The 72,089-nt window shown below is 42.1% G+C and overlaps 1 long non-coding RNA gene across 1 annotated transcript; it reads right to left on the reverse strand.

Moving 5' to 3' along the window:
- Positions 1-12,893: 12,893 nt before the first annotated feature.
- Positions 12,894-32,043, reverse strand: LOC142471244 (uncharacterized). Its single transcript, XR_012789380.1, has 3 exons — positions 31,977-32,043; positions 23,722-23,904; positions 12,894-13,212 (listed from the first exon to the last, which is right to left on the reverse strand). It is a non-coding gene; the product is annotated as an uncharacterized LOC142471244 (long non-coding RNA).
- Between the last annotated feature and the right edge of the window lie 40,046 nt (positions 32,044-72,089).

Here is a 72,089-nt window from a genome sequence, read left to right on the forward strand (position 1 = left end):
TCCTGTATACCTTTCCTTCCTAAAATGATTTCCAACCTTTTTTTGAAGATATCTATTTTATCTGCCATCTAAGTCTCCATGGGTAATACATTTCACATTTTAATTGCCCTTACCGTAAAGAACCCTTTTCTTTGTTGCTGGTCATATCTCTTTGCCCCCGACCTTAAGGGATGTGACCCCGTGTTGTTTGTACTGCTCCGGGAATTAATAGTTCTCTTGAAAGCTTCTTGTATTGTCCCTGAATATATATATATATATATATATATATATATATATATATATATATATATATATATATATATATATATATATATATATGTGTATATTTATCATATCCCCTCTTAGATGCCTCTTTTCTAATGACAATACATGTGAATTAGCTAGCCTCTCTTCATAATTCAGATTTTCTATCCCCATTATTAATTTTGTGGCTCTTGTCTGCCCTTTTTCTAGTTCCGTAATGTCTTTCTAAGGAGGGGTGAACAAAAATGTACTCCATATTTAAGGTGTGGTCTTACTAATGCTTTATAGTGGAGAATAATGATGCTTACTTCCCTTCCATCCATTCCTCATTTAATGCAATATAAGATCTTATTTGCCTTTGCAGCTACTGCATGACATTGGGCACTATTCATAAGCCTGCTGTCTAAAAGCACTCCTAAATTCTTCTCCATCAAGGATTCTCCTAATTTATCTGCATTTATTGAGTTGCCACGTGTCCCGTTTATCAGGATTGTCCCCTTTTTAGACCCTTCTGTCCCATTGTCCCAGGAACTCATGTCGGGACAGTTAAATGGTATTTAGAGTCGGTGGCACAAAATGTTGGGTGGCGACGGGGTATAGCACCTGCATGTGAGAGCAGAGGACAGTGGGATTGGAGGGAGGGTCGATGGAAAGCAGGAGCGAAGGACGATGCCTGCACGTAGTAACAGAGGACTGAAAAGAATGGCAGCAGAGGAGAGCAGGGTCAGAGCCTACCCTAGCGGTCTGACCCGGAAGACAATGATAACTTCTGGTGTCTGCCGCCAGGACTGGTCTCCGACAACACTATCAGGTAAATCAACTTGAGCTGCTGGGGGGTTGTGAAAGACATAGATGGGAGTGGAGGTGAGGGTGAGAGACATGGATGGGAGAGAAAGGGGCTGTTAAGAGACATGGATGTGAGGTGGTAAGGGGTAAGAGATGGATTGGGAGTGGGTGAAAGATATAATAGTATATACTCCTCCCCTATATGGAGTGAATTTCAATAGAGGACCAGTCTGGAATAGCAAAGTAAAACATACAGGCTGGGAGCCTTTCAAGATCTGCTCACTGTCTCTTCTGTTCTGAGCTGCTTCTGTGTAAAAGCTGGTATCCCTGCTTGTCCTTAGTTCTCTGTCTGCAACAGCTCTAACTCTATGGGCTGTGTTTGTCACACAGCTTCTTTCCTAACTCATTGTCCTCTTTGTCACAGCCACTCTACTGTTTGTGAAACAGGGAATATGCTTTCTGTTTCTCTCTCTGCTAACTATGCTCTTGCTGAACTGCTGAACTCTTGTCTGTGACTCTTTTCCCTCCTCTCAGCACATAAACTTATTTCACCTCCCTGTCACAGTTCCCAGGTAAAAATCTCTAGCACTGAGTCCTTCTCTCTGCAACAGCCCTATATATACTGGCAAGGGATTGGCTAGGCTGAGAGTGTCATAGGTAGGCCCCCGAAGCCAGAGACTAAAGTGACGTGCTTCCCCATAAATCCATACACTGAGTTCTAACACTTCCCAAATAACTTTATTCAAAAATCTTCAATAACACAAAATAACTGCTATTCAGGTTTTTTCAATATGCACAACGCACCTTAAACTCGCATTTGTTTTATCGCCACCTAAAGGGTGGCGAGATCTGATTCATAGTGTGCATATTTTATTTTTACTACTTGGGATAGAAGTCGGGGGTCTCCAGAGCTGAACCGCTGAATTTCAGGTCTATGAAAACACTGCTTCTCGAGGTACAGGCCTCCGTAAGGGGTGCAGTAGCTCCTGCAAGATTAAATATAGAAAATAAGGGTATGACCCCGATGATGCAAAAACTTGCTATAAGGCAAACAGTCCCATAGTATCCTGTGTAATAATAAACGGAGGTGACCACAACACTGCAGCAGTAAATGAAATGAATATTGGTATAACCAGGCACACGTGTATTGACTAAAGCGGGGTGGGGGCTACTGTATAAGGCAGAAACTGATAGAAGTACAGGGCCACACATAGAAACACATGCCGCCGAGTAAATCACCAAGAGGATAACAGAAACTGCTGCCCTTACCAGATCCCCGTGTCACATGAAGTGTTGCCCATATCAGCTGGCTGGTATCCGTGAGCTCTGCCGTAGAAGCTGATGTAGGGCTGCGTCTCATGCTGCGGTGAGGTCTGCGTGCTCAGGCCGATCAAATTGATAAAGTCACTTCACAGGATGAAGCGCATTAGAGGTTCTTCCATGTTCACTATTTTGATCCAATAAAGTTTTTTTGATACAATAATGCTTGGTTGAGTTTACAGAGGGCTAGCAGTGACCACTGGGATCTTCCTTTTGCAATCACCTTTCACCTGATCGGCTGGAGCACGACCTCACCGCAGCAGGAGACGCAGCCCTACATCAAATTGATAGCAGTGACTGCTGAGATCTTCCTTTTGCAAGATTAAATGCCCCGGTCCCGGGGCTGTGACGCGGAACATTTAAACTTGCAGGAGATACCAGCCCTCTATATGGAGGCCTGTACCTAGGGAAGCAGGGGCTCCCCAGACCCTGACATTAATACGGTTCAGGTCTGGAATCTACCTGCTTCAATAATATGTTATTCAAATGTAAAAAACAGCATGATCGCCTATAAGAGCTGTGCAGGGAGATGCAGTTTCTCTCTGCGTAGCTCTTCCAGAGTGAGGGTGGGAAATCGCACCAGCATATAGCTTGAAAAGCAAATACAAACTCGTGTGGTATGTTATTTTTGTACCAAATGGTATTTACCAAGCAATATATCTTACTGAATACCGTTTTTTCACAAATTTCATACCATTCGGTAGGAACATGAACACATGTTCGATGTTGCAGTGATAACATTGAAGCTACCTGAAAGCCCCAATGACTACATATTTAACAAATTATTTATTTTACTGAAAAAAAAACGTGCTACAATTAAATATTAATATTACAAGAGAACATGACTCACTGTTTGTTCAGACAAACAAATCCCAAATCAAAGCAATTGAAAAGTTACATTATATTAATAAAAGTTATATTACAAAACATATACTGAGTTCCCATTCTATATTATATTACCAACATATAAATGTATATTATATACTGTATTACATTATTAAAATATACATTTTAATGAAGTCATTAAAAAAACATTGCACTCTTTAGCATTTATATTGGTGACAAATACTTCATGGTTATCATGCTGCCTAAGTGATATGTAAATTACTATGCAATGCAGAAATAAGCCAGAAAAAGTTCAGCCAAGGGGTCAGCTCACAAGTGAATGTTCAGTTACGAAGACAAAAGCAAGATCTCCTTGCATTCAATACTGTTTTCAAAGGACTTTTAAAGCCTAGCGAATGACATATTGAGTACTTTGGGATTGTGGTGACAACATACAGTAGCTTCAGGTCTCCAAAGTGCTGGTTGCTAAACTTTTGCTTCAAATATTCTGAGACTGCAAATTAAACCTCTTGAAATGAGAAAAAAAAAACATATCTGCTAATGTTATGTATACTGTTATATATTAAACAAAACTAAATTCTGAATTTTGTATGAGAAAGAGATGGAAAGTGTTTTTTTCTTTCTCTGGACCCTTTCCAGATACTGTGCGTGCTTCTAGCTCCCTAACAATGCGAGCCAAGATAAATTCTCCTTGATATATTCTTCTGATATGTAATATTTCCCCCTGAGCCTAACAAATACATAAAACTATACTTTTCTCAAAATCCCAATTAATTTAACATTGCATTAACTATATTATATTTCATGCTCTTTTCATTTTTTGCAGCATTGATTAACTTGAAATGGTGGTACAGAAAAGATTCGATGTAAACATAAAAAATGTAGGGACATTCATAGCAGCTTATTGGCTGGAAATCAAAATGTGGTCACAAAGGTTTTTCGGTTTGGACCTACCAATGGATCCCTGGTTATTTCTTTTAAACAAACCATATTACCTCCTCACCAGACATGAAAATAAATTACTGTGCCACGTATCTTCAGCCGCAATACGCGAATTAGCGGCAGTATGGAAACAAACAATTATTCCCTCAATTCCCAAAGTTAAAAATAAAGTCTGGCAGATTTGCTACATGGAAAAACTGGTTAGTCTTAATAACGACATCTACACAGATTTTCAGAAGGTGTGGTTACCTTGGATTCTGAGTGAAAATCAACCAGAAACTAATACCCACTTAATTTTGTTGTAATAATAAAAATAAAAAAATAGATATTTATAAAAATGTAGGGATGTTTTAGAATGCTATAAAAATGCACGCTGAGAGAGATTGCAAGCTGCTTTTACCGATGGAAACCAGAAGTTAAAAATAAAGCTTAATCAAGGACTTCATTGGAATAACTGTTTCCATCTCCTCCACAGCGTCATGCTGCCCTCGCAAAATACTCATTATAATTCACTAGATATAAAGACATAATTCACTATACTTGGCAATAGATAGCTGCATTTATTTTTGAAGTTTATCCAGCTATGAACCACAGTAGCGATAGAAAAATCCCCTGTCCAGATGTGATAAGAATTATATTCTTATCTATGCCAATGTCCAGATTGTGTGAATCACAGGTCAGTATAAAGAGCACAACAAACAAATCCTGTTATAGCTAGCATGGCCAGATAGTGCACACGTCCCAAAGCAATATACAAAAGGGAAAACACAGAACTAAAATCTTGTTTGAAAGTTTAGATGTAAAATTTAGCCTTTTTAGCAACATCTATATCCTAATAATATAATATACACTTATGGTTTACCCCCGCTACAGCTTAGATATGTAACATAGGAAATGGTGCTGCAAAGGGCATATAACTTAGTACATGGTAGACAGACAGAGCCCCTATATATACAGTAGCACTCTGATCCAGTGTGAAATGGTGAGATTCTTAAAATAACTTTATTAAATGACAATGTCGTTAAGATACTGGGGTTTAAAACAATGATTAAATAATACCAAGTGATTCTTACTCTATGGATAAGTGTGTCCAATTGAGTGTGCAGTGGTATATATAAATGTCCAGTGTTAGGATAGATCACTGGCCCTAGCAATCCTCTATAGAGTGGGTTAGCTAGGGTTCTTGATGGAAGTAACGGCAGTTTGAGCCACAGATGTAGTGCCCCTGTAATTTAATACTAGTAGGTGCACTCGTGAGTTGGACCTGTACTATGCTGTATGTATACTGCAGCTGATAGTATATTATAGATTCGTTGTAACAGATCTAGGTCTAAGTGCACCTAATGTGTTGTTAATTGCACTCACTTATGTTATAGAATATGTAATTTTTGCTGTGTGGTGCTTAACACATGTATATATATTCCAGGTATATGATGGTCTAGCTGGAGTAAATACTAGTATTACTAGATATATTACAGGTGAATATAGTGGCACTGCTGTAACTACTGTATAAGCTTATACTGAGTTATCAGCTGAGTACTGCTCCTGGTAGGGTTTATATTCCGGTCAACTTGAAGAACCTTCCCCTAATAGGGTATGTACTTTACATGTGTGGTGGTGATCTGGCACTTGAGGTGTTAATACCTGTGTTGGGTGCCGTTTTGCTCTATGTATGACCCCCTTGAGCTGATTGCTGTAGTGGGGGGTTAGCATTCAGGCTTCCTATATTGAAATGGTATTGTATTGCCAGTATTACTATGTGCCGTTGCTGTGTGGTGACTTATAAGATCATTGGATCTTATTTTGGTCCATTACTGTGCACGGGCTGAGATACACTGACTTTCTAAGTCTGACTGAGTCAGTGTACATGAACTCCGCCTCCGCGCGTGCACGTGGTCACGTGTTCGCCGACGCGCGCGTTTCGCGAGTGCTTTGTCAAGGCTAGGTAATCTAGGTAGTATTACCTAGCCTTGACAAAGCACTCGCGAAACGCGCGCGTCGGCGAACACGTGACCACGTGCACGCGCGGAGGCGGAGTTCATGTACACTGACTCAGTCAGACTTAGAAAGTCAGTGTATCTCAGCCCGTGCACAGTAATGGACCAAAATAAGATCCAATGATCTTATAAGTCACCACACAGCAACGGCACATAGTAATACTGGCAATACAATACCATTTCAATATAGGAAGCCTGAATGCTAACCCCCCACTACAGCAATCAGCTCAAGGGGGTCATACATAGAGCAAAACGGCACCCAACACAGGTATTAACACCTCAAGTGCCAGATCACCACCACACATGTAAAGTACATACCCTATTAGGGGAAGGTTCTTCAAGTTGACCGGAATATAAACCCTACCAGGAGCAGTACTCAGCTGATAACTCAGTATAAGCTTATACAGTAGTTACAGCAGTGCCACTATATTCACCTGTAATATATCTAGTAATACTAGTATTTACTCCAGCTAGACCATCATATACCTGGAATATATATACATGTGTTAAGCACCACACAGCAAAAATTACATATTCTATAACATAAGTGAGTGCAATTAACAACACATTAGGTGCACTTAGACCTAGATCTGTTACAACGAATCTATAATATACTATCAGCTGCAGTATACATACAGCATAGTACAGGTCCAACTCACGAGTGCACCTACTAGTATTAAATTACAGGGGCACTACATCTGTGGCTCAAACTGCCGTTACTTCCATCAAGAACCCTAGCTAACCCACTCTATAGAGGATTGCTAGGGCCAGTGATCTATCCTAACACTGGACATTTATATATACCACTGCACACTCAATTGGACACACTTATCCATAGAGTAAGAATCACTTGGTATTATTTAATCATTGTTTTAAACCCCAGTATCTTAACGACATTGTCATTTAATAAAGTTATTTTAAGAATCTCATCATTTCACACTGGATCAGAGTGCTATATATAGGGGCTCTGTCTGTCTACCATGTCCTAATAATATAATTAAGAAGATTGTGCAATGTTATAGGAAAATACATGGTGTAGCAGGACTTCCACCCCCCATATATATTGTTTTTTCTCTCACAGACCCCCTCCTCAATCATACTCACACAGCCCCCCCCCTATACTCACACAGACACTGCTGTATACTCATACAGACTCCTCCCATCATACTCAACCAGACCAAGCATCCAGACCCCTCTTCTCATATTCACACAGACCCCCCTACAAACATACATACACCCCCTCATACTTACACAGATCCCCCCTAATACTCACACTTACCCCACCTACTACTCACACAGACACCCTTCAAACTCACACATACTCCCTTTCTCATACTCACACAGACCACAATCCCCCAAATAGTTAGGACCCTTGATCTTACACAGGGTCCATACAGAAAATGACTGTGGCGTTCCCTCTAGTATATGTAAAAATGAACAATATTAAAAAACATGCACAGAAAACCAAATGGTATTATACTGGCCCTGTTGTATAATTTTGCTCAACCCTTCTAAAAATCACTCTTGGATGTTCAGGAAAATTATCCTTTAAAATGGGGTCTTGTTGGTGAAGATGCCAGTGTCTTTTCATTATTGTTTTGATCTTGTTAGAATCTTGATTATATTTAGTAATAAATGGAACTTCATATTCACCCATCGTGCCCTTAGCCCTAGATTTTAGAAAATCTGGTCTATTAAGCAAGCTTGTTTTAGTTATTGCTGTTTCTAAAGCTTCACTGTCATAAATCCTCTCAATAAATCTTTCTTTCAATATTTCTGCGTGCTCTCTGAAAACCCCCTCGTCGGTACAATTCTTACGTATCCGTCTAAATTGGCCGGGAGGAATGTTATCTAACCACCTATGATGGTGGCAGATATTTTTGAGGAGATAATTGTTGCAGTCCACCTTCTTAAAAAAATTGTTAGTCTTCATTTGACTATTTGACGTAAACTGTGACATCCAGGAAATCAATTCACTGCCTGCTCCATGTGGACGTGAAAGCTAAATTTAGATTGTTGTCGTGGATGTATTCAAGGAAGTAATTCAAATTCTCCTCACTTCCCTGCCATATAAAGAACACATCATCCATGTACCGCCGCCAAAGGACCAGGTCTGTGCTGAATGCATGAGTAGACAAGAGCTTATCTGTCTCCCATAGATCCATAAAAAGATTTGCATAACTTGGTGCAAACCTGGCTCCATCGCCGTTCCACATCGCTGAAGATAGTATGTCCCGTCGAAAGTGGAACACAATGTGTTCCAGTACAAAATATATACTGTCTATCCTTACACAGGATCCCCCCATACTCACACAGACCCCCCTCAAACTCACACATAGACTCCCATTCATACTAACACAGAACTCTCTGTCTTACTCACAGAACCCCATCATACTCACACAGACCCCCCTCAAACTCAGACAGATCCCCACCTCCCCAAAAAATTAGGACCTTGACCTTACACATGTCCCCCCTCAAACTCACACAGACCACCCATCTCATACCCGTCACCTCACACATACCCCTCACCTCATACTCACACAGACCCCCTACTCACACACAAAGAATACTTTCCTCATACTCAGACAGACTCCCAACCAACAAATAATTAGGACCCCCAAACTTACACAGGATCCCCCTCATACTCACACAGACCAATTTCCCTATACTTAAATACCCCCTCTCAATCATAATCACACAGACCCCCACCCTCATACTAACAGAGACCACCCTCCTCATACACACACAGACCCCCCCTCATACTCACAGACATCCTCATACTCACACAGAACCCAAACCACAAAATAATTAAGACCCTTGACCTTACACAGGATCCCCACTCCTCAAACTCACAAAGATCCCCTCCTCAATCACTCAGACACATAGACCCCCATCTTAAACTCACACAGACCCACCTTATACTCCCCATTCATATTGCACAGATCCCGCCTCCACAAATAATTGGACCCTTGACCTTACACATGATCCCCCTCAAACTCACACAAACCACCCTCCTCATACTCATACATACCCCTGCCTCATACTCACACATACCACCTCACCTCATACCAACTCCCCTCCTCATGCTCACAAAGGCCCCCCTAAGATCCACACAGACTCCCCTCCTCATAATCACAAAGACTCCCAACCAACAAATAATTAGAACCCTTGACTTTACACAGGATCCCCCTCATACACACACTGACCACTATCCTCATACTGACAGACCCCCTCTCAATCACATTCACACAGACTCCTCATCTAACACAGGCCCCCTCCCCTGATATGCAGGAAGACCTCCACCCCTCAAACTCACACAGACCCCCCTTCTCATAAGCACAGACTCAACAGACACCCTCTCCTCACACAGATCCTCAACTACCTGAATAATTAGAACCCTTGACCTTACACAGGACCAACCCCCTCATACTCTCAAACACTCCTTCCTCATACTCACAGAGACCATCCTCCTCATACTCACACAAAGTAAATGCAAAGGGCAAATGCATATCTGCATGTTGACCACCACAAATAACAAAGGGTTAAATTACCTAACAAAAAGCGAACATTACGAACATGACCTACAACGTCTTTAGGGCACTGGAAGGGTTAACAAAGCATTAAAATATTGATAATTCTTTACTAATTAAATATTATGTCTTGTATTTCATTGGTCGTACCAGCATATTTAGATGTCAAGAGAATGTGGACACAATCACATTACTCACACAGTAATAAAATAGAAAGGCTTTACTGTAACAGACCCACAATATAACAGTTACTGTATAGGCAACAGACAATAACATTAGAAACTGTATCAATCTGTACCCCTAATAGTACAACAACCTTGTCGCCTCGCATGGCTGTAACCCCACTCCCTGTACCCAACACCGTGTCCACAGCACCCCAAAGTCCCACACCCAACCTTCCTGGTATGTGAGACAGCGCTGCCTACAATGTGTGTGTACAATGTGAAGGAGGCAATGATTACCCTAGCTGTCACAGCACAGTCCTGATTTGCTCCATCAGTCACTTCTGAAGTGATGTCTGCTGAACACATTACGAGATCTGGGTCTTGAGCGATGATCTTGGTGATCCTTTGAGTAAAAGTAAGCACTGAGCAGGGCTTCTTCACCGGATATCTCCATCACATCCTGCAGGGAGTAGAGGGTTGGTGCCTCACCGCTCCGCTGGCTGCTGACGAATATCAGTTCATCTGGAACGCTGTCAGGTACCATCTCTGCTTCACTGGGCACCACAATGGGGTCAATGCTTCTCTCCGGTAGGTAAGCAGGCAGTGGGTACAGATCCACACGTACCTTCGGACAGCAATCTTCTAGGGGTGACACCTCCGCCAGGACACAATGACGGGGCGAGCCATTCGCTCTGGTGGCCAGACTTGAGCTACCGTGTTCCGCAGTCACCTGGGAGCTCATACCCGACACCCCTTGGGCAGTCAAATCACCCTTTTTGGTCGGTAGGTACTGGTCCCAAGCCTAGGACTGATGGTACCATCGTAGTAGGCCGGACTGGCCGTTGTAGAGCACAAGGGCCCACAGCAGGGTACGCATCAGATGAGGTAGTTTGGTTAGCCACATCTTTCTCTCCGGGTTCTGCCGGCCGCAGTAGCATTGGATTAAGGACCTGTGCCCCGCAGCAGGCACACTTGGGTCCCAGCTCAATTCGCTATCTGGAAAATCACACTTGGGGCATAGGCATCTGATGTACCTTTTTCCTTCCACTTTCACTACCTGAACCCCTCTTGATCACTGATAGAGATCAAAGTCCATACCCCCAGAGAGATTAAGGTCTTTCTGTAAATACAGGAACAAAAGAAATGTTACATATAGTCCTTCTGCTGGCCAAACACCATACAACTGAGGATGTGGTACGCTTCATCCTGTACTTTCCTCAGTGGAGACAGCAGTTACTGATTGAGACTCACTGTGCTTGCTCCCTCTGGTGGACTCCAGAGGAGGATCACCCTCTTTCAAGGAGTGGTTCTGGCTCTGCACATAATTTAACTGAATTCGGGCACCCCAGGTCTGGATTTCAGCAGCGCCTCCAAATGTAGCCCTGTTTCCCCCAACCCTTAGTGAGATCACGGGGGGTGACTGTAATTAGCTATTGGTGCTGCTCTTTTACATGTTTGGCTCGCAGGAGCCTAAGCCTCTGCTGCTGGGAGCCTGGGGTGAATTACTCTTACCACTTCCTTCTATATGGTGCAGCGCCTCCACCTGTGAGGGATCCCAGCAGAGTGGAAGCAGCCCCTCACAGGACACAATCACATTACTCACACAGTAATAAAATAGAAAGGCTTTACTGTAACAAACCCACTATATAACAGTTACTGTATAGGCAACAGACAATAACATTAGCAACTGTATCACTCTGTACCCCTAATAGTACAACTACCCGGTCGCCTCACAGGGCTGTAACCCCACACCCTGTACCCCACACCATGTCCACAGCAACCCAAAGTCCCACACCCAACCTCCCTAGTATGTGAGACAGCACTGCCCACAATGTGTGTGTACTCTGTTGGTTCACTTAGTACGATACCTGCCCAGTGCGCCAGCACCTGGGCCTGCTGATCTCTTCGCAAAGGATCTGCCAATCCCATGATGAATCCGCCTCCTCGTGGGGTGGTGTCTTGCTGGACGATCCCACCATGAAGACAGTCTCTATCACTGAAGAGGTCTGGTCCCAGACCAAACTTGCCAGGCCATGTGCACACAGCTGTGTCCCTGACTATACTGGAATACACCTGACTGCTAAGGGGATCCGTTCCCAATCTAGGGCATGTCCCTGCAGCAGCCACAACCTTTCAATGACTCAGGGCCTAGCTGGGGCCTAGGGGATTACGGGCCTAGTGCACTGGGTCCTTGACCCCTGTACACACAACCTCCCCTGTCTCACGCCCAGCTGTATTGTATTGTATGTCTTTATTTATATAGCGCCATTAATGTACATAGCGCTTCACAGTAGTAATACACATGGTAATCAAATAAATAACAGATAATATAAATAACATATCATGGGAATAAGTGCTTTAGACATAAAAGTAACATTAAGGAAGAGGAGTCCCTGCCCCGAGGAGCTTACCGTCTAACAGCTTCAACTCTTCACTGACTCAGCGCACAACAATGTATCTATTCCCTGCTGCAAGGAATCCTAGAGCCCTATTGGCTGTAATGAGTCACCTGTGTTCCAGTCCCTGGGGCTGCTGGGAGTTGTAGTACCTTGGGAGCCTTTCTATCACTGGGGCCGCGTGCACTATGTCTACTGCGCATGTGCAAAGCTTTAATGGCTGCCGCTACTCTTAACTGCGCAGGCACAACCTTGGAAAGCCCAAGCGCTACGGAAAGCTCTGTTGAAATTTCCCAAACACTGTAATGGCCGCCGTGTCGCTTCTGCGCGTGCACGAACAAAACATAGTGGCGCCCTGCATAGGGAGCCTCCGGCGAGCCTGCAGCCACCCCCACAACATCCCCCTAGCACAGGAGGTAAGGGGTGTGGAACAGGAAACTGGGGGACCAGAGGGGACGTGGATACAGAATAACTTTTTCTGCGACATCCGAGTACAAACACTGATGCAATCCCAATAACAAAATTGCACAATCTGCATTTTAAGGATTTTTTTCTTGTTTTCTAACATATAATTCAATAGGAAAATAGTATTGAGATGTACAGAACAACTTAATTTCAGATATATCTTGGATACAATAGCTAAATCTGAAAAAAATCCAAACACTCCAGTAGAATACTAAAACATTTTTATTGTTGGACAAGCCTGCCAACATCTGACATGGCATCTGTCAGACCTTGAGCCCTCCCTCCTTTCCACAACATTAACGCATCACTGTGGCCTGCGCTGTGAAGGAGGTAGTGGATGAGTCATTGCATGCAGAGTTTTTACATGATGCAGGGTCAGCAAACACGTGATACACATGCAGACAACCCCCATGGTGAGCCTGGCATCATGTACTTCATGATGGATCTGAGAAGTGGTGCCGTGTCCATGTGTGCCGCATGCATGGTTCAAGGGGAAGCCTTCGGGAGAGGGCACGGACGAAGTCTATTAGGAGAAATCAAGAAAAGGTTAGACGGAGCACCTGCCCGATGAGGAAATAACAGACCGGGACCACTCAAATCACTACAAACTCTTTAATGGCATGGAAAACAACATTGACACACTCTTACGCGTTTCGCACGGCTAACCACGCTTTATCAAAGAGTACAAATAACACAGACAGTTCAGCTTCAAATACCCAGCCTGCCCTGTGGAGTAGCCAATAGGTGCTCAGTGAACACTTAATCTCATACACCTGGTGGAAGGTAAACTCCTTCAAGTGTCATGAACAAGCCTAAACAAATCCGCAGAATCAGGGGGAAAAGAGGGTGACTAATTTAAAGTAACATAAACCAAAAGGGGTAAGCTGTGAAGTCTAGACTAGTGATTGAAGAATTCAATAAATATAGTCTAGATGCATGTTTTAATACACAAATATAATCACAGAGTATCCAAAATTGCCAGCTATAAACGCCAATAGAGATATTTAAAAACAAAGTAAACATTCCTGCAAAAGATCAGACAAAGAAGACATAATAACATTAAAGCAACATATAATGCTGCTACTAAGATGGATATGAAGAAACAGTTAAATTGTATATTCATACCAATGCAAAACGGATGTTGATATATAATATTAAGCTAAAACCATATATCTAATTCCTAAATAAATTTAAAATGGTTCCCCTGTACTATTTGATACACTACTCCAAAATTAATAAATCTGTGGTAAATGTATTCAAAATTATCAGGAATTATATTGTACATAATTGTTCCAACAGACATCAATAAAAGATATCTTGTAACTTATCTCATTTTTATATTTTCATATAGTACATTCCTGAAAGGGGATAAATATAAATACACCTCCTTCTCCTTTTTGATGGAGATATCAACTATAGTCCGAACTAGGAACATTTGCCCATGTATAAGACATCTTCTTGTAATCCAATTTCCAATACGGGGAAAGAAGAGAAAACATGGCGGCGCCCTGCGGAGGAAGCCGCCGGCGAGCCCGTAGCCACCCCCACAACATCCCCCTAGCACAGGAGGTAAGGGGTGTGGAACGGGAAACCGGGGGACCAGAGGGGACGTGGATACAGAATAACTTTTTCTGCGACATCCGAGTACAAACACTGATGCAATCCCAATAAAAAAATTGCACAATCTGCATTTTAAGGATTTTTTTCTTGTTTTCTTAACATATAAATCAATAGGAAAATAGTATTGAGATGTACAGTACAACTTAATTTCAGATATATCTTAGATACAATAGCTAAATGTGAAAAAAATCCAAACACTCCAGTAGAATACTTAAACATTTTTACTGTTAGACAAGCCTGCCAACATCTGGCATGGCATCTGTCAGACCTTGAGCCCTCCCTCCTTTCCCCAACATTAACGCATCACTGTGGCCTGCGCTGTGAAGGAGATAGTGGATGAGTCATTGCATGCAGAGTCTTTACATGATGCAGGGTCAGCAAACAAGTGATACACATGCAGACAACCCCCATGATGAGCCTGGCATCATGTACTTAATGGTGGATCTGAGAAATGGTGCCGTGTCCATGTGTGCCGCATGCATGGTTCAAGGGAAGCCTTCGGGAGAGGGTGCGGACGAAGTGTATTAGGAGAAATCACAGAAGGGGCCCAGCAGCATGGAGGAGTCAAAGTCAAAGCAGGGGGCTCATTAATTACATGTTTGATCTGTAGAAATAATATCCGGGATGCCAATTCTTTTTGGACTGGTAGAATTAAAGTGCTTTCCAGATGGTGGCAAGAGAGGCAGGGAGATACCAAGAAAGAAAATTATATGAATTTAGAGAGGAGAGATATATCTATATCTATAGATAGACAGATAGAAAGAGAGATTATATATAGAGAGAGTGAGAGATTATAGAGAGAGGGAGAATAGAGTGAGATTATAGAGAGAGAATAGAGAGAGAAAGATGCAGCCTCCTGGGACCCAACAGGTGAGCACCACAGCACCATAACACCTATTTACCAGCAAATCTCCCTTAGGCGGGGGAGATAGGGGTGATATATATATATATATATATATAGGGGTGTTACATATATATACACTGCCGACACACTTAATTGCAGTGCGGCCAGATCCGCAAGCCGGGAGATTTCCCGGCTTGCTAGTGGCCGCCCCTCGGCGTATGACGCGCGGTCACGCGTCTTCGGGAGCCTGCGCCCCCTGCACGCGCGTCCAGGGCTCCCCGAGGGAGCCCTGGTGTCCCACGATGTGGGGGACGGCGGCAGGGGGTTCCGGGGGACCCGGCGGACCCGGCATCGGTAGGGAGAGCGCCCCGATCGGAGGGCGCTCTTCCGCTGCTTCGGCGCGCGCCCGTCACCCTCGGGCGCGCGCCAGGCTACTGCTGCGGCCAAGAACGGGCAAATGCTCGAATAAACTTGGCCGCAGCAGTAGGGGTGTTACACACACACACACATATATATATATATATATATATATATATATATATATATATATATATATATATATATATATATATATATGTGTGTGTGTGTGTGTGTGTGTGTAACACTCCTATATATATATATATATGTAACACACACACATATATATATATATATATATCAAAAAAATAAAAAAATAAATAGATGATACCGTTCTGTGGCTAACGAAATGCTTTTATTTGTGCGAGCTTTCGAGATACACTGATCTCTTCTTCCGGCGATGTTACAATGAATGAAGCAAAAGGTAAACTTAAAAACAGTGTCTCTTGGAATGTTATCTGTGCTGTACCTTCCCCCGGTGTGGATGTGTTTTATGGCTGGAGGTGTTAAATGGTTACTGAAAGCAAGTGAAGAAAGAGTGTGTATGTGTATCAGTGTGAATAAAAATGAGTGGAGAGCCCACAGTATATACAGTGCTTTACACAAGGTGTGTGTGGAGTGGGACTGGATATAAATGGTGTGGGTGGGTGTGGAAATGTGAGAGTTAGTAGCACAACTAGTAGTTGTGCTACTAACTCTCACATTTCCACACCCACCCACACCATTTATATCCAGTCCCACTCCACACACACCTTGTGTAAAGCACTGTATATACTGTGGGCTCTCCACTCATTTTTATTCACACTGATACACATACACACTCTTTCTTCACTTGCTTTCAGTAACCATTTAACACCTCCAGCCATAAAACACATAAACACCGGGGGAAGGTACAGCACAGATAACATTCCAAGAGACACTGTTTTTAAGTTTACCTTTTGCTTCATTCATTGTAACATCGCCGGAAGAAGAGATCAGTGTATCTCGAAAGCTCGCACAAATAAAAGCATTTCGTTAGCCACAGAACGGTATCATCTATTTTTTTTTTTTTTTTTTTTGATTATTGAAGCTCGGCTAACACGGTACTGATACCTCTACATATACATATACATATACATATACATATACATATACATATACATATACATATACATATACATATACATATACATATATATATATATATATTGTGACAGAAACCAGGGGTTGGTAATAAACTCCATATACAGGGCTCCCAGGATACTGAACAGTTTCTGTCCTGTCTAAGCTGAACAGGGCAGCCTCGTGGTACAGGCACTCCATTCCACAGTTTGTCTGCTGCCTGTTTTCTGTCACCTGTCATGCTGATTAGAGTTCAGGTATATAAGACCTGTTTCCTGTTTCCTCTGGGCCCCGCCCAAGAGCCTGGAAGGCTGCTGAACTGCAGAGGGGTGAGAAAGCCTCTTTCCCAAATCGCTTCATTCATTCTGTTAGTTTGTCTAAAGACTGCAAAGGTACTTATTTTGTTGGTGGAAGTGGACAAGCCACTTCCAACTCTGAGTCAGGGACATCTAAGTTTAAGTTATCGCTCAGACGAGCAGCTTTTTGTTTGGCTTTGTTTTCTGTTTAAACTGTGGCAGTCTCAGTGCCTGGGACTGAATAAACCAGGCATAGCCTGTTTAAAGGAACAGTACGTGACGTCTCATCATTTAACCTACCCTAAAAGACCGTGTTCTAACAGTCCCGGACAGACGGCGGAGCCCCGGAGTAAGCCGTTTGTCACATATGGTGGAGAATGCGGGCAGAACACTAAAAGGTCTGGGGGTTAAAGAACTTTAAAGAAAAAAAAAAAAAAAGGTTTTTTTTCTCTCTCTCCAAACAAGATGGAAGACGTGGTGAGTGCGCTGGTACGCAATGTCGCTGTCCAGAGAGACGCGAATGAAGCCCTGCAACAGGCGAATGCAAACCAGCAAGAGACAAACCGCTTGCTGAAAGAGGAGCAACAGCGGTTCGCTCAGGGCTTACAGCAGGAACTCGAGATCATGAGGGAGACTATCAGTAACCTTCCACTGGCAGCGGCAGCCCCAGTTCCGAAAATGACCAGGGCAAGCCACTACCTTCAGAAGATGGGACCCTCGGATGATGTGGAAGCCTATCTTCTCACGTTTGAACGCACGGCACAGAGAGAGGGATGGCCAGAAGCTGAGTGGGCTGGTCTAATCGCACCCTTCCTAAGCGGCGAACCCCAGAAGGCTTACTTTGATCTAGAGCCAGCCGAAGCTAACGTCTATGCAAAATTGAAGTTCGAGATCCTCGCCCGCCTCGGCGTAACCACGGCTGTTCGCGCCCAAAGGTTTCACGCATGGTCCTTCACGATGGATAAAGCCACCCGAAGCCAGATGTATGACCTCATCCACCTCGCCCGGAAGTGGCTACAACCCGAGATCAACTCAGCAAGCCACATCGTGGAACGGTTGGTCATGGACCAGTTCTTGAGGAAACTTCCCTCTGCCTTACGCCATTGGGTCAGTCGGAGTGACCCCCACAATGCGGATGAGCTTGTGGCCCTCGTAGAAAGGTACAATGCAGCAGGAGAGCACCCGCAACCCACAGTCGTGGAGCAACCCCACTACACGAGGTTCCAGGACTCTTCCAGAGACGGTAAAAGGGTACCGGGGTTAAGGGGAGCTGAAGAGCGGCGACCACCTTCACGCAGCACCAGCAACAGTGGTTCGCACACTAAGGGCAATAGCCAACATGGGGAGCCGGGAAAAGGCTCTAAGTGGGACACAGACTATGTACCTAAATGTGTAAATTGTCATGAGAGGGGCCACACAGCAAAAATCTGCCCACTAAATGATGAGCCCATGCAATGCAACAGCGTGGAACCTTATTCGCTGTTGTCCCAATGTATGGGCCCTAGCCCAGAGGACCCCTTGAATAACCATCTGTGGGCATTTGTAAAGGTTAATGGTAAGAGGGTTCGGGCACTTCTTGACTCTGGGAGTATGGTCACACTAGTGTCCGAATACCTATTGCCCATTAAGAAGAAACAGGTAAACAGTTCACAAAGAGTGGCAATTTGTTGTATACATGGGGATAATCATGAATATTCCACTGTTGATGTTTTTTTTTAAACAGAATTTGGTTCTTTAGATTTCAAGGTGGGTGTTGTACCCAAACTGGCACATGATGTGTTAATAGGGACCGACTTTCCCCATTTTCTAAAAATGTGGTCCCCAGCTCAGAATAGCGCCCAGAGTTCAATAGCAGACCATAACGAAGTGTTAGAAGAAACAAATCCTTTCCCTTTTTCAGAAATGGAGGTTGACGAGGGCCCAAATAAGAAAGGGGAAAAGGAGGAGTGCTGTGAAATTCCCTTCCCCATCACTACTTTGGTAGGGAATACCCCAAATCAAGATGTTGATCAGGCACTTACCACCCCAGTACAGGATAAGACCCTCGCTGACCTAGAGGTCAGTCCTGGGAGTTTTAAGAAGGCCCAGTGGGAGGACCCCACATTAGCGGTAGCAAGGGGAAATATACGGGACCAGAATAGTACTCATGGCCAACCAGATAGGTCACTTGCTTACCCCTACTTCGAGGTAGAGAACGACCTAGTATATCGGGTTGATAAAAGAAAATCAGTTACAACTAAACAATTGTTGGTACCACGGACATTCCGTAACGTAGTATTACACCTCGCACATAGTCATCCATTGGGGGGACACCTAGGGGTGGAAAAGATAAAAGAAAAGGTTCTCCGAAGCTTTTATTGGCCTGGGGTTCTGGCAGAAATTACAAACTATTGTTCCTCATGCCCAGAATGTCAGATCACCGCCCCGTTCAAAGCATACCGCAGCCCATTGGTACCCCTTCCCATAATAGAGGTACCATTTGACCGGATTGCTATGGATCTAGTAGGACCCCTAATAAAGTCTGCTAGGGGACATCAGCATATATTGCTAATATTAGATTATGCTACCCGATATCCGGAGGCAGTTCCCCTACGTAGCACCTCTGCTAAAAACATAGCAAAAGAGTTAGTACTTCTGTTTTCCCGGGTCGGAATTCCTAAAGAGATCTTATCTGACCAGGGAACACCATTTATGTCCCAAGTAACAAAAGAGCTATGTAAACTCCTAAAAATCAAGCATCTCAGAACCTCAGTCTATCATCCACAAACAGATGGTTTAGTGGAAAGGTTCAATAAAACCTTAAAGAGCATGTTACGCCGGGCGGTCGATAAGGATGGGAAAAACTGGGACTGTTTGTTACCATACCTGTTATTTGCCATTAGGGAAGTTCCCCAGTCATCCACAGGCTTCTCCCCGTTTGAACTATTGTATGGCCGACATCCAAGGGGCTTACTGGATATAGCTAAAGAAACTTGGGAACACGAGGTTACCCCTTACAGAAGTGTAATAGAGCATGTTGCCCAAATGCAGGACCGCATTGCTGCAGTCCTACCCATAGTGAGGGAACACATGGAGAAAGCTCAAGAAGCACAAAGGAATACGTATAATAAGGGTGCTAGGGTCAGAATTTTTTTTCCAGGTGATAGGGTACTAGTTCTGGTTCCCACCGTGGAGAGTAAATTCCTTGCTAAATGGCATGGGCCATATGAGGTCTTGGAAAGAGTGGGAGAAGTAAATTATAGGGTAAGGCAGCCAGGTAGGAGGAAACCTGAGCAAATTTACCATATAAACCTACTCAAGCCCTGGAAAGATAGAGAGGTCTTGTTAACCCTAGTACCCCCAGGTCCGTCAGAGAATCAAGAAACTGACCCAGAGGTTAGCATAGCTGAAACACTGTCCGTGCATCAGAAACGAGAGGTCCAGAGTTTAGTGAGAAGGAACAAAGAAATCTTCTCTACACAGCCAGGTAAAACTAACGTAATTAAACATGACATAGTCTCTGAACCGGGGGTCCGAGTTAACCTTAAACCGTACCGAATCCCAGAGGCCAAGAGAGAGGCTATAAGTTTAGAGGTTAAAAAAATGCTAAAACTAGGCGTAATTGAGGAATCCCAAAGTGGGTGGAACAGCCCTATAGTTTTAGTCCCAAAGCCAGACAGTACAACAAGGTTTTGTAATGACTACCGGAAACTAAACGCGGTGTCAAAATTTGATACTTATCCTATGCCCAGGGTGGATGAACTTGTAGAGAGACTGGGCAAAGCCCGATATCTCACAACCCTAGACCTAACAAAAGGGTACTGGCAGGTTCCCCTCACAGAAAGGGCAAAAGAAAAAACAGCCTTCTCAACCCCAGACGGCCTCTTTCAATATAAGGTGCTGCCTTTTGGCTTACATGGAGCTCCCGCCACATTCCAAAGAATGATGGATAAAATTTTAAAACCACATGTTCGGTACGCTGCCGCCTACCTGGATGATGTGGTAATCCATAGTGAAGATTGGCAGTCCCACCTTCCAAAGGTCCAAGCTGTGCTCGACGCAGTTCGGTCTGCTGGACTAACTGCTAACCCCGCTAAATGCACTATTGGTCTGGAGGAGGCCAAGTATCTGGGGTATTCTATTGGTAGAGGGTTACTCAAACCACAAACACTCAAAGTAGAGGCGATACAAAATTGGCCAAGGCCAGTCACAAAAAAACAAGTAAGGACCTTTTTGGGGTTAATTGGCTACTATAGGAGGTTTATTCCCAATTTTGCAACTAAGGCAACCCCACTAACCGACCTCACAAAAGCAAGAGGACCGCTAATGGTAAAGTGGTCCCCCGAAGCCGAACAGGCCTTTAGAAGCCTGAAAGAAGCTCTCTGTGCCCAACCAGTGTTGGTCACACCTGACTTCTCCAAAGAGTTCGTAGTCCAAACCGACGCATCTGAGGTAGGGCTGGGGGCGGTACTCTCCCAGGAGTCTCAAGGGGAGGAGCACCCCATCCTTTATTTAAGTAGGAAACTAAATCCCCAGGAGAAAAATTACTCCATAGTCGAGAAAGAGTGTCTCGCAATAAAGTGGGCTGTAGAGACACTCAAGTATTATCTGTTGGGGAGAAAGTTCCGATTGGTCACAGATCATGCACCCCTTACCTGGATGTGTCAAAATAGGGAGAAGAACGCTAGGGTGACCAGGTGGTTCCTAAGCCTACAGCCCTTTAAATTTTCTGTGGAACACAGGTCGGGGCACAAACATGGCAATGCCGACGGGTTGTCAAGGATGCACTCCCTAATATCCATGGTCGCTCACCCCTCGAGGTCTGAGCTGGGGGGGAGGATATGTGACAGAAACCAGGGGTTGGTAATAAACTCCATATACAGGGCTCCCAGGATACTGAACAGTTTCTGTCCTGTCTAAGCTGAACAGGGCAGCCTCGTGGTACAGGCACTCCATTCCACAGTTTGTCTGCTGCCTGTTTTCTGTCACCTGTCATGCTGATTAGAGTTCAGGTATATAAGACCTGTTTCCTGTTTCCTCTGAGCCCCGCCCAAGAGCCTGGAAGGCTGCTGAACTGCAGAGGGGTGAGAAAGCCTCTTTCCCAAATCGCTTCATTCATTCTGTTAGTTTGTCTAAAGACTGCAAAGGTACTTATTTTGTTGGTGGAAGTGGACAAGCCACTTCCAACTCTGAGTCAGGGACATCTAAGTTTAAGTTATCGCTCAGACGAGCAGCTTTTTGTTTGGCTTTGTTTTCTGTTTAAACTGTGGCAGTCTCAGTGCCTGGGACTGAATAAACCAGGCATAGCCTGTTTAAAGGAACAGTACGTGACGTCTCATCATTTAACCTACCCTAAAAGACCGTGTTCTAACAGTCCCGGACAGACGGCGGAGCCCCGGAGTAAGCCGTTTGTCACAATATATATATATATATATATATATATATATATATATATATATATATATATATATATATATATATATATAATGTATAGCTTGTGATCTATTACTGGTTATTACAAGACAATTAAAGAAATGGATGTCCTTATGATTAGAATTTATAATCATCATGACATTCATTTCTTGTATATTTTTATATGCCCTGAAATACATGGATCTTATCTCTCACGTCCTCATTTAATACTTCATATTTAGAATGGCATGATTATGTAAGGTGTCATATTAATAAATTAGAGTGGAATATTTATAATGAGGTCGGATGAAATTACTATAATCTGGTTGGTTGGCATCATTATGTAGATATATAATGGTATGTTTTAAATGATGAGATTATAGGATAGCATGTTTATGATGATGAGATAATAGGAAGCCATTATAAACATTAGATAATCGGATGGCATGATCATAAAAAGATGACACGATGTCACATGATTATAATTAGATTATAGGATGGCATGAGGTTATATTGAGGGGCTTTAGGAGAATAGTAGTAGACCTGTTGAATTTCACTGATTTTCTGAGTCTCACTGATTTTGTAGCATCAGCATTTTATTGACTTCTATAGATTCTCACAGATTAAAATAATTTTTGGGTATAAGGTGTAACCCCTCCCCCCCCAAGTGAAATAGAATGAGGATCTAGTGTTCTGGTGCTCACTTATAGGTTTCGAGGATCCTGGGCCTCAGCAGACAGGGAGCTTGGAGGGTCGATATTCATCTTTTTCAGGATAGGGTGCAGCGCCTCCACCTGCAAAGGCTCTGCCAGGGGCAGGGGTAATCACTCACAGGAACGTCTAGTAAGTAACTTGATACGGACTGCCAGGAACTTTGCAAATTGGTTGGGGTTTATTGTCAGCAGGATCAGTATATCAAGCAGCAATAACCAGGACAGGTTTTCAGTCCCCGGTGAGTCATACAGAACAAGTACCTCACACTACCCCTTCCACTTGTAGGATTGCTTCACAACCCCTCCCCCCCACCCCCCCCCCCCACCCCCACCCACCCACACATCAATTGTAGAGTAGCTGCTCTTGGTCTCCTAGCTCCAGGGAAATACATTATGAAACCTCACCCCTCTCTGCTCTGCTCAAGGAGAAAGGCTTCTCGTTTATCCTCCTGTCTGATGCTATGGCATGGCTGCTTTGCTTGCATCCCCTGGGGCCTATAATCTAGAACAACTGGGCCCTACTTAAGAATACAATAGGACCTAAATCCTGAGAGGGTGCTTCTAATGTCCTGTGGAGTGTCCGTGATTATCCATAAAATTATCCCAAGTCAAGGGGTTGATTGACGGAACAGAACATATACAATACTCAAGCTGTATAAATACTAAACATAGCCCGGTATTGTGTGGTGTACATAAAGTAGCTCGGTCACCTGGTGTTTTGATAAAGCTCTCTGGTATAGCAATGGGTGGGTTGAGCATTCGATAGGGGATTTTCAGCTAATCTGTAGCCCCTCACCGCATTGCATATCCACGGTTCCCTCTGCGAACTCCCTTCGTCTCACTCCCTTGCTCCGTATGGCGTGATCCGATTGCTGCAAACACCACAATGGCTACTACGATGAAAAAACAGTTGCAGGTCAGTGAAGTATACTCACATACCACTTGTCTGTCTGTTCCGATGGCGTGCGTCCGTCCCGGTAGATGGAGATGATAGGTAAATGAAAGGCAGAGTAGGAGCACTGCAAAAAAGGCTAGACTGGAGGCGGGTAAAAAGTTTAACTAATAGGCATATTGCCAAAAAACAAACATACAGGTGAGTCCTCTGATGCGTTTCCTGCCTCTGCGGCACTTTATCAAAGAGTAACTCTACTGTTCAGATACAATTCTTTAAATAGACGCCTCTCAGCTTGCACGGGATCCACTCTCTCCGCACCTAATCAGGCTGATGTCCGACACCAGGTAGAACAGCAGGAGCTTCCAATAGGTATAACCGTGACAAACTGAGAGTAATCCATCCCAAGAAAACGTAACAAAATAATCTAAAACTAAACAACTAACTTAGAATTGCTCACAATGTTACTAATATCCCATGTATAAAACACATTAATCTGCACACTAAGGCACGTGAAATCCCGTTACAATATTATTGCAAATAAAGTATACAAATCTAAGCAACACAATCAAATCACATAAATCTACATAATCACAACATTATACAAATCTGAGCAAAAAACATGTAAACACAAAACATAACATTTAAAAGAAATACAAAAACCTGTATTAAATCGAAGCAAATGCATCAGATAAATATCCTATAGTATTATATCTCATTATATATCCAAAACTGCCTATGATAAGCACAATAGAATAAAATATATAACTACAGTATGTATACATACATATACACACGCACACATATACTGTACACATATATATATATATATATATATATATATATATATATATATATATATATATACATACAATGTGTATGTGTGTATATATTTGTCAGGATCGCCCCCAGCACGTGTCATGTGGCTGTATCTCTGGCATTCACAGACCACTATCTGTGCGCACGCAGCTGCGCAATGCTTCATCCGCGGAGGCGCGCTCCCGCAGTATCACCACGGCACCCACTCTGAGTCGCACTCCTCGTACGCGCATGCCGCTTGCCAGCGAACACTAGCAGCATCACCTGTGTTACACCAGCAGCCAATCCTGCACTACCCTATCAGCTCGTGGCTTATGTGTGAGGTCATCATCTCCTAGTTCCTGATTGGTGCTTTCCCCTTTAAATGCCTTCCTGTTTCACTTTCACTTTGCTGAACATAAACACTGATGTGCTAAGCTTGCTGCTTCTTGGATCTTGTCTGTTCCTGTGCCTTGCCTGACTCGTGTTGTGACTCCTGCTCGTACCTGGACATGTCTCTTCTCTACTCCTGGACTTCGGCTTGTTATTGGACCCCCGCTCTCTCCTCTCCTCGATCACGGGTTCGTATAATGACCATTCTTCTCTCTCCAACCCCGGATCACGGCAAGTAACACGACTTCCCTGAACTCTCCTACCCCGACTCAACTCGACGACTCCGACTACGCATTCCGGACCTGGCTCTGTGGTTGTAGGGCGGCGGTTATATACATCCCCACCTCAGCCCCGCGGTCTAGTCCTGTTTGTGGTGGGCGCAGCATGACAATATGTTCAGCCACACAAACATGGACCCCGCTGAGGTGGGTCAACGATTGGACAAATATGACGGGTGGTTTCAGGAAATCATTGGATCCTGTGCTCAAAGGGACAAACTGCTAGATCACCTTAAGCAAGACCTAGCCGCCCTATCTGACAGGGTCAGGGTTCTTTCTGTCTCTACTATTAACCCCGCAACATCTATACCTGTTTCCACTCCAGTGGCCCCGACTTTTGAACCACGATTACTTACCCCTAACCGCTATGCTGGTGATCCTTTGGGTTGTCGGGGATTCCTGAACCAATGTTCAATACAGTTCGAACTGCTTCCTTCTCATTTTTTCTACCAACGCTCAAAAGTGGCATACATCGTTTCCCTTCTGACCGACGATGCCCTGGCTTGGGCCTCTCCGATCTGGAAGCTATGACCAGACCTGACCTCCGATATCAATCTCTTCACCGCTGAGTTCCAGAGGGTCTTCGACACACCTGGTCGCAAGGTAAATGCCGCTTCTACCCTTCTCAACATTTCTCAGGGGGACCGTACCGTGGCCCGCTATGCGCTGGAGTTCCGGATTGTGGCCTCTGAGACCGACTGGAATGACGAGGCCTTGTCGGCAGCATTCTGGCATGGGTTGTCCGAGCATCTCAAAGACAAGTTAGCGTCCCAGGACCGTCCGGAGGACTTGAAGACCTGGTGGCTCTTTGCATCCGCATGGATCTGCGTCTTCAGGAGAGAAGAATGGAGAGGGGCAGACAACAACAAGGTATACAACCTTCTACCTGTCATCCAGCAGGATCCGTGCCTCCTGCAGCACCAATGCTAGATGAACCTAGGCAACTAGGAGGGACCAGGCTTTCGTTTGGTGAGAGGCAGCGCAGACGACGCGCAGGCCTATGCCTACACTGCGGGAACAATGGGCACCTACTGGCTACCTGCCCGCTGAGATCGGGGAAACACAACAGCCCAGTAAGAGTCGGGAGGATCATGCTGGGTACCGCATCCTTACCTCCCTTGCAACCTTCCACTAGGATCAACCTCCCCATCACCATATCTGGAGAGACCTTCCGAGTCACGACACAGGGCTTTCTGGACTCCGGGTCGGGGGGAAACTTTATTGACCAAGGATTTGCGGAGAGACACCGAATACCCTTGGTACTTAAGGATCGTCATGTGGGTCTCGAAGCGATAGATGGCTGTCCGCTGCAACCCGCGTTCATCTCACTTCAGACTGTACCCATCCAGATATTGATCGGGTAGTCTCACTCCGAGACTATACAATTGGACGCCATCCATACCCCCTCAGCAGACGTCATACTGGGGCTTCCGTAGCTGCAGACACACAACCCCCTAATCGACTGGACGGAGTCTTTGCCTATCCGCTGGAGCCCTCAATAGCAGAAGCATTGCTTACCCCCTTCAAAGGCTTTGGCGGGAGTATCTGTACCTGATCCAGACAGAGTACAACTTCCAGTAGAATACGAAGACTTCCGGGATGTGTTCAACAAACAGCAAGCAGAGGAACTTCCACCGCACCGCCCGTATGACTGCCCCATCGATTTGTTGCCCGGTGCCATTCCGCCTAGAGGTTGCTCCTATCCACTGTCTCTGCCTGAGACTAAAGCTATGAAAGACTACATTCAGGAGAATCTTCAGAGGGGTTTTATTCGAAAATCTCCCTCACCTGCTGGTGCAGGCTTCTTTTTTGTAAAAAAGAAGGATGGCTCGCTCCGCCCTTGTATTGACTATCGCGGCCTCAACAAGATTACTGTAAAGAATCATTATCCTCTCCCGTTAATCTCCGAACTGTTCGATAGGCTACAGGGCGCCAACATCTTTACCAAGTTGGATCTACAAGGGGCCTACAACTTGGTAAGGATTCGTCAGGGGGACGAGTGGAAAACGGCCTTCAATACTCGCGATGGGCACTACGAGTACCTAGTGATGCCATTTGGTCTCTGCAATGCACCAGCCGTATTTCAAGACTTTGTTAATTAAATCTTCAGGGACCTGTTAGACCAACATGTAATTGAGTACCTGGCTGACATTTTGATCTACTCCAAAAACATTCAGGAACATCCAGTACATGTTAAACAAGTTCTTCAAAGGCTATGGGAGAATAAGCTCTTTGCCAAACTGGAGAAATGCCACTTTCATCAGTCTTCAACCTCCTTCCTCGGTTACATTATTTCGAACACTGAACTCGCCATGGATCCCGACAAGGTCAAAGCAGTTACGGACTGGCCGTGTCCATTATCTCTTAAAGCCGTCCAAAGATTTCTTGGGTTCGCAAATTACTATTGGAGCTTTATTCAAAACTTCTCCTCTATAGTGGCACCTATTACGGCTTTAACCCAAAAAGGGGCGGATCCAACACACTGGTCTCCCGAAGCCAACAGAGTGTTTGAAAAATTAAAGAAAGCCTTTTCTTCTGCTCCCATCTTGGTACACCCAGATCCAGGGTTACCTTTCATGCTGGAAGTGGACGCCTCCAACGTAGGAGTTTGGGCAATACTGTCTCAGAGGAAAAACCCGCAGGCCCGCCTGCATCCATGTGCGTTTTTTTCCAAAAAAAATTATTCTGCGGAGAGAAACTATGATGTAGGAAACCGCAAACTCCTCGCAATAAAGATGGCCTTAGAAGAATGGCAACACCTTCTCGAGGGTACAGAGACTCCGGTCACTATCCTGACTGACCACAAGAATCTACTCTACATTGAAGGTGCGCGTCGCTTGGGGTCACGACAGGCACGGTGGTCCCTATTTTTCACCCGTTTTAACTTTCTTATATCATATATTCCTGGTTCAAAAAACATAAAAGCCGATGCACTATCCAGACAATTCCTGGTCGAGGACAGAGCAGAGGATTGTCAATAGACTATACTTCCTCCCGCATATATTTTGTCTGCCAACACCTTTGACGCCTTACCACACATTACCAGGGCTCAACGTAACATCCCTGTAGGCCTCAAGGTTCCAGAAGGACGCCTGTTCACTCCCACGAACGTCCATAGGAAAGTGATGGAATGGGGTCATGCTTCCAGGACCGCTGGTCATCCTGGCACCAGGAGAACAATCGACTTGTTGGAGCGCACCTTCTGGTGGCCAGGCATGCGCAAAGACATTTAAAAATTTGTGGCTTCGTGTCCCATATGCGCTCAGAATTAAACGCCTCGCAATAGGGAGGCAGGCCTTCTTCAACCACTGCCAATTCCAGATCGTCCATGGACACATCTCTCCATGGATTTTATCATGGAGTTACCCAGCTCTAAAGGGATTAACACCATACTGGTGGTCGTGGACCGCTTTTCTAAACAGGCGCATTTCATCCCATTTAAAGGTTTGCCCAGCGCGCCTAAACTCTCAGAGGTCTTCGTCAAGGAGATTTTCATACTCCACAAGTCATAGTCTCGGAGCGAGGCTCGCAATTTATCTCCAGATTCTGGAGAGCCTTCTGCCAACGTCTGGGCATGTCACTTCATTTCTCCTCTGGGTACCACCCACAAACGAATGGAAAAACGGAAAGGACCAATCAGTCATTAGAACAGTTCATTCGCTGTTTTGTCTCGGATTCACAGGACAATTGGTCTGATCTCCTCCCATGGGCAGAATTTTCACATAATAATCTTAGAAATGAGTCCACTCAACAGTCCCCTTTTTTCACGAATTATGGATTTCATCCCTCGGCCTTTCCTTCCACAGTCTCCAGTTCGGGAGTTCCCGCCGCCGAGGACATAATCCAGTGCCTCCAGGACTCTTGGGAGAAGATTCAGGGGAATCTGAGAAAAGCCATCAATATGCAGAAGAAACAAGCCGATTGTCACCGTCGGGAGGTTCCATCTTTTACTCCGGGACAAAAGGTCTGGCTTTCTACGAAGAATATTCGTCTCAAGGTCTCTTCACCCAAATTGGCACCCAGATTCATTGGCCCATTCATCATTACGGAGAGGGTCAATCCTGTCACCTACCGGCTTAAATTGCCGGCAACCATGAAGATTCCTTCCGCTTTTCATATTTCACTTTTGAAACCTTTTATCCAGGATCCCCAATCATCCATTCGAGACTTGCCACCTCAGCCTGTTCTTGTGCAGGGTCAACAGGAGTTTGAGGTGCAGACAATTCTCGACTCCATAGTATCAAAGGGGAAACTGAAGTACCTCGTTCATTGGAGGGGTTTTGGTCCAGAGGAACGTGAATGGATCACTCGGGAACAGGTACACGCTTCCAGATTGGTCAGGGCTTTTCATCACAAATACCCTTTGAAGCCTGCCCTGGGTCATCCGGAGGTCTCCCCTGAAGGGGGGGGTTACCGTCAAGATCGCCACCAGGCTCCGCCCCCGCACGCATCACATGGCTGTACCTCTGGCATTCACAGACCGCTATCTGTGCGCATGCAGCTGAGCAATGCTTCATCCACGGAGGCGCGCTCCCGCAGTATCACCACGGCACCCACTCTGCGTTGCACTCCTCGTACGCGCAAATGCCGCGCGCCAGCAAACACTAGCAGCATCACCTGTGTTACACCAGCAGCCAATCCTGCACTACCCTATCGGCTCGTGGCTTATGTGTGAGGTCATCATGTGCTAGTTCCTGATTGGTGCTTTCCCCTTTAAATGCCTTCCTGTTCCACTTTCACTTTGCTGAACATAAACACTGTTGTGCTAAGCTTGCTGCTTCTTGGATCTTGCCTGTTCCTGTGCCTTGCCTGACTCGTGTTGTGACCCCTGCTCGTACCTGGACCTGTCTCTTCTCTACCCCTGGACTTCGGCTTGTTATTGGACCCCCGCTCTCTACTCGATCACGGCGTCGGATAACGACCATTCTTCTCTCTCCAACCCCTGGATCACGCAAGTACCACGACTTCCCCGAACTCTCCTACCCCGACCCAGCTCCACGACTCCGACTACACATTCCGGACCTAGCTCCGCGGTTGTAGGGCGGCGGTTAATACATCCCCTCTTTGTGGTGGGCGCAGTGTGACAATATTAGAGCCTTCACTCTACATACAGTAGGCATCATTGGGGTTTTGCCCCAGGAGATGTATTTGTATTCCTTAATTAATATAAAATCTTATCATATATATATATATATATATATATATATATATATATATATATATTAGATATATATTAGATATATTTAGTTGTAAACTTTTTCTCCCCCTAATATTTTTTATTTCAATACTATTAAAGTTTGGATTTTAAACTTGTCATCAATTCATACTATACAATGAGTGCTTTCAAAAGGTTGTGCTTTCGTCCATTTTCATAATTGTTCCTTATCCCCTTTTGCACCTTTGTTACCAATTTATTCCTGTAGATTTCGCTGAAGCGAGAGTTCTTTTCCCCCTCACCCCTCATTTTCTATATATATATATATATATATATATATAACTGTATGCTCATTTGCATGTCTTAGGCAGGTCTGCAACCCCTCCTTTCACCATTATCACCCAGCACACAGCACTTCTACTGCAGCAAGGGATCCTGGGAAATGACATGCAAATGAGTACACAGTGGCACTTTTTGCTTCAAAAGTGCTGTGTGCTGGGTGATAATGGTGAAAGGCGGGGTTGCAGACCTGCCTAAGACATGCAAATGAGCATACAGTTATATTTCCATTTGCTATATGCTTTGTTGTGGAGGGTTTTTGTCAATTTTTTTACTCACCATAACTTAACTAAATATATATACATATATATATATATACATACATACATACATACATACATACATACATACATACATATACATACATGTGTATATATATACAAAAAACCCAAAGTATACCGCATCAACACAATTCGTGACCGTCGCCCAAAAACTGTCCTAAGTATATGATAGAGTATCAATAGACAGTGGTGCTCAAGTATAACAAATGTATAGCACAACAAAAAAGTATCCTTATAATAAAGCACACGGGCATAACATAGATATAAGTATTATTACAAAATGTATTAGTATAAAAATAAAAACAGGGGGAGAGAAATATAAAAGAGGGGGGGGACTCACAACTGACAATACATATATACCATGAGGACAAAGGCACATAAATTGGTCAAAAGAATCACCAAGGCTGATATAATGCACAGCCAAAAAGTATTGGTACACAGGAATTGGTAGCACTATAGACGGCACTATTCTATAAAGTAACACACACTGCAGACTTGTGTACTAGGAATAGAGGTATGCTTATGGTATGACCATAGATTCAAGTGAAGACAATGTTGCCTAAGATAATGTCAGGAATCTAGGACAAGAGCATGTATCAAGATGATATTGAATATTGATACATCACCAAAATCAGTGTAATAATTGTTGCCAAAATACGAGTTGCAGAGGCCTCTTGTGATGGAAAAAGTCAGGGGTCCCAATTCCACAGACTCCCACTCCAACGCGTTTTGACAACGAGTCTTCTTCGGGGAGTGGAGTTGTGGAGAATGAGCCAAGCATATATAGTGGTCAGGGAGTGTTACAATCAAATTTCGCGCCAAAATTCACCCGAAAACAGCTGAGAAAGATGAAAATGTCGGGCAGGGGAGTGTTTACTGTGATGCAAATGCCGTCATAACATGTGACGTCACCGCGCATAGCCGCCGTGACATCAGTAACCTCCGTGGTCTGAATAAACAGTACCATAGGAGGAGACATAACTAGAAAAAGCAGTGCCACTTCCTTCTGTCAAGTCCCGAGACAGAGGTAAGGGAACTAGAGCGTACCCGTACGTAAGTGCACTTGCGGCACGTGTGGGAGGGAAATAAACAAGCACAGCAGGGGGATGCATATATTTACCACTGCTGGCGATCCGTCACCACTCCATGCCAGGAGCCCAATGATAATGGGAATGAAAGAAGTATAAATAACACTTCTATAGAACATAAAGACAGTAAGGTATCTAGAGATAAAGTTGCAAATAAACAGTATCGCTGAACAAACATAGGATAACATGAATATTACATCTTCTTGACCTCCATTTGAGATAGAACACACGTGATCTAGTTATTTAGTAGTAGCAATAATACATAATATTAGAGTGTCTGGACTATTAAGTACATGCAGAGATTTATCTCTCTTGGAAAGAAAGGGCATAAGGAGATTATTATTGCATCACTACATTACTGTGCACAGCCAGAAATATGATAATATCTATAGAGCAGCTGTGAAACAGTAAAATCATTATGAACAGAATTATCACATGTAATGCTAGGGCATTAGGTCACCACATCCATAGATATGGTGCTGCTCTGTTGCTAGAGCACAATGTATATCATCCAAGTTTACACAAAATGAAAATCATATTGAATAAAAAAAATCTTGTCAAAAAAGTGTCATCCTTCTTCTACATACAGTATTCTGAAAAGGGACTGGAATAGAAACCAATTACGACGGTTAGTGTCTTATCATCATCATCATCATCCTCATCATCAGTGTCCACAGATCCACATCAAGGATTATAGTCTCCAGATTGGTAAATTGTAAAGATATGCTGAAGAGCGATCTGATAGGACAGTCCCATATCGATTGGAGTGTGCGGCGGTAGAATTCTTATCATCAACACTATCCATAGGTCCACATCAACAGTTGTAGTCTCCAGAGTGGTAAGGTTGTCTGGATATCCTGGAGAGTGATCTTGTAAGCCAATCTCATAGAGGAAGTCACATAGCGCGTTTTCCCAACAGGAGATGCTGGTCCTTGGTATACAGCGATAAAGGAGAGCAGAAAGAGAAAAAAGAGAACCATATATTAAAGCATCTTAAATAATACCAAAATAATCTGAAAAATAAAACATTTAAAGAAACATAGCGAAGCCCATATAATCATTTAGTCCCTGTGGCATCATGGGGCCCAACTGAACAATCCACCTACATTCCCTCCTCAACAGGGCCTTCTCTAAGTCACCACCACAGACACCCAGAGAGACCCTGTCGAAAGCGAACGCAGTGAGAGCCGCACAGTTGGACCCATGATGCTGTAGAAAATGACGGGCCACTGATGTGATCTTTTTAAATGAATCAAAGTCACGTCTCGCATTTTTGATGTTACGCGTTTGTTCAAGCACACGAAAGCGAACTTCCCTTGTGGTCATGCCCACATAGACAAGGCCACAAAGGCAGGAAAGATGATATATATACTGTGATATATATATATATATATACACACACAAAATAAATAGTAGTGCCAATATAAAATGATTGTGTGAAAGTGAAACAAAGTGAAATGTGTAACAATATCTTCTATGAATAAGCTAAAATATGTGGAGTGTCAAATATAAAGTGAACAGTCGATACAATATACTGAAAAACAGTGAATATAATTGTTCCCATAACATACTAATAGGTGTCCCAATAGTACAATATAAATCTCACAGGTATAACAAATAAGACTGTGGTATACAGGAGGAGGGGTAAGGAATGTCCTCCTGGATGATAACAATAAATTTCAGGGAGAACCACTGTGATACATATCTAGAAAAGAAAAAAAGAGTGTGCATGTTCCATAGCGCATAAAGGTGTAATAATTAAAGGTAAAAAGTAGGAATACTAAATTGCACTCACAAACATTATAGAGTTGAAAGCATTTAGGTGTTATATAATCACCAGGCAGCACCATCCCAACATCAGGAAACATGACCAACAGGTAAGTGTCCAGGTATACAAACGACAGAGACATGGATCCAAAGGCAACAACCTCAGAGATAGTCTTCACAGGGGCAGTGAAAAGCCTTTATCTCCACTGCACAAACTGGGAGCTGGATCCAAAGGGGCCGGATCACCAAGATAGTCCTAGCAGGGGCAGTTAATAGCTATTCTCTTCACTAGACCACGGGCAGCGGGTCTACCTATCGCGATCAAACAGAATGACATCGGTGTCTCTTGCATAAACCCTACACGTTTTGTCACTACCATGTGACTTCCTCAGGAATGACGGACCAAGCAGAGAGACTCCCTTAAATAGTTTGAGGTAACTAAGCAACTAATTTGGTAGGAACAACAGAATATAATTACAGGGCAGATTAACCCTCCGTTGATCAATCTTTTTTTTATGTATTTCATGAAATGTGATTTGATGGAATCCATCTTATAAAAATATCAGACAATGCCAGCATCCATAATCTAAGAACCAATCAATATTATATACAGTCCAATCTTGAAAATATCCATTGGTCAGTATATAAAATAACCATACTAAAATACATAAAAAATACATAAAGAAACCCTTTTAAGGCATTTGAAAGACACCAATATAAATGACAAACAGTGTAATACAGATCCCAAATATAGGTGGAAAGAACAAAAACAATACTGTGGATGTATGCAAGCTAAATTAAAACAATAATTTATTAATAAAAATATTAATGGCGCATGCGTGACGGCATGGAGGTCTAATCTAACAGCTCTGTTTCGCCCAGGCAAATAACAGCTGAGAAAAACCATTAAAAATGCACTACTCACACTGATTTAAGTACGGATCAGTTACTTAACACCCAGTGATGATTACGAGGGCTCAGGCAAAGAAAATATATCCGTATTTATTTTAAAAGAATGGATTCAGCGCAAACAGCGGAGTTACCGGATGAGGGGGACAATGGAAGCTCTGACCCTGAGAGAGAACTATTAGAGGTGGGAAATCTGTCATTCCTCAAAAATATGGTCACAAAATCAGATATTGAAAGGCTCTTTGGGGACCTGAGAAGTATGTTTCAGGAGAAGATGAGGGAAATGAGGAGATATATTGCTACTGCAGGAGGAAGGACTGATGAGCTGGAGAAAAAGTTAGACTCCACGATTAAAGCTCTTAATAAAAATATAAAAACAACGACTTACCTGAAGGGACAAGTAGCGGACCTAACAGAGCGGCAAGAGGATGTTGAAAATAGACCCAATTCCAAATGACAAAGGCGCTTCAGCACTGAATCCCTTCAATATGTATGCATAAAACAGGACTGGATAAGGATATGGATAAACTGCTTATAAGTAGTAAAGTCCCCAGGTGGGTCAATATTCCCTGAAGGGTAAGGTGTAAGGCTAAAAAAAAAACCATCAGACCCTCATTGGGATGGTCCCTAGACCCACATTGAGTAATCATGAATAAGAAAGTACTCACAGAAATCTCTTAATCCTGAAGTCATGGTAAGCGTGCAGCCTGGAGTAGTGAGGTAAATCTGAGAAAAAAGGTGATTCTGGCGCAACAGCCAAAAGTGGGTCTCAAACAGGTAGTATTAAAAATATTCCTTTATTGATCCATCTAAAAAAGTGGAGGCACTCACCCTCCTACGCGTTTCGTGTTAAAAACACTTTATCAAGGAGTGGATTCCGTGGGTGCCTTAAACAGTCTTAGAGGTAGAAGACTTAATTTCAAGATGTCTCAACAACATGCTACTGTACCTGACAAGACTGAGGCTGAAATTAAACTAGGCAGATGCCATAGGGCCATAACGAGTAGGCCGCAGCTAGGGGACACCCCTAGAGACATTATCCTCTGTTTCTATTATTTTAAGACCAAAGAAGCCCTGTGTCAAATCACAAGAGTTAATAATTTGTCCTTTGAAAAAATAAAATTTCAGGTCTTCCAGGATCTATCCCCAACGACCCTCAGAAGGCGCTGTAAATTAAAGCTCAGAAGAGGCTGAGGTACAGATGAATCTTTCCATTTGGATTGCTAGTAATAAAAAATGGAAGGACTAACATTCTAAAAGAACTAGCTGAGGGGGACACCATCCGGAAGAAACTTGAGCTCCCTGAAAAAAGTACTTCCCGAGGTTCGGAAGAGGAATCTGCCCTGGAACCACCCTGGTGAGAAGTGAGGGGATCCTCTCGTGGCCGCCAGGAAAAGGAAGCCAATTGAGACCAATTAAGCCCTTAAAGGAGAAAGTGTCCATTTGCAAAAAAAATTCAACATTTAAAGTTGCAGTACTGAATTTTGGCCTGAACAGTTCGATTAGCTATGACAGCAATGGATCCAGCCCAGCTCTTACATTGTGTGAGGTCTTAAAGGGACGAGGCGGCAGAGGCGATTTGGAAGCGACGGCATTTGAAGATTGCAGAGAGGCAGGCGTTTCGGAGGGATGAGAGGAGGTGGCGGTGGCAGCAGGAGATGAGACACAGGGAAGAAAAATGGTTCTGGCAGTTCCATTGGGAGGGAATAGACAAGAAAGCCCGGTACCAGACAGCCAGACAGCCCTTCTTATTAATATTCTTTGCCCACCATTTGCTGCTATTTTTGCTACCGATTTGCTCTATGTGGTGGGAAAGAAGAAAGATGGCACCTGGGGTCAGAGTGGTGGGGTTGGTGGGAGAGGGCCTTCACCCCGGGAAGATCGTATGAGGCGGGTAAGTGCAAACCTAAGCCAATGGAGGTTCTTTGCTGATACACCACAACGTCAGACGCTAACACGTCAGTACAGGGCTTGAAAATCGTAAACCGGAAGAACTTGAAGGAGCATAGCACGGAGGAACCCTGCTCTTGCAGGCAAAGGCAGTGTTCCCGAGCGTTCCTGCAGACGCGGTGACCAACCGGCACCCCTGATGTGAGAACATCAAGTAGGACACAAGGTCACCATAAGGTGACCCATACAGAGACAATACTAACGTAGTATACTTTGTGGATGTACATCTGAATGGAACTGTGTCCTCTAATGTGGAGACGCCATACCTCTGATGCTGCACTATTCATTTCTTACTTGTAAGTAAGAATAGGGGCTTAGTGGCCTAATATATCTTTTACATAATCTAAGAGTTCTGTATTTTGTCTTTTTTGTATTTTGTATTGGATTTGGGTTATTTGTTGACCTATCAGGTACGTCTGCCGTATTCTCATGCTCATCTCCTTTGAAATAACTGTTCTGGGCATTGCTGCTTTTGAAAAGAAATGAAACAAAGCACAGTGAACATTCAGTAAAGTATGCACAACATTTGTCATGTAACGTTAATGTTTACACCCTCTTTTAACACCTGTATCATTGAGTCGGGATACAGTGCATAAAAGGCCAACCAAAATGGATGTCCTCCACAATGGCTGATCTGTCTCTGAAACAACTGCTTTCTGTCCAGATACTGTATTGTACTTAATCTTCTGACATGGATCAGTCCCAATTCTACACACGCAACAAGCGGCTAACTGCTGCTGTCCCTGAGAATAGAAAGAGAAATGCAGCAGTTGTCTGCGTGCCAAAGGAAAAGATGGCCAAAAAGCCTACGGTGACTAAGGAAAAGGCACTAAAAGTTCCCAAGTCTAAACATCCTGGACCGGGCTTTTCCAGGAAGAAAATTGGAACGGTCATACAAAAGGACATTGAATGGGTTCAAGCGAACGTTGCCGAACCATACGACCCTCGGTCTACCCAAGCTGAAGATGAACAAGAAGTCCCCAGGACCACCTATGCACAGCCAGGCATCCACATGACAACCAAAGCCGAACCAGACATCCCCTGCTGCACTGATGCACAACCAGATGGCCCTCTGACAACAGAAGCGAACAAGACGTCCCCTCCCACACTGATGCACAACCAGATGGCCCACTGACAACAGAACACGAACAAGACGTCCCCTGCTCCACCAATGCACAACCAGACAGTCCTCTGACAGCAGAAGCTGAACCAGATGTCCCCTGCCGCACCGATACTGAAGCAGACAGCCCTCTGACAACAGAACCTAAACCAGACATCCCCTGCTGCACTGATGCACAACCAGACAGCCTTCTGACAACTGAAGCAGAACAAGACTTCCCTTGTCCCACCGAAGTCCCCCTACGATCACACAGCCTCTTAGAGAGAGAACACTATTACACCATCACACCGTCAGCCCCAGCTCCATAGGTCACATACTGGAATCTTTAAGTGACTACGGAAGAATTTGCAACACAACACAGCAATACAGGGAAAGAATGAAGGCAAAGTTGGATCAACTTTTGGAGAGAATGGAGGTGATGGAGAGGGCATGGGCAACATTGACAATGACATTGCTGGGCTCTATTATTTTGTTTCTGTCCCTCCTCCTGTATGTCTGTCGCAGGAGCATGAGGGTGACCTGGAGGAATGCCATCCACCACCTGCACCTTCTTCACCAGAATTGGCCTGCACACCACCAAGACAACGCACACCACGGGAGGAAAGCATCATACCAGACACTCTACCCTCACCCACTGACAGAAGCACACCTCTTCCACCAACATCCACGGCACCCAGAAGTGTACAGGTGCAAATATGAAGCCCCACAGACATCTATCCTCGCCCATTGAAATATGCACACCTGCTGCACGACCTGCGGCACCCAGGAGAGTACAGCTTCAAATGCAACTCAATATGGGCACGATCCAAACATGAAGCTAACAAACCTTCTGCAGACATACTGGAAAATACTTTTCCAGAAGTGCTGGAAAAGTTACCATACTAGCCCTTCTCATTATGAAAAAACATGTCGGTTATGAGCTGTATCTTTAGTGGTTTAAGGTGGTTTATTATGATGGCAATAGGGGCAGCAAAGTCCTGCCTTGCGCAGAAATATTATGGACAAAATAAAATGTAATTTCATTATACCCCGGTTCTTTTCCGAGCTGTGAAAGACAACATCAATGCCTTTTAAAGGCATAAAAGGCGTCTTCCCTGGAACACCCATGGCTATGGGGATGAACACTTGTTTAATTAATTTCACAATAATCAACTAAAAATGTACTGGGAATGTTTTTCATATAATAAAAAATAAGTTTTGTTTTATAATGTGTTCACTGGTTTCATTGTTTTAAGACATTTTTGTGCTTTAGCAGTAAATGTAATACACTTACAGTAGTACTGTACATAAAGTACTAAGGGTTTCTAGCCCTTGTCCTCATGTAACATGCAGTACAGTGAGTGTCACTCAACCTAGCCCTTGTCAGCATGTAACATGCAGTACACATTCAGCCTTGTCCTTGTCCTCATGTAACATGCAGTCCAGTTTTTCCTACAGCTAGACGGGAGGGGACACAATAACTCGCAATCACCGGCTTAAGATTCTGGCTGGTATTGCATATAACGCCCCATATCGAATTTCTGCCCGCCTTCAGGTCTCACTTCACCCAGGTTAAATCGCGGATAACTCGCGTAAAGTTCTTGGAAAATCTCAAGTAAGGGACAGGCTCGGTTAAGGTAAATCTCAGATACAAACAGACTACATCTGTAGTAATATAAATAGGGGAGAATTCATTCTGGAGTGGAGGTTACCCTTACCCTTTCCCTGTCCCCCCTCCCCCCTCCTCCACACAACCAAGTTTTGTATACCCTTGTATTTATACTCAGTTTATACTAGACATGATGTAAAGGATGTCGAATCGATTCACATATTGTATTGGAATTACATTACGAAAGTGCATATTGGAAATAAAATTTAAGTTGCATTCTTTCATAGCTTTCCTAAACATCACAGGGGCCCTTTTTGGTAGTATGGGTCCCAAATAGGCATCACAACAGAGCACATCCCAATGTTTGTTTAGTATGTTTTGTACATGGCGTGCCGAGTTACTATACTTAGTAATAAACTTGGGCCCATCAGGTCAATGCTATCTTTGGTACAGTTCTTATTATGTGCCCCAGTACAAGATTTTGCAGGCAATAGCCCTTTAGACCGACTCTTAGCCTTCGATTCCACCAAAAGAACATCTCTGTTCATTGCCTAACCTTTTCAAAAGAGATCATAACTACTACTTTGTTATAGTCCTTGGCCACAAATGTATCAAGCAGGACTTGAGACTGTTCAAGAAACGCCTTATGTTCCATACAGTGGAATTGCCCCATGGAAATATTGTTCAACCATTTGTGGTGGTGGTTGCTTTTTGCATGAACATCAAAGTTAACAACCACATCTTTAAAGTGTGTGTTCGTAAAAATATTCATATCCTTATCCACTGAGAGGTTCAAATCCAAGAACACCAAAGAGTGAGGACTGATGGCATACTTTAGTGAATAACGTGAATAGTTTTTGCAATAATTATTAATTTGCATGCTCATTTGCATAGCCCGCATTAAAATATATGCAAAAATATCACCACACTATAAAGACACTTATCACTGCTTTACCAATGGTGATACAGCTTTAATGGATAGGCCATTAAGAAAAAATAGCACTATCCCCTGATATTGCGAAATTGTTAAATATTGACATTTAGGAAATATAGCCCTTAGTGCACCTGCAGATGGATGGGTATGTTATGGCCATTAAACATTTCTCCCTGCTCAGACTGCTGTGGAGTCCAGAGTAAGCTTTAAGTCAGCTGTGTGTGATGATCATCCTCCTTCTCTTCCAGCCATGCTCCTGCTTTTTATTTACCAGTAAGGTGAGTACTGCCCACAGGTGGCTGTCAGCCACATCTGGACAAAAACGCAGGGCTGAGGAAACACTAATATAAATTATCTGCATCACCTGAGGCCCCCACATACATACAGTACATTCACATTGTTTTCTTTTGGAATTTTGCTACTTCTATTTTCATGTAGTGGTTGACAATGTACATGTTTTTTTTCCAGAATCTGATGGGGTCTGAGAAAATAGCTATATTTAAATCATACAGACAATGATATATTAAGTTACTATAAGATTAAATATGCCCATATCTGCACTGCAGGCAGACTCCAATTCCTATAACATTTCATTACAACAACCTGATGTAGTATATGAACCCTTCCAAATTGTATGACCTGACAAACTATATCATATGGATTCATACTCCATATGTAGGCAGTCTGCAATAAACTTGGTTCATTTTTTTTCCATTTCAGTTACATGGTGATAGGGTAGTTTTGTCAAGCAATATGTTACACAACATCCCCCCCTACCAAAATGAAAAGTTGTATTAATTATACGACACACAATAAAACACAAACTCAGGTTTGCAAATCATTTAAGGTCACACTACACAAACACTTACAACAAATATCCATCTATCGATCTTAGCCTCCTTCAGGAAATCATTTAACATGTAATAATTATTATAAATAAATGCTTTCATTTTTGCTATTTTTGTCTAGGTTTCATTGCAACAAAATGACGAATCCAGCTTGTTTCTATTTTTCCACTCAGTTTTATTGGCAGCCAGCACCCAGGCTTATACTTTGATTTTCATCTGGGCCAGACAATACAAGCCCTTAGTCACAGCAATTGGAGCAACAACCAGAACCCCTGCAGTGTGATTTCAAAGCAATGGGCGTCATGCTGCTAGCTCTACAGTATGATTTCTGTTCTGCCACAAAAACCAAAAGCAAACTAATTTGCACCTCTATTATAAATCTGCAGAATACCAATAGTTCTATAAGAAATCTACAACCTGCCTAAACAGCAGCCAAGGCCTGTTAACAGATCTTTTTTCCATCATGATCAATTATGCACGTAGGCCTGAAATATAGATGCAGTTGTTACATGCTATATCACCCTCTATAACCGTTACTTCATTTCTCCCTAAAACAATTATGTGTTTATTTTGGCTTTTAACAGCTTTAATCACATTTATTTACCATGTTTTATTTATTTCAGTATCTTAACTAATGTTTACTTTGTCCAGTGATTTCACACATTCACATACACCAATGTTGTATTTTGGTGAACATAGCAGAAAGTAACTAGACCCCTAATTATATCTGAATGCAGAGCAGCCGATTTGGAATTGTTAGCAGTTTTGGTGAAAAAAAATGCACCATATTTATTACAGAAAAAAAAAAAATGCTTTGAATTGTCATTTTATTTCATGAATCTGGTGCTCCTTATCCCACATTTACTGGTTTATGCATTTATATTTATTTTCATTTCTCTATCTCGAATTAGAATTTATGATAGTATAAGAATGCTAAATACTATAACATTTCTTACTTTAGTTTACTTACATTTTGTAAGAGACATGGGCAGGTGTGGTGTGGACAGGGGAAACACCCCCAGAACATCCACATTTCTAATAGCACTGAACCCCAGCTCAGCCTAACGTACCAAGACTGAGTCAAAAAACAGGCAAAACCTCATTTTCAATTCCAGTTTAGGAGCAAACACAATGAAAAGAAGTGTTTTTGCCTGATTTTCCCCCTTCTACCTTTCAGGGAGTAAATGGAAAAGCACAAGTGCAGGTGGGAGGAGAACACTGAACTAGTCGGTAGGGAAAGGGTAATTAAGAGGCTGAGCAAATAAGGAGATGTTAAAATAATAAATAAACAATCTATTATATAAAAACATGTAGATCATAATTATCTACAGCCCTTATTGATACACTGCTCGATGAAGGCCTCTCCAAAGATCTTCCAGGCACTGCGGTTGCAAGCCTCTCCATCTTGCTGCAACACATTTCCTAATTTCATCTTCCCATCTTACTTTTTGTTGTCGTCTTGATCTTTTGATTGCCTTTGGAATCCAGCCGAGTACCATCGTCGACCAACAATGGTCATTTCTTTTGTTTGCTTTTGGCCCCATTTATTTTTTTCCTGTCTCTTCAGGTAATACCCAGCATACACCTCTTAATACTTCTTTGAGTCGCATTTACTGTAGGGTCCAAGTTTCACATTCATATACTGTATGAGCACAGGAAGAATACGCTGGCCAAACACTTTCCTCTGGAGTCACAGTGGAAGGTTCCCTTGTAAGATTGTCTTGTGTCATCCAACTGATCTTCATCCCATCTTCATTCACCTATGGATTTCATTTGACAAGTTCCCATCCATTGATAATTGGTGATAAACAGTAAACATTGTTTTCGACTACTTGTTTTTTCTTTAATTTATTTTGATCTTTGTATATTTTACACATTTGTTGAAAATCACCTTGGTCTTGCTGAGATTCACACGTAGGTCCACCTTCTTACATGCTTCGTGAGTTCTCTGATTTGTTGCTGGAGGTCTTCTGGACTGGTGGCAAAAATAACAATGTTGTCTGCCAGTTGTAGGTGACTCAAATATGCATTAATGATTTTGATTCCTTTTTCTTCCAAGCTCAATGTCGTGAACATTTCTTTTATTGTTGCTGGGAAAAACTGTGGTGACACCCTTTCATGTATTTTCATGTAATCAAATGGTGTGGCATTCTTGTTGTAGACAGACTAAAATGCTTTTTCGTAATCTATGAATCCTAAAATTATATACATAATATAGCAGATAGATAGATAGATACTGTTTGAATACACACACACACACACACACACACACACACACACACACACACACACACACACACACACACACACACACACACACCACATACATTGCCTATGCTTCCCCTCATAGAAACATAGAATTTGACGGCAGAAATAGAATCATTTGGCAAACCTTGACTGCCCATTTTCCTCTATACTGTAAACCTCAGACCTTTTTGATATTTGGGGTTTCTTTCATATTTAGGATAGCCTTATATTTATCCCAAGCATGTATGAATTCCCTTACTCTATTATCCTCTACCATATCTGTGGGGAGGCTTTTCCACAAATCCACCACCCTTTCCATGAAGAAGTACTTCTTCACATTTGCCCTTAGCCTGCCACCCTCCAGCTTAAGAGCATGACTTCTTGTGCTAGCACTTCTCTCTCTGAAATATCACATCTGTCTCCCTTACATTTCTATTGATTGCCTTATCATGGACCACATGTTTCAACTACTGTAGCATGGTCACAGGAGATCAATGAAGGGGGTGGTGGAAAGCCCTTCAGAGATACATATAGCATGCTCCCCAATCTTCCTGACACACAAATCTGAAGTCAAAAGCATGGCAAGAAGGGAGGGAGTAGGAAACAATCACCACCACGGTAAAGTTCAGAGAATTCTGGGGAGTGCTGTTACCTACCTCAACAGGGCCCTGCTTCTTCCTCTGGAAGTTTTTCAGTCTCCCTATGGGCTTTTAATGGCTGGCCCCACTCATGGGCTCTCCAAGCTTGTAACATTCCATGACATTATTTGTACCTTTGTGGGCAGGTCACTCTTGATGACATTAGTCCTTTTGTGCTTACTTTGTGCTTACTTTGTGCTGAGCATAGTACAATATTCAAATACGATAAAACCATGACAAACAGTACATAAATGAAAGACGCTGAGGAAGAGGATCAGAAATGTCAACATTGAAAATAGAAAAATTGGATTTTATGCTGCACACCAATTTATATAGTAACAATAATACATACGGTTACCCGTGCTCCTGGTTCAGGGAATACCTGTCTGAGATCCAGAATACATGCAAAGGAAGATGACTCAGGGCACTACGGATTTTAAACTAATTTATTTGGTCAGAATTTTGACGTTTCGGCCGTCACAGTGGCCTTTTTCAAGGTGACAGATCAGTCGAAATACTGACCAAATAAATTAGTTTCAAATCCGTAGTGCCCTGAGTCATCTTCCTTAACATTGATAATAGGAAATTATTCAAGATGTTCTGTGATTTTAGTTTTTATGAAAATGTATGCAAGTGCAAGATGTTTTTGTGTCATTCGTTGTCAAATCAGATTGTTTTGCTTCTTGTTCATTTGAACAATAATTAGAAGATTCTACTTTACTCACAAATGTAGGTATGACATCTAGATATGTACTGTAGCAGCAAGCTATAATTTGTTGCTTCTTCCTCCGTAATATTGCCAAGATCCACCCTTTCCTCTATCAATCTAATGCTAAACCTCTAATGCGCTCTCTTATCCTCTCCCGTCTGGATTATTGTAGCATACTGCTAACTGGCCTCCCTGCCTCACAACTTTCTCCTTTGCAATCAATCCAAAATTCTGCTCCTAGAATAACTTCACTTTCTCCCAAAACAGTCCCTGTTCATCTCCTCCTTAAATCCCTCTCGTGGCTTCTCATTAAATGTAGGATCACCTACAAAGTTCATCTTACCTTTTAAGGCTCTACACTCATCTGCTTCTCCATTTATCAGCTTTGATCTTTCATTATGCCACTGTTCTTCTCCTATTCCCTACCCATAACTGTCTCCTCCAACCCCTTTTACCGCTACTGCTCTCTCACCTTAAACCTTTTTCCCACACTGCCCCTTACCTTTGGAACTCCCTCACACTCAGTATACGCCAAGCACCTTCTCTCCCCAGTGTGAAACCTTAAAACTCATCTCTTTAATGAAGCATTTCAATAGCACAGACTAAATGCTACTCTCCACATCCATAGTGTCTCCTACCAACCATTGTGGCCAAGCATTGCCATTTATTACATGCATTTCCTCACCTTCTGTCTCTATGTCTCCTAACACACAACTTTTATTGTAATCTCTGCGGGTCAGGGATTTTCTTTCCTACTGGCTAATATTGTTTGCACTTTATTATTATTAACTAATTCCTAGATCCTCCATTTGATATACCCTAAATTGAAACTGACTCATATGAGGAAGAAATTGATGCAAAGGGAAGAAATCAATAAATGACATTGAACAGTACAATCATTTCACAATGGCATAGATCCTTTGCAGTTTCAGAGGCTTCTCCACAATGGTAAATTGGCTTCTCCACACTGGGATATTGGCTTCTCCACACTGGGATATTGGCTTCCCTGTGGTAAGTGTCACAAAATGAAAATTATGCTGTTTGCATCAGTTTTGCTGCAACATTGCCTTAGTACAGATGTTCCATGGTGACAATGAAGGAAAAGCTGGGTCTAAAATATCAAGCAGGAACAGGGAGTTTTCCAGTTTACAGCAGCCCATGGCATCTCTGATCTATAAAAACACACATTCCAGGAAAAACATAGCAAGCTTTAGATATATCCGCAGTAGGGTGACATCATCATACAAGCCATGCAGTGAGCGATTATATATGTAGGAAGCATATTTGCAAATTTACAAACCTTTAATGTTACATTTTATTATTTATGCCACATTGCAGCCAGCTTATCGAATGTGTACAGGTGGGATGATATAACTATTATCTTATCATAGTTTGTTTCAGAGTAAGCTGACTGTATTTTTGCCAGATCCCATACTTTATATTAAACCGGATTAAAAAGAAACCCTTACTTTATTTAAATCATTTTATCTGCTTAGATTTTATCAACTTCAAAAGCTTCATTATTTTATATAGCCATGGCTTCTACAAGGTATAATCACTAAGCTCACTTTATATTAGCATTCAAGATATAATTTAAAGCCTCTATTTACTTGCCACATTTGTTCCAGTTTTGCTGCACTGTACAATTGAATTCCTTTTGTTTTCATTTAAAATCATAGGATTCTTTCATGAAGTCAAGTTTTTTTTTGACCACATACAGTCAGACAAGTATCATAAGTATTTATCAAAGCTTATCTTTGATTTCATTGTGTTTAGAAAGCACATTGATATTAAGGGCCCATTTAAGATGGTGTCCCCCCATGTTTCAAACTAAATTATAATCATGATACAGGATTATCCTCTATATCTGACTGTTTTTAAGGTTGCTTTTAAGGTTCTGCTACACAAAGGCAATTCGAGATAACAACAACAAATTATGAATTGCCTTTCATTTTTTATACATATCACACGTAAATTCAGAGGTCATTTTTCATTTTAAAGAATGTTGACATCATTTTATTTCTAATTTCCATAATTGCCATTTTCTAAAAAAAACAAGCTGCTTTGTAGCTCAGCCTGGGTGATTGGTAGTTTTGCTAAAAAAAACTTATGTTCATTTTTCGTAAAGATTTTTTTTTTTAAATAACGCACCAAAGTTTCAGTATAATTATCTCTTCTACCAGCGTAAAAAGCCTAAAAAGCCTAAAAAGCCCATGATTTACGCTGTACTGCAGAGTACTCGTTGTGGCAGAGACCAATATTACACAAATGCTCTCGTAAAAATTGCCCTCTGACACTACAAAAATCTGATATGCCACCCTTGTGTGAATTAAGCAACAATTCTTAGTACAGTATGTCGACTGTAAATAAATCTCAATATAAAATGCACAGATAAAGCATTGTTATGAAAAATATACTTTTGAAATTCTTTCATTCAAGATAGAAGACTGGGCATTACATACTGTACATGCATTCTATTTTATTTGTCAAAATACATGTAAACAATACATGTGTTACTTTATTCCCATAAACTACTAGCACATTGTAATATAATAAAGGAGAATTAAGTTAAAAATAGATTAGGAGTGCAGCTGCATTGACGACACAGGTCATTACAGTCTGTATGTGCCAAGCGTTTGGTGTTAAATCATTGTTAGTCCATAATATAAGTTTTATGGTTTTGTTTTTCCACTGGAGTACAGTGCATGTAAAAGATGCCAAAAGGGCATTCTGACCCCCTTAATTCTATAACGTCTACTTTATTAGCCTATTAAGGATCTTGTAGCAGATGTCTGATGATGATGGTGCATGATAATTATAGTGCAGTACAAAAAGACAATTAACATATTAGAAGATCTGAGAACCCCCTTGTATGTTGCAGCAGCCCTTGTTTCCTGTGCCAAGATTTTTCTGACTTATTACAGAAGAATTTAAATTTTTAGTAAATCAGAGTAGTAAAATCCATGTGCGAGGAAGTTACATTGTGAGAATGACTGAGGAACGTGGCAGTTGGTACAGTCTTTCATATTTTAAAATGGTGACATTATTATTATTATTATAATGATTATTATTATTATAAACTATTAGGTTTCTCGTGAGATGCAGGGATGTTATATAGTAGCTGTGGACTGAACTTCCAAAAATTTGATGAAGGTTCTTGCTGTTTCTAAAACAGTTAAAAATGCAAACTCTATTTACTGTAGGAATGATGTCAAAGAAGAGACGTGTAAGAATATCACACTGAAAAGGCAAAATTAAAATGAATAGATAAATGAATACATGTATTAATAAGTTGACTAAGAAAAAATAAATGTAATATATATATTCCCTCCTAACAGCATTTTAGCATTTCTGTTCCAAAGCCTATTATAAAATGTCCTATATTCCTTCAGTGGCAGAACTCGGACATTCATGACCAGCTGCCCAAAGGCTACCCCACAACCTTTCAAATAGCAATACAACGTCTTATTGGCTTTAGTCTACAAGTGCTGGTCGAAAAACATTTTACATTCAAACCCTGATCACAGATAGATATTTGCTTAAACAAGATCAATAATACAATGTTCCGCATAGATCAAACTCTGTTAAAGTGAAGATAATATCGCGTCCGGTCCCAAAAAGGATGGATAATGTATTTTAAATGTATTTTTAATGTTATGGTTATTTGTGTACATGCCTATTTTTAATGCTTAATGCCAATTAAGATGGCCTAGGTAGCCACAGTGACAATGAATGGTTTTATGGATAATGTATTTTAAAAATATTTTTAAAGTTACGTATGTTTATTTGTGTACATGCTTATTTTTTATGCTTACTGCCCAAAAACACTTATAGCCACATTTGGCTAATAGGGATATTGGACATTAGTCTAGAAAGGGGTGGGTAGGGGGAGTGGTGGGTTTAGTAGAGGGCAAGGGATGTAGGTGATTTAGTTTAATATTGATATTAATCCCTTTGTACCCCTGTGTGTTCAGCTAGTCATGAAAATCCATGACTAGTGGACCCATGGGCTTCTAATGGGTTAACATTTATTGAAAGTTATGTTTTATCTATTTCATGTTGGTTTAGATTATCTTGCCTACAGTATGTACAGTATATAATGGTGATTATATACATAGGAGAGACAAGGCTAACGCCAGCCTGGAGTAGGTGAGATAATATTTGCTGTCTTTCTGCCATTAATCCCATTCCGATAAATTTCGGAACTTGATGAATGGCCGTTAAAAGCAAAAAATGCGGTTTTTAGCCTCTTTTTTATTGGATCCGATGCAAAGTGCTTTATTTTTGGTGGTCCAACGTTTTTGTATTGCACAATAAAAATAAGGTACTTTTTGGGATGATAATACCTCATTAGGTGAATGTAGCTTGATGTACCTGGGCCAATAAATGAAATGTGAATGACCGGCACTAATGTGAACATTTCAAATATCTACTGCATTGCACATTGATTACTAACAATTTACACTGGCCTACTGTACACATGGTGGTATGTTCCAGTATTACACGAGGGCTCCTACACAAGTACACAATTGAACACAGTAATATAATTACAGAGAATCAATGTGGTGGGCACATTTATGTTGCATTATCTCTCATTTTGTGGTGTTTATTAAAGCACACACGGAAACCAAGGGCCTAATTTCAAAAGGACAAATGAGGATAGGCTACAAGATGCAATTGTGGGTGCAAATTTAGGTTCCAGTGAGGTTAAGTATGAAGACAGAGGCTGAGTCATTCAAAATGAAAACTTAGGTTTTAGTTTATGGAGGGCTGAGTTTACAGAGAGGCCAAAATATTTAAGTGCAGGGTGGAGGTATTTGAGTGGTGGAGTGTAAGAGCAGAGAGAAAACCCATAAAATGCAATATTAAAAGCAACAGATCTTTGCTTCAGACAAGTTGATAAAAGTACTGGAAAAGAAAGACGCCAAATGGATCTCTCTGAGAGGTGGCATGTATTTAAAAGATAAAAAGACAGCTTTTAGGAAATATAGGCAGATTCAGAGAAAGGGAGATCGAGAACAACTGTATATTAGGTCAGGCAAAAGGTAGCATAGCAAATAATCAGCTGTGCAAAGACCCAACCAAAAGAGAAAATAGCTCAGTCAGTAAATGAGGGAAATAAAACCTTTTTTAGGTACAGATAAAACATGATTTATGTTCAACCGTCACACTAAGCGCGGAATGTGCATTTGTTGTCCGCACCTCATCAGCGCTGAGCTGCACGGACCTAGTTTGTGGTCAGAAAGAATTATTATTTGTGTTGTTGCAGTTCAGTGCGTGGGCGAGAGGTGGCGCACTAAGTATCTTTGCCTATGATATTCTGAATATTAGGGTTCAGTAATAACCTAGCAGGTGTCTGAAGAGAAGATAAAATGTGTACGTGTCTCTTTGTCTAATGACCTTGTATAGTACATATCTACTATAGAAGTTTCACGCTTTACTAAAAACCCGAATGGATCAACCTAATCTGTCTCATAATTGTGTACTGTACATGGCATAGGACAATTGGAACTTTTTCGTGCCATACAAGACCGGCTTGCAGTTATGCCTATACAATGTCCTATGCAATTCAAGTTGGGACAGATAAGAGTGCATCTCTGTCTGAGATCTCAGTATATCGCAGACAAGTACCTACTCAACACAAAACACCAAACCAGAAAGGCTGGAAGAATTCTGTCCGACATAACATAAGCATTAATGATTGCTTTAATAGAACACTGTGCCCTGGCAAGAGGGGTGGTTGCTGGGCACTGCATGCATCATGGATGGGTATTTTTGGGGATGGCAATATTCGAAGGAGAAAGAGATTGAATAATAGACCTTCACAAACCTGTCCCTCCAATCTGCCTCAACCCGAGTACCTGCCCCAATACTATTATCATTATGGACCAACCAACTTAAAAACTAGATGAACCTACATCCTGAGTAACTGCTCCAATCTGAGTAACTGTCTCTGCCTGTGTGTCTGCCCCAATACAATTACCAGCAAGCACCAGCAATGTCCAAAAACAAAATGAATCTACATCCCAAAGACATGATCAACAAAAAACATTTATGTACAGCTCATCCATTGCATCAAAAATAGGTTGCTGCCACCCAATTCTACATAGAGTACTTTATAGTAGAATCTGCCATTCCCAAATGACCGTATTTGCATTCCATAGACCACGCATCCACCTACATAAAAAGACATGGATATTCGTTCCATAGAGCAAGCATGCGCATACTGTACATTAAGCATTTATTGTTTATTAACAGGGTACAGTAAATCTCACAATTTTACAGAATTTAAGCCGTCAAATCAACAGCCAGAAGATGTCGATTGAAGTCTAAAAACTATAATTTTCATCTTTTCTAATACTGTAGAGACTTCATTTTATATTTTAATCATAGTGGGCACGTAGAGATATACATTATTATACTTGTATACCACAGTGCATATATTCTAATGTTTTAAAATCTATTTTAATCTTAATGGGCACATACTGTAGATACATATACATATTTTACACACTTTTATGCTAGGGGAGTTTCACTGAATAAGCCAGAGAAGGGCATGGGAATAGGAGGGTTAGGGAGGAAAGCTCTTGCGTCAGGCTAATATTCAAAGTAGGGGTGCCTGACAGAATAAGTGCTCATGCATAAACAGGGAAGAAAACAGAATCCATTCTTCCTATCCAAACCAGTATTAATTACAAAGATGTATGAATTAAATTAAAACTTTAAATTTACTCAGGTATGTATTATAATAAAGTCTAGATTGGTAGATCAAAAATCAGATGTATACAAGAACAGACATAAAAAAATCTTTAAAATGTACAGGAGGATACTTGGTCTATGTATCCTTATACTCTGGTTGAAAGCCAAACCTATGTATACAATATGATAATATTGCACTAAGTGTGACGGATCTGAGTGTGAGTACAAGGTGGTGGTTAGGTATTCCTTTTACTCTATAGGGTTAATGTTCCGTTACAATATCACTTCCAGTAAACACAGATCAGTATAGCCATGGTATAACCAAGTCCATATTGTAATGATGAAACAATTAGAAAGCATAGGTTCAATGTTGCCAGTGTTGTAAAAAAAAATGCAACTGCTGTTGCTTTCAATATGGCACGATCATTTTTACTGCTCTGCTATTGGTTGGGGAAATAACACATAAAATGTATTCCCATGTGAGTCACACAGTGAGCTACTGAATAGGAACTCAGTTAAAGTATAGTTGCATATTTCTAGGTTTCCCCCGAAGATGATCAACTTCATGTAAAAGATTCAAGCAGAAATACCAGTGGTCAAGGTCACGTCACACTTATCTGCCTTCCATTCTCGTCTGTAATTCAAATTCCAATACAATGATACGCATAGCCTATGCATTCCATAGACACGCATTTGCATTGACAAACCATACGCACAACTCCTTTAGCTTTTATTTCTGCAAGTATACAATACAGTTTATTACAAGTATATGCAAAGTGACTCGGTGTAATATGTTCCAATTTTTTAATATTTTAATCTCAGTGGGCACATAAAGACATCTACTTTTTTTATACACTTATATTAGGAGTTTCACTGAATTAAGACATGGCAATCAAAAAAGCATTGCAAATTAAATGCACAGTGACTCATTGTAACACAGGGGTTTCTACTTTTTTTAAATATTTTAATTGTGGTGGGCACATAAATATATACTCTATACAATATTATACTTCTATAGTTTCAGAGAACTACAAACATTGTCTGTGCTTAGTGCTAAGCTGTGTGTGAAGTGGCCCACATGATGCTGCACTCAACATGAGTGTTTAAAAACAAAAATATCCTCACCTTTTTGTTAACCAACCTTAAAGCAGGAAAAGGGGATTAGGATACTTTTATTCTATGTACAGAAAAACATATATAATATATACAGTAATTTAAATCATCACAAACAACGTTGTACCTGAATGGATAATATTGTAAACTGCATATCGTTTTTTTATATAATATCTATATTTAAATCCTTATTATAGTCCACTACATTTAAATATATTACACTAGAGGAGAAACACTTATTGCTCAACAATCAAAATAGAGAAGACGTACTGTATAATCAAAAGTTGCAAAACAGGAGAGTAGACATAGGGAGAGAACAACAAAAGGAACTGTATGCTCCACTCCGTTGATTAAATGTGTTATGAAGAAGTGAAAATAATTTAAAAAATGCTTATAATAATGAATAGTATAAAATGAATGTCATACTGCAAATTCTATAGATGCTAGTGATGAACACATATATACAAAATAGAAACAAATAATCAGATATGTATATAAATGAAGTGTGACTTGTTATGGGGCAGTAGGTAAACTGCTGGTGTTTCAATTGTATCACACCAGGATAGATGGGGTTATACTAATATAACTTGTAGAAGTGGCTTATCATGCCCATATTATATGGGTATGATATAACACTATGCCAATCAATGGGTACAGGGTGGGTATAGTGGGTCCGAGGTGGGTGGTTAGGCCTCCAGGGTGGATAGCGGGGGAGGGGGAGTTAACCCCTTAATTACTATAGCGGTTATTGTCCACTGAGTTTATTAAGGGGTTAGGGGCCATTAGATTGAATTTTTTTAGGTATTCTTGCTGGCATCAGAGGACATGGACCTGCAGTATGCTGACGAGGATGCCCTTCATGATGGCAGGGGTAAGTAGAAAGGTTTATTTACTTTATTTATGCTGGCTGGCTAATGTTTGATTTAATAATGGGAAAATGAGCTATTATCCATATCTGCATAATAGTTATTTTGCCCATTACTGTGTGTGTTGGGGGGTGGGGTGTATTTATTGCAAAGTTTTTTGCAACAGGATTGGTACCGCAGGCCAGCGGGGACCACCAGGGACCACCCTACACCCACGGGGACCACCTGAGAACCCCCGGACATCCCCGGACACAACCCAAGGACCCTTGGACACCCACAGGGACCAACTGAGGACCTCTGAACACACACTGTAAACACCCATGGGGACCACCTGAGGGCCCCCATATACCCATATGGAGGACCTGAGGCTCCCCAACACCCGAGAGGACCACCCAAGGGCCCCCAGACACTCATGAGGACCCCCAGACACCCACAGGGACCACCCGGGGCCCCTGTACTCCCACAGGGACCACCTGGAGGCCCACAGACACCCATGGGGACCTCCACCAGCCTCTGGTATCAATCCTTTGTATAAAACAGGGGCAAAGGGGGTGGGTGGGTTGTGTATTGGTGGTTAGTGGATATTGTAATGTTTATTGGGGCAGAGGGGGTGAATGAAGGGCCAAGTACCTGCTTCACTCACTCCCTCTGCCCCTAATAAAGCTGCTGTTGTTCCTTAACCCCTTCATTGCTTTAGCAGCTATCGCTAAGGTAATGAAGCTGCATTAATGTAATTTTTATTAATAGTATGCCGGAGCAGGGGGTCTCCTGAAATGAACCGCATTGATGTCTGCCTCTGGAACCTCTGCTTCCCCAGTTACAGGCCCAGATATGAGGTGCCAATATCTCCTTCATTTTTAAATCCCCAGGTCACGTGATGCAGATGATTTAAAAATGGCGGCGATATAGACACCCGCTGCCCCATACCAGGGCCTGTAACTCAGGAAGCAGGGGATCGCTGAGGTTGAAATAAAAAAGTTTCAACTCAGGAGACCCTCTGCTCCCACACACTGTTAATAAAAATGACATTAAAGCAGCTTCATTACCATAGCAGATAGCGCTACGGTAACAAATGTGATTATTTTTTTATTTTGGTTTTAATAATAGTGTATTGTAGCAGAGGATCTCTGGAGCAGAACCACGTTGATTTCAAGTCCATGGACCCCCCGCTTCCGGAAATACAGGCCCCGTTATGGGGTGCCCGTATCTCCTTTGAAATGTATTACATGACCGTGGGAATCAAATGCATAGGAGGTACAGGTACCCAATAACGGGGCCTGTATCTTGGGAATCGGGGGTCCCCGGATCTGAAATCAATGTGATTCGCTCCGGAGACCCCCTGCTCATCTACACTAGTAATAAAATTGTAATTAAAAAACATTCATTTCGGGAGAGATTTGCGCAGCTCTCTCTCTCTCTGCAGCAGAAAGAACTCGCCGGGTGAGCCCTTTTCAGAGAGACGATCATCACATTGCTGGCTACTCGCCAGTTTTGCTAATGTTGCTTTCACAGGTATATATGCCCAAAATAGGCAACATATGGTTACATTTAAAACTATCCCATCTACAATATGAAATAGAAAACACAGCTTTACTCATTTATGCTCCGCCGTCTCACAGCTCTACCAACTTGCACAAGATAAGCACAACAATTAATAATTATTGCTGGAAAATGTTAATTTGACTCCAAATACAACACATTTACTTATACCTTTCCAACTGCACATTCTCATATTTTTCATGAAGCGTAAGTGCGAAGTTAATATCGCTTCTCAAGCCACTTCCAAATATCGTATTTGAATAACTTTTTTTCCAGGATCCACACATAGGCAGACCTCATCATGCAAAACTCTGTGTGCATTTTACTACTATCTCACTTCATCTGTAGGAAATAGTCAGTTTAAGGGGTTAATCACATGGACCTTTATCATAGAAGTATTCCATGTTTTCCTATCATTAAAGGATATTGTAAAATTGATAGCTGTGTGAATATTACACAGTGAGATAGCTAAATGTCTAGCAGACCTGTCTTTACTTTCCTAAATAGCGACATGTAGATGTTTACAAAAGTTAACAATCTTCAGGAAATTTCACAATGATTAAAAATAGAGCAATATTTCCCCAGAAATGTGTGACTAGGGTAAATTTACAAAAGGAAGTTGGGCTATTTAATTTAGATCTAGGAAATAGGGCTTTTGCTGGAGAGAAACAGGAGGGCAAGGGGGGGGGGAGACTATGAATGTATGTATATCTTTATTTATATAGCGCCCACAGTGTACTCAGCGCTTTACAAAAGAGAATACAGTACATGCAATTATAATACATTTAGTGTAACAAAGAAAATCAAACAATAGGAAAGAAATCCCTGCCCTGGAGAGTTTACAATCTATGTGGACTATGAATCTAGCCTATCTTTATGAGAAAAATACAAAACAATTAGTCATGGGTATTGTAGTTTTATTTGACCTTGGCCTGTTGCAGTACTAGACAAAATTGTCTATAATTAGAGGTTTGTGTTGTTTTAACTACATTGGCAGGAACATTTCACATGCATGGGTGTGCTTTAATTGGAGCAAACTGCAACACCTACAGCGTTCTTTGTAGATATTAGTTGTTCTAGCTATTTAAAATTCCCAAGCCACACTTTTGCCTCCCATACTCCCTTTGAAAGTAAATTTATGTGTTTTTGGTACAATTCAAGCATAGTTGAACCCAGCAGGCGATTGTAAACAATCAAAAAATTAATAAAAGGCTGATTCCACCTTTCCAGTGTGGTAAAGGCTATAAATTGCAAGTACCTGTTCCAAATGATGAACAATTTTTATGTAGATTTAAGAACAGCTGATGTCTGAAGAGTATGGTTATAAAGTATACAGTAGGTATAGCAACAGCAGAAAGAAATTAAGTAAAATGTATTATGACTTCAAAATGGAACACATTTTCAACAGTGAAAGCTTCTTGCTATACAGAGTTTATGCCCTTCAAATGACATGGTCTCGAAAACTGTATACGGTACTCTAGGTGAAGTCTTACCAATGATCTATTAAGTGACATCACCACCTCTCTTTCTGCAGCTAATATCTCTTGCTCTACAGCCTAGCATCCTGCTGGCTTTCCCCGTTACTTTGTTACATTGTAATTACTTTAATCTTGTATTAAATCTTTTGATTTGTGTGATCCAAGTGTATTATTTAGACCATTCTTGATCATTCCTCTAATCTACCTTAGTCATTAGTAATTGTGTACTACCCTCTCCCCCCCCCCCCTTGAACTGTCAACTTCTTTGCAGATCTTTGAGTCATCTGCAAAACTGATTCTTCACTTCCAGACCATTTCTAATATGTATCACTGATTAAATATATTAAGGAGCACCTGTTTCAGTACACATTTCTAAAGTACTCCACTGATCACTTCCATTCCTTGAACTAATATATTGTCCATTCAACCACATTATAATCTAATCCCAAGCATTGCAACTTCTCAGTCGTCTACTAAAATCTGGGTAAACTACAGATGCAGCGGCCATTATTCGAACATTTCACGCGTTGTATACCTCAGGAATACCCATGTTATGGCGTGTGATTTCTTCCAACCTTACCACCTTAAGACGCGTGTTGACTCGTTTTTATCGAGGGCAGAAAATGGCATTTTAGTTTTCTGGTTTTTAAACACCTGCACATTGACACAGTAGCAAAGTAGCACAGTTCTGTACACATTACAATTCATTCATTTCTGCTACAGATACGCGAAGAATTGCACCCGCAGAAATCAGAATCCATGAAATTCAAAAAAATCAACCGCAGTAAACATAGGTGCGAATGCTGCGTGGAATACAGCAGAGCACATGAAAACGGCTCCGTAAAATGTTCGAATAACGGCCGCTACATCTGTATTTACCTGCAGTTACCTGTTTCTTCCCTACTTCCACTTTTGTGTAGTGTGACTACGCATGCTCTTCGACAGTCATTTGGAACAGATACACCTGTTAATAATGACTTATTAAATAATTCTGATAATTGTGTTGCCAGCCCATCCCTAAGCTCTTTTGATATTATTCAATGTATCCTATCTTGCCCCATTGACTTTTCTATTTTCAGTTTTGAAAGTTCCCGTAGGACTTTCTCCTCTGTAAATGGATTTGTGTCCTCCTTTCCATTCATATTTATTTTACCTAATTGTGATCCCTATCCTTCACCTTCAGCTATGAAGATTGCTAAAAAGTACTTATTAACGTTGCTGCTATACAGATGCAGCAAGATTTACAATTCCTGGGACCACAAGAAGGTGAGAGATTACAGCCGTGTGAACACTTTGTTGTTCGCGGACGAGCTCGGCTACGGTCAGCCAGCATAATTATTTGTGCAGTTATTTATGTTATTGCAGTTCAGTATGTGATTCCGGCAGGTGGCACACTGAATATCTACACCTATGACCCTCAATAGCCGTAAGGAAGCTGCAATTGAGCCACAAATTGCAAATAGATGCTGGGGATTTAAACTTGGTGGCACCGAGAACAATAAGTCTGGTTGCATTTGTAGAATTAATTTACAGTGCTGCAGATGGCATTGTACAGTATCTGTGCTCTTGCATGCCAGGAACTTCACGTGTTTCAATACAAGATACAATATAGACATGACTCACATTAAACACGGCCTTTCTTTGTTTAATATGATATTGCACTTTATCCCTGATTCCTGGAGAAAAGACAACTAGAACACTGTTATACAGGAACAGGGAACTTACCTTCAAATACAACTATGTGTCCTCTGCAAATCTTGAGATTGCCCTTGGTCATTCCCCCTCCTCCCACATGAAGCTGGAGTGGATGCTTTGAACAAGGTTTCAGGGAATGCCATAGTGGAAAATATTTCCAGGGAGACAGATGTTTCATCAGAAACCACTCTCCACTCTCAATCCATGCATATGCTTGGTCAACTCTTTTAATCTTGTTAAGATTCCTTATCAAGGGAGACACTCTACAATAATAAGAAAAAATGGGTTAAATAAATGATAGTTTTCCACTATCTAGTGTATGTACATGTATTGAGTGCTGAAGTTTGGGATTTGGCTACTATAGTGTAGACCAAGACAGCATACCCGGGCACACGGTTATAAGGAAACAAAGACATTCCTTTGCAGGTAAACCTCCCTCCGTTTTTTCTTCAGAATATGTTGCAGTAAAGTCTTTCAGAGAATAAGACATACATTACCTCAGTGTAAAATTAAAACTTTAAAACATAACCATTCTACAGGTTAGGTAAATAGAGATGTAGCAGGGCCACCCCAGGCTACTATTCTACCCAATGGGCTGACAATAAACTCTGGTACTATCAGGTTTCCAGTAGTTGGTATGGGGTTTTCCCCTTCACCTTTGGTACTGCACTTGAGTGACAGCAGGGGGTGGTACATCCTGTTGTAGCTGGGACAACGGGGTGCCCACCTCCTGGCTGTACTTAAGGGCAGGACCGCCCTAAATTTGGAGGTTGTTCATTCCCTCTGAGGAAGGCAGGTCACACAATTGGGAGCCTGAGATTGGGGCCTACCCATTTGTTCTTCCCTTCGGGGGAGAGTGCGTGTGAACCATACCTCTGCTCTGTAAATACTACAATAATACAATAATATAATCATCTTCAACCACCAACTGACATCTTATAGCTGTCTCATTTACATGTTCAAATATTAAATAATTGTGAGATTGTTTTTTAGAAAATAAAATACTGTAGACGCATGAATTACAGTACAGTACATTACCTGATAGTATTGCTGATGTGTTTCCTGCATGAACACGGTCTTGTCATCAGCCTACCAAACCTGCAAAACAAGAATGAAAACAAGAATGAAAACTAGAATTAAACAATAACTACAATATAGTACTTAACTAATTACATTTTCTGTAAAACTATATTTATTAGATTTAAAACATTTTCTGTAAAACTTTATTTAGTTAATAAATGTGTCTTCTTTGCTTGGAAGACTCACGCCCAGAGTCCTCTGATAACACAAAATTGCATTGATGCTGTCATTGACGGTCTTGAATTGTGCAGTGATCATTTTAAACAGCTTCTTCAGTTTGTCTATAATGGCTCTGCTCAAATTTTGCCCCTCGAGCCATCAAAGTTCACTTGTTTGCACCACTGGGAAAACTGCTCAAAATGTACATGGTGTTTGAAAAGTGGCATGGCAAAACTATCTGGCTGTCCTCAACAGTTTGTTGCATATCGTGACAGAGTTTCCAATGGTATTATGTAAAGCGAAATATCACCTACTGCATTCCGACAGATCATCTGTGGTCTTTGCCTCAGTGGTGCCACAGGTGTGCTTTGGAAAGCAGGCACACCTAACTGATCTGGGATGACACTTTCTTGCAGGTCTCTCCCTCCATCCAAGGGGCTCTTTGTCTGTGATGTTTTGTAACAACATGGAGACACAGAGAGTGGGGAAGGCACCTACATATGTCTTGCTCTCTCCTGCTGCTGTGGGCCTAGAATACAATAGAGATGCATGAAATCCCTCTCCACTCTCTCCATTCTCTCAAAATCAGGTCCAACTTTTTTTCCACTCTGTCCCTGTATATCTGGGTTGGGACAGGTGTTCCAAATCCACCCGACAGTGACAACATGCCTCTAACTAAGCTGGATCCGGGGCAAGGTGACCTTGGACCGGGTTGGGCTGTGCTCGATCTGGGGTGAGGTGAGCTGGGACTGAGTTGGGCTTTGCTTGGTCTGATGCGAAGTGAACTGGTGCAGAGTTTGGCTGAGCTGGATACAGGGCAATATGATAAGGGACCAGGTTGAGCTATGCTGAGTCCAGTGGGAAGTGAACTGGGACTGGGTTGGGCTGTGCTGGATCCGGTGCGAGGTGAGCTGGGACTGGGTTGGGCTATGCTTGATCTGGGGTGAGGTGAGCCAGGTCCAGAGCTGGGAATGATGGGGATGGGGGTACCAGGAGCAGAAGCTGGTACGCTGGCCCAAAAAACTTGAGTGAGAAGGGTTTTGGCCATATTCTTTCTCCACGTCATTCCCGAATTCTTCACCTTATTCGTTTTTGGGCTGCTTAGTTTTCTTACCCCACATTAGCATTTTTGTTTTGAGGGTCTCGGATACAACTGGAATCTTTCACTTTCTCAGGATTTGGGCTGGAACAGCAGCAATCACATTCTATCTTTCAAGCACAAGATGCCATATCTGGAAACACAAGAGAACAAGAGTTAGTTCTGATCAAGATCAGTAAGTGTGGCAATGCAATTTCAGTAAGCTTTTACTATATGTTCAATACCACTGATGTCACAGGGGCAGAATTTGGGATTAGAGGGGCTACTTTAACAAGGTGTTAAAAGTAGGCATGTACCTGTTTCTGTCGCTTTACCTTGAAAGTACAGCAAAATGTCTAACGAAGATGCAATTCACATAGAATATACATTGATTACACATTCATTAGTGATTCAGTCCTTCTGAAAAGCATAATACAATATGTAAAAATAGAATTGTATCCAATAGTGATGATATGATAATAAATTGACTTCAACATTCATTTCAAACAGTTCTTCAGTCTCCAAGCATTGACTATAACTAAACCACTGTGCAATATGAAAATGATGTGATGTAACAAGACAGCAGTGGTCAATCACACACCCATTAATTAAACATAGAGATGCAAGTTCATCTGTCTCCACTTGAAAAAGTGCAGTGGGAAGGTAAGAGAAGAGAGACACCCATACACTCATATTAATGCTTGGATGTTATCACATAAGGTAAGTAGGATAACTATTTCATAAGGGTCTAAAGGGAGAATTCGAGAGGGAATAGCTCAATGACTAAAGAATATTGATAGATGTTCAATCACAATTGTATAATACATACTGACATAAACATAAACAATACTCAGTCCTTGAGAAATTACCCCGGATTGAAATCTAGGTTGAGACCCTGGGGAGACAGGGTCCTAAAATGGTCAATCCAGTATGTCTCCCTTCTGGAAATCTGTATGATCCTGTTGCCTCCTCGCTATTTCGGCGTGGGATTCTCAATGCTGATGTATCTCAGACTATAGGATCCTGATTGTGTACAAGTCTGAAGTGATTGGATTCACTGTGCATCTGTAAACCTCTCTTAATGTTATGTATATATGTTCAGCTAGTCTTCTTTTAATTGGTCTGCTAGTCCTGTCGATATTTCCTGCCGACGTATTGAAGTACGCAGGGACATTCTAGCAAGTAGACTATAAACTGCTATTACAATTCATGAATGAGAATCTAATTCTCCTTATTTGTTACATTTAATTTGAATTTGTTTTTTACAGTTGGAGCATACCCTTTTAGTTCTTTCAACCAACTAGATTTGGACATACTTTTTCTCAAAAGGGAGGGAGGCATCCAATCAGGTACCATGACTCCCACTCTTTTCGGTGATATCACATCATTACAAAAAAGGAAAGGCATCACATGGTACATCCACCAATCGGATATTGCAAGCCTAATATAAGGCCTGTCACGTCTCATTTGAGCAGAAGAAGACAGCGTGGCAACATCTCCTCCTACACCTGTTGAAGAAGAGAAAGAAGATAAGGTTAAAGAAAAGAAGATAAGATCTACTCACCATGCCCTGAGAATCTGAGAAACTGAGAATTGTGGTCATCTGCACATCATGGTGTACTTTAAGATGAGGGTCATTGCTTCGTGGTTCAAGAGCTGGTGCTGCAGTTGGTGCCATAGGATGTCTTCCTCCTGGCAAAGGTAAGAAATATTGATTGTATTTTATTCCATTGTGTATCTTTTTTTAGGATGCCCATTGTCTGGCAATGTGTTTATCTATGCCCCATTGAGGGTATAGATAACCACATTGACAATCAATGCATTTTTTGGCTAATGTTTGTTTTTATTTACTTGTAATGTGTTTACATTTTTTACTGGGTTTTTTTAGTCCTTCCGGGAGGGTTGCAGGATGGGTAAACCCCTTAATTACCTTAGCGGTTGTAACCGCTATGATATTTCAGGGGTAAACCCCTCCCGCTACCTATCCAGGAGGCCTAACTACCCACCCTAGGGCAACTAACCCCATCCTCCATTCCCTCTACCACCATCACCAACCACGTAAATGGGGAAAAAGCACTAATAGCCAAATGGCTGAAAAATGCTTCACACTTCATCAGGGCGGGATGAAGTGATGAAGCTTGAAGCGTCACACGAAACGCGCGTTGGGGCATGACGTCACTAGTGGGCATCCGTGAGCGGGATCAATTGTGGAGTAGAGCTATCCCTGCTGGATACTATTGTAGCCAATCGAGCACCAGGAGCAACAAAGAGCACGGTTGTATACTTTGCAATTATTTACTGTGGTTACTTAGAAGCCTATGCAATACATACCAGATTTGGTGACCTATAATGCATATATACACAACGTTTGCTGCTCATATTTGATCTGTCATATTGTGCTCTATTTTGACTCCACCAACAGGGATATTTAGCGCTCTGGTAGCTACATTAGGGATCTCACTTACCTATTCAGATGTGTTTATTACTATCACCCAGTGTTTGTTCCCTTACTTTTTGTTGCTACCCTCTCCCACCCGCTCCCCTTACAGGGGTATTTTAATACACATCGTCTCTTTATTTTGTATTTTGTTATTTTATCAGCACATCACTTGTTTTTCGGCGTAATTATTCAAATATTAAAAGGTTTATTGTTTTTTATTTGTGGATGTCACCATTATATATTTTTTGGCTATGTGACATTTGTTTGTGGATTTACTTTAGACATTAGTCTTTCAGTGGATATTGGTATCCCCGTGTACAATATTTATTACACCTGGGACCTATCTGGTTCATACTGTGGATACTTATATCTTTTTAGGTATTTACCACACATGTGTTATGTGATCAGGACATACGTTTGTCTATTTAGACTGAGTGATACCTTTTATCCTACATAGGATACATCTCAATATGATATGAGCATTAGGACTAGCTAAATAGTTGTGTCTTCAACGTGACACTTTTTAGGGCTTAGTTTCATCTATACTTATATTTCATATGTCTTGATCTTTCACACGAGTCTGGTACCAATTTCCTTACCTTGAGTGCAATTTATAGGAGACTCCTGTGACCTCTGTCACTTTTTTCTGTTGCTATATAATGATTTTTTTAAATCTGAATGTTAGTTAAGATTGCCCTTTAAAGCAGGAAAACGTGAGAAATCCTATGTTTTTTTTTAAATAAATCAGTTCTGTAGTATTACATATTACTGTCTGCATTTTATTTAACTCCTGCCATGTTTAATTATGTTTTTATTGTACTGAATATTCTTTGATTTAGAAAGTCATATCCACTTTTGGGTTTGAAAAAGGCTCTGACCTTTTTGAGCTCTGGCCTTTTGCAACAAAGTATCACAAACAGAACTGTTGCTGTGCTCCAAACAGCAGACTGTCTATTGCTCTGAAAACTGTAACACTAATGTTTTACACTTAGTATTATAATCTATCATTATAATCAGCTGCAGCATTTCACGGACTGCAGCACAAAGTTAGAAGGTGGCCATTTTGATAGGCACACAATTAGGATTTTTACAGATTTATAACAGGAGCACCAAACGATTGCCAACTTAGGTAAGAATGTATTATTCTACATTGTTACTTGCATTAATATAAAAATAAGAAAAAAGGGAGGCAAAAAAGGGGAGTTGTAGTATTGCTGCTCTAAAACACACAAAAGGTTGCAGTGGTAGCTTGGTAATGGTGCAGTACAACAAATTAATTTAAAAAAAATGTTTTTAATCAATTTCTTTTACCTTTGTATGCATAGTTCATTGTGAAATATCTCAGGCATTTTCTTTACTTAACAAATATTTTTCTAAATAATAACCATAAGGAATCTAAAAACAAAATTGACAACATTTGAAAAAAAAATATTTTGCTTAGTCCTGATTACTACAACACTAGAATCACTGCAGCATGCTCTCCTGAGTAAAACTCTTAAATTAGTACCTAACAAAAGCAACATGTCATAAATATGCTACTGCATGTATGAGCCCTAACTATGTTAGAGAAAGTGTTGCATGACAGAGTGCTATCACTGTATTGCTTTGTCACTAAGTGGTTAAGCGCATGTAAGGCTGTCTTATAGGAAAGGAAAGAGCCCAGAACAGAGCAGGGATAGTAGATCATATTTGTTTCAGGGTTGTTAGTGAAACGTAATTAAGAAGCATCATAAAATATGGTTCTGCACGATTGCATGTCAAAAGTAAGCTATCATAAAAAGACTGTTTCTTTTACTCCATGCTGACTTAGGCACAGAACAACTGTTGTACGTGAAGCATAGGGGAAAAGACTGGCTGCATATTTCCCAGTTCGGTGGAATAAAGTGTAACAAAATATTATAATGCTGCTTAATTTAAGACCAATATTGATATTCCTATAGCGATCCTTGAATGTACTGTCTATTATGCGAAATAAAAATGTTTAGTGTTTACTGTATGTCACAGTCAACTAAAAGTTCCCTTCACTTAATATATAATTGATTGATATGCTTCTTATGTCAAATCAAATAAGCTTTATTGGCATAAGGAAAGAACATTTCAGTATTGCCAAAGCGTGAATAATAGGGGGTGGGGTTCAATGATAACACAGTACATGAATAATAGGGGGTAGGGTATAATGGTTATACAGTGCATGAATTATAGGGGGTAGGGTATAATGATTCCACGGTACATGGGTAACAGTTACACACAGGGATGTGGGGGTTACAGGGATGTGGGGGTTAGTGGGCGTTTCTCAGCCTATGCTATGTGTCCCTTATGTTGCTGTGTTGCAATTATGGTATTTTATTTTACTGCATCTAAAATGTTCGCATACAAATTGAATTTTGCAATTGCACTGTATGATAAAAAAAAGTGCCATAAGAAACATCATTCTTATTAAAATTCAAATAAGTTTCTTTTTGTGGTGAATTCGGTGAATTAACTAGTGTCGTTTTAGAAAACATTACTTATTTTGATAATTGCAGTATTATTTTTATCACTTAAAAAATGAAAGGTCCCAAATTGTTAAGACACAAATTGAAGATAAAGGCCCTTATTCTATATAGTTCAATATAGGAAAATCATGGGTGCTCCAACAGTCCTGGAATATGTATATATATTCCTCAATAATAGGAAAACAGAAAAAGCTCAATTGTAGAGTGGGTAAACTACTGGGTGAGTACCTTGAACCAATGAGTGCATGAATCTCCTGAAGGCAACAGAAAAATATGTAAAACACACTTCGCTGTACCTCATTGGAAAATAAGTACAGGCATACCCCGGTTTAAGGACACTCACTTTAAGTACACTCGCGAGTAAGGACATATCGCCCAATAGGCAAACGGCAGCTCACGCATGCGCCTGTCAGCACGTCCTGAACAGCAATACCGGCTCCCTACCTGTACCGAAGCTGTGCGCAAGCGGGGAGACTAAAGAGCCTGTTACAAATGCATTATTTACATCAGTCATGCACGTATATGACGATTGCAGTACAGTACATACATCAATAAGTGGATGAAAGGTATTGCTTCACTTTAAGTACATTTTCGCTTTACATACTTGCTCTGGACCAATTGCGTACGTTAATGTGGGGTATGCCTGTAAGTAAGAAAGTCCAGAACTCACCCCATATTGTAGTACTGCTGATAATCCATGGTAATAGAATAAATCTTGAAAGATCTTACCCACTCCTTTGGAGCTCACTGAATATCTTGAGGGCGTGCCCAGCCGCTGTATAATGTTCCAAACGATCCAAGAAGTATGCAAAAGGATGCACAAAGCAGCGCACTGCCCAGGGACACAGGTGTATCAAAAAGTAAAAATAAGTTTATTGTCACTCAGACATAACAAACAAGGAGGTAAAGTCCCTCCTGGGTATTTGAGCTATTGCGAGACAAAGCACCGTCACGATCGCAACAGACAGGGGTTAACCGCACCTTAGAATGCGGGGGATCGCCGTTGGGAAAGGAGGTGTGTCTCTCTCACCAGTTAGCAGTACCGAAGAGCGGATTGGTAGTGACGTCACTAGGGGGCATCAATAGGTAGGGACTCTGAGGTTCTCAAGAGATGCATACTCATAGAGGGAGATGTGGACGTATTTATGACATCAGATATACGTGTTTTGGGCGCGAAATTTGACTAATTTACAACACATTTGTGATATGGTATAAAAGGGTCCAGTGATGTATTGTACCTTAATCCTTGATAAAGCACCTTGTTGTGTGAAACACGTTGGAGGGACTTTACCTCCTTGTTTGTTACAGTATGTCTGCGTGACAATAAACTTATTTTTACTTTTTGATACACCTATGTCCCTGGGCAGTGCGCTGCTTTGTGCATCCTTCTGCATACTTCTTGGATCCTTATTCTATATAGTTCGAAGCGGTCATTCATGAACGACCATTGTATAAAATAAAGCTCAAAGTCTACTTTGTAATAAAAAATGTTGCCATACACCGAGACATCAGACTTTATTTACTTAGCAGTGCTACTCCATAAGGCACCTTCCAGCACAGCTTAGTAAATATGGTGCTTTATGGAACATATAAATCTATGGGATATAAGGTGTCTTCCAGCACACAAGGTGTAACAGCACTTTTGAATAAATATGGCCCATCATGTCTTTACTATGAACTTAGTGAGATTCCAGCCTTTCCTCTTGCTATCTGAATTCCCCCAAACTCTTAAATAACAAGACACAGATTGGTAGAAGAAAAATCAGATATTTTATAGTGAGCACTGCAACTTGCTAGGATAAATGCCAGTTATCAACAAGCTTATAAATACTGTATATTGCAAACTCAGCGGGATGGATACCATGGTGTAAAAATCCAAATATACTGGGAAGAGGACAATGAAGCCTCATAACCCAGCCAAGCCCTGAGTATGTCCTTGGAGCCTCCGATCAATTCCCAATCTCCTGTCACTATCACAAAACAGTAGAGGTAAAATTGATAGCAGTTGGTTCATTAACAATGAACAGGCTGACAAACCAAATTGAAACAGCACCCACCCATGTCTGGTCTCTGACTCGAGAGGATGCACAACACACTGGCCCCTGCAACACCCAAAAACCACCACGGCTGAGCCACCAGTACCCACCATCTAGTTGATTCGACTTCTCTTAACACTCAGATCCCCTACCAAACAGATAGAGGTAAATCTCCAACAGTTTAACCCCATCAGACCTAAAAAGGCCATCCTTATCACTGGATAACAAACCTGTTTAATACACTGTGTAGCCTTACAGGCACCCCTCCATAGCTGCCATCAAACTATTTCCAACCAAACTAAATGGAATTATTTTAAATTATTCAATAGTTTAGCCAAATCTCAACTCCACATGCATGAAATCCATGGAAGGCACAGAGAACATGTAAATGCCTGTAATATGCATAACCAAAACCCTCGGGGAACTCTGGCATTTAGCCAACATCAAAACCTATAGTAGCAGATGGACCAACCTCTAACACATTTTTCGCCACTAAAAGACAAAGGGGCCGATTCACTGAGCTACGTTAAGTAGCGCTAAAATGGGTTCTATCGCTCGGCCGCAAAAGGCTGAAGCCATAAGCGCTATTCAGTAAGGCTGTTTGGCGCGTTTACGGCCAGCCTTGGTCAAAAGGGCCATAGCGCACGATCACCTTCCCCCCCCCCCCCCTGTTATCAGCACGATAACTATTATAAACAAAGCAGCCTGTAAGAAATGCATGGAGACGCTGCGTCTCAATTCACGGTTCTTACAGGCGATCGTGCTGGCCAAATATGAGTTTTAATAGTACAGTAGTATACATGAGCAGGGGGTCTTCTGAGCTGAACTGCATTGGTTTCAGGTCCGAGGACCCCCTACTTCAGGAGATATAGGCCCCGTTATGGGGTGCCGGTATCCCCTGCAGAATTTAAATGTCCCGGTCACGTGACGCGGGAGCTTTACAAGTGCAGGGGATACCAGCACCCCATAAAGGGGCCTATATCTCCTGAAGTAGGGGGTCCTCGGACCTGAAACCAATGCGTTTCAGCTCAGGAGACCCCCTGCACATCTACATTAGTATTAAAACACACACATAACAATAAATAATAATTCATTACCATAGCGGCTATCCGCTATTTATTTATTTATTTTATATATAAAATATTTTACCAGGATGTAATACATTGAGAGTTACCTCTCGTTTTCAAGTATGTCCTGGGCACAGAGTAAAACAAATAATACATGGTTACAAGTACAGTTACATAAATGAACAGGGTATACATTTTATACAAGACATTGCGTGCACAGTTAAAGAAAATGTATATTATGAGCGTATGAAACAGTTACAGACCAGGTTAAAATGTGAGACAGGCTTAGATTTGAAAGAACTTAAACTGGTGGTGGATGTGAGAGTCTCTGGTAGGTTGTTCCAGTTTTGGGGTGCACGGAAGGAGAAGGAGGAACGTCCGGATACTTTGTTGAGCCTTGGGACCATGAATAGTCTTTTGGAGTCTGATCTCAGGTGATAAGTGCTGCAGGTGGTAGGGGTGAGGAGCTTGTTCAGGTAGATGGGTAGTTTGCCCATGAAGAATTTAAAGGCAAGACAGGAAAGGTGAACTTTGCGCCTAGACTCTAGTATTGACCAATCTAGTTCTTTGAGCATTTCGCAGCATGTGTGTTTCATTGGAGAACAAAACGACAAATTGAATTGTAGAGGATGCTATGGTAATGAAGCTGCTTTAATGTATTTTTATTAATAGTGTACGGGAGCAGGGGGTCCCTGAGCTGAACCGCATTGATTAATGGCTCAGAGACCCCCTGCTTCCCGAATTACAGGCCCCGGTATGGGGCATCGGTGCCAGTGTCGGCGCCATCTTTATAGCGTCCAAGACGCGACGTGGGCTCAATAAAGATGGCATCCGCACTGGCACCCACGATGCCCCAAACCGGGGCCTGTAAGCCTGGAAGCAGGGGGTCTCTGAGACATTAATCAATGCAGTTCAGCTCAGGGGATCCCCTGCTCCCGCACAATATTAATAAAAATACATTATAGCAGCTTCATTACCTTAGCGGCTATCCGCTAAGGCAGGGGTGGGGAACCTTTTTTCTGCCAAGGGCCATTTTGATATTTATAAAATCATTCGAGGGCCATCCAAAATTATCAACTTAAAAATTATCCTGCTATATTTGGTCAAACATTTAATGAACTCACACTAATGTGATGGCTGGAACTGCTTCTCTTTGGGTGACTGACTGACTCTTGGGTGGTGGGTTACTATGACTGACTGTGGGTTGGTGTCTGTATACACTCACACCCACACACACGGAGTAATCGGGCAGGGGGGAGGGAAATCAGACTCTCAGACCCACGCTCTTGCTCAGACTCTCAGACCCACTCTCTCGCTCAGACTCTCAGACCTGCTCTCTCTCTCAGACTCACTCTCTCTGACTCTCAGACTCACTCTCTCTCTGACTCTCAGACCCACTCTCTCTCAGACTCTCAGATCCACTCTCTCTAAGACTCTCAGACCCACTCTCTCTAAGACTCTCAGACCCACTCTCTCTCAGACTCTCAGACCCACTCTCTCTGACTCTCAGACCCACTCTCTCTCAGACTCTCAGATACACTCTCTCTCAGACCCGCTCTCTCTCAGACCCACTCTCTCTCAGACCCACTCTCTCTCAGACTCTCAGACCCATTCTCACTCAGACTCTCAGACCCACTCTCACTCAGACTCTCAGACCCACTCTCAGACCCAATCTCAGACTGTCAGACCCACTCTCAGACTGTCAGACCCACCCTCAAGACTTTCAGACCCCCTCTCTCTCAGACCCACTCTCTCTCAGACCCACTCTCTCTCAGACCCACTCTCTCTCAGACCCACTCTCTCTCAGACTCTCAGACCCACTCTCACTCAGACTGTCAGACCCACTCTCAGACTGTCAGACCCACTCTCAGACTGTCAGACCCACCCTCAAGACACTCAGACCCACTCTCAGGACTCTCAGACCCAATCTCAAGACTCTCAGACCCTCTCTCAGACACACACACTCTCTCTCTCTGACACACACACACTCTCTCTCAGACACACACACACTCTCTCTCAGACACACACACACTCTCTCAGACACACACACACTCTCTCTCAGACACACACACACACTCTCTCTCTCTCTCTCTCTCTCAGACACACACACTCTCTCTCACACACACACTCTCTCTCTCAGACACACACACTCTCTCTCTCAGACACACACACACTCTCTCTCAGACACACACACACTCTCTCTCAGACACACACACACTCTCTCTCAGACACACACACAATCTCTCTGACACACACACACACACTCTCTCTCAGACACACACACACTCTCTCTCACACACACACTCTCTCACACACACACACACACACACACTCTCTCTCTCTCAGACACACACACACTCTCTCTCTCTCTCAGACACACACACAGTCTCTCTCAGACACACACACACTCTCTCTCAGACACACACTCTCACTCTCAGACACACACTCTCACTCTCAGACACACACTCTCCCTCTCAGACACACACTCTCACTCTCAGACACACACTCTCACTCTCAGACACACACTCTCACTCTCAGACTCACTCTCTCTCTGACTCTCAGACCCACTCTCTCTCAGACCCTCAGATCCACTCTCTCTAAGACTCTCAGACCCACTCTCTCTAAGACTCTCAGACCCACTCTCTCTCAGACTCTCAGACCCACTCTCTCTGACTCTCAGACCCACTCTCTCTCAGACTCTCAGATACACTCTCTCTCAGACCCACTCTCTCTCAGACCCACTCTCTCTCAGACCCACTCTCTCTCAGAGTCTCAGACCCATTCTAACTCAGACTCTCAGACCCACTCTCACTCAGACTCTCAGACCCACTCTCACTCAGACTGTCAGACCCACTCTCAGACTGTCAGACCCACTCTCAGACTGTCAGACCCACCCTCAAGACTCTCAGACCCACTCTCTCTCAGACCCACTCTCTCTCAGACCCACTCTCTCTCAGACCCACTCTCTCTCAGACCCACTCTCTCTCAGACCGACTCTCTCTCAAACTCTCAGACCCACTCTCACTCAGACTGTCAGACCCACTCTCAGACTGTCAGACCCACTCTCAGACTGTCAGACCCACCCTCAAGACACTCAGACCCACTCTCAGGACTCTCAGACCCACTCTCGGGACTCTCAGACCCACTCTCAAGACTCTCAGACCCAATCTCAAGACTCTCAGACCCTCTCTCAGACACACACACTCTCTCTCTCTCTGACACACACACACTCTCTCTCAGACACACACACACTCTCTCTCAGACACACACACACTCTCTCAGACACACACGCACTCTCTCTAAGACACACACACTCTCTCTCAGACACACACACACTCTCTCTCTCTCTCTCAGACACACACACTCTCTCTCACACACACACACACTCTCTCTCAGACA

The sequence above is a fragment of the Ascaphus truei genome, chromosome 1, assembly GCF_040206685.1.
Source record: "Ascaphus truei isolate aAscTru1 chromosome 1, aAscTru1.hap1, whole genome shotgun sequence".
Lineage (NCBI taxonomy): Eukaryota > Metazoa > Chordata > Amphibia > Anura > Ascaphidae > Ascaphus > Ascaphus truei.